Source organism: Glycine max, chromosome 15, assembly GCF_000004515.6.
Source record: "Glycine max cultivar Williams 82 chromosome 15, Glycine_max_v4.0, whole genome shotgun sequence".
Taxonomy (NCBI): domain Eukaryota; kingdom Viridiplantae; phylum Streptophyta; class Magnoliopsida; order Fabales; family Fabaceae; genus Glycine; species Glycine max.
The window spans coordinates 18,564,251-18,636,339 of NC_038251.2; the positions used below are offsets into that span (position 1 = coordinate 18,564,251).

Consider the following 72,089-nt stretch of genomic DNA (forward strand, 5'->3'; position numbering starts at 1 on the left):
GGATGTTGTTTTACTTGTACGTACAGGTTTGAGTAGAAATCTAGGAATTGGTTCTTCTAAAGTGAAGACCATGTAGTTAAAAAGATAAAATATAATGATAACCATTAGAAAATTATAATTAACTTTAGACTGTGTTATATATGTATTTGATTTATCATAATTTTCGACCATTGATTTTCTAATCACTGATTGCAAGTGTATTTTATTTTTTAAAATACATCCTATTGTGTTAAGAGAAGCCAAATTCAGAGATCTACGATGTTGTTTTACTACTGAGTGTTGACATTCATGGAGTTTGTAAAAGATTAACAGCCCAAAATAATGATCCAAGGGTCTTCTCCTTGAGTAAAATAAGTATTTTCTATTCACCCTGAAACTGAAAAGATGAGGGAATGGATAAACATACTCTTTGACATGAAGTTAGTAAGCACCAGATATACTAGAATATTAGGGAGTGATACCACACCTAAAATTATATGGTGAATACATATGATTAAGGATATATTTATCCTTTTTTTTACCAATAAAATTAATATTAAAAATGCAAAACTTGGGTTCAACTAGTTAAGTTTGCCCCCCTTTTTAAAAAAAAGAAAAAATGACTATTAAATGTTGTCTTAAACTCTTATTAATCCACTCCTTAGAATGGGTAGATTCAACAAACCAGGTCAAATTAATTCGAGCTCATTGACTTCTAATATTTACTCTCGTTTTCTTTTCCCCTTTTATGGGTTGATTTGTACGCGGTACTTAATAATATTCTGCATTTGTTATAATTTCTTAAAAGAAAAATTATCTTTTAATTGAAAAAATGTTGAGCTCTTTTAAAGGATCATGTACCAAAATGGGGGGACCATGTATCCTGAAATAGCTTATCAGGGAAAATGTTTGCATCAGCCGTTAATGTCAATTGAAGAAAGATGGTAGTTTTCTCCCTTCCATTCTTTTGACACGCAAGCTTTCGATACAAACTCCAAATCTCTTTCAAAGTGAACCTCATGATAAAATATGATGATAAAATTAATCAAACACCCTCTGCTCTGCAACTGTAACTTCCAATATGTAATCTAAATTGTATGACTCTTTCAAATATATAGACTCTACCAAATCTAACATTTTTTATAGTTACATAACACACAAACTCAGCATATTCTTTAGCGTAGCGTGATTAAGCAAATTGAATATATACAACATTTTTTACAGTTACATAACACACAAACTCAACATATTTTTTATAGTTACATAACAGACAAACTCAACATTTTTTATAGACTCTAATGGTTATCATTATATTTTATCATTTTAACTACATGTTATTTTGTTTGCAAGTTAGTAATTGTCATCATTGCTGTAGGATTTTATGTATCTAGTTGTTCACTATTATAATTTATAAACATTTAATGGTTGTTAAAATGGCTTCCATCATTTTATATAAGTGCAATGCTTACATGGTTTTGTGTTTTGCTTATTTTGAAAAATAAAAACCATAAGAAGACAACCTGGTTAGCAAGAACTTAGTAGATTAGAGATGCATGTTTGATTCTCATATCTGCATTTTCCTTCTTTGCATCCTATGGCTTATTTAGAGATGCATTTAATTTGTGTTAAATTATTGAAGGTACTGCATCTTTGAGTCTATTTTAAGCAATTTCAATTACCTTGCTCTGACCAAAAACTAAAAACCAACGTTTGGATAAGAATGTAATCTATGTTTACACATTTAATCTATGGAAAATCAAAGAACAATATGTCAATAAGATTTGTGTTGAGTAACCTGATTGCAAAAGCAGTGTGGACAACAAGGTCAATGTCTCGAGCTAACAAAGAGATGATTGAGGCACTAGCTTCTAGGAAGAAGGAAGAATATCTGAAGAAGGAAGAGTACCTGCATCAATTTAAGATGAACTGCCTTAAGTTCCATTTTCAAAGCTTTCATCCAATATATGCATGTTTTCAATAATGCAATTAGTAAACCAATCACACAAACCAATCATATAATAACCAATCACATATAATTGGTTTGTGTACACTCTATTTAGTTTCAATGTTTTATTCTAAATACAAATGTAGTATTGGTTTGTGTAAATGAATCTAGAAAAATCAAATATATAAATAGAAATTTACATTAGACAATGTTAATTAATTCTCCTTCATCATGATCATTACGATTAGCATGAACGTCGTCAGCTTCTTCTTCTCCAACAATGTTAGGAGTGATTTGTGCGGTCAAAGGACTAACATAGGTGTCCATGTATGAATCATCATCTTCTACATTAACACCAATTGTTTTGCCCTGGAGAACCACACACCACCTTTCATTACAAGGGTCTAGCACGTAAAATATTTGTCTAGCTTGTTCTGCCATGATGAAAGGGTCATTGTGGTAACCAAGTTTCTTCAAGTCTACCAACGTAAATCCTATATCATCGGTGCGCACACCAGTGTTGTTGTCAACCCATTTACATTTAAAAACACATACAGTAAATTTCACATAGTTAAGCTCCCAAATTTCATCAATGAACCCAAAGTAAGGGATGGAAGCTACACAGGGATTGGCGTCATTCACACTTGCGAAGTGTTGAGATTCAGCCCTTAGGGTGACCCCGCTGCTCTGCATTGTACTTTTGTCATCTTGTGCTTTTGTGTAAAATTAATACTTGTTTATGTCGTATCCTTGCCAAGTTATAACATTTCTTTTAGACCCATCTGCTAGCTTTCTTAATGTTTCAGAAGCATTCTCATCTACAAAGATTATATCTTTAAACCAACCACAGAAAGTCTTGTTATGCTTTTTCAACACCCAATTCTTTGACATTTTTGGATTATTATATTTAACTAAAGCTTCATGCTTAAGTATGTATGGCAAAACTTCATTACTATTGTTCAAGACATACAAGTGAGCTTGTAACAAATCTTCTACACTTGGAGTCATCACATGCAGTCCTCTTGAACCCTTACCACCTACCCTGTCATCATGCCAAGACTCAGGAAGGCCAACAGGTTTAGCCTTCTCAATGTATTCTGAACAAAATTCAATGGCTTCTTTTGCAATGTACCTCTCAACAATAGATGCTTCTAGACGATATAGATTCTTTGTATACCCTTTTAAGATCTTCATGTATCGCTCAATCGGGTACATCCACCATAGATAAACAGGACCACAACATTTGATTTCTCTGACCAGATGCACAATCAAGTGAATCATGATGTCAAAGAAAGCAAGGGGAAAATACATCTCCAACTGGCACAATATAATTGTGGCCTCATTTTCCAACTCATCAAACTTCACAGGATCAATGACTTTGCTACACATATCATGGAAGAAAAAGCACAGACGAGTTATGGCTAACCTGACTTTGTTTGGCAAGATGTCTCGTATAGCCACGGCTAACAATTGTTGCATGAGCACGTGACAATCGTGAGACTTTAACCCTACAAGCTTAAGCTCCTTCAACTGCACAAGGCTCTTAATATTTGAAGAGTATCCTTGTGGAACCTTCACCCGACGAAGACACTGACAAAAACTTATCTTCTCCTTTTTGGACAAAGTATGGCAAGCTGGGGGCAAGTAAATTTTCTTCCCATCAGACCTTGGATGCAACTGTGATCGTATCCCCATATTAGCTAGATCTTGACAGGTATTCAAGCCATCCTTCGTCTTGCCTTGAATGTTAAGGAGCATCCCAATCACATTGTCATAAACATTTTTCTCCACATGCATAACATCAATACAATGTCTAACATCTAGATCAGACCAGTACGGAAGATCAAAGAAAATGGACCTCTTCTTCCTTATGCAACTCTTTTTTTATCCGTCTTTTGGGTCTTTCCAAATACAGTATTCAGGTGTTGAACCCGCTGATATACCTGCTCACCAGTCAACGGTATCGGTGCAATATCGTGCTCTTGACTTCCATTAAAAGCTTTTTTCAGTCGTCTGTAAGGATGATTGGGTGTTAGAAAACGGCGATGCCTACTGTAGACTGTTTTTCTTCCATGTTTTAGTTGTATGTAGCTTGTGTTTTCTTCACAGATGGGGCATGCATGATGACCCTTAACACTGTAACCGCTGAGATTTCCATATGGTGGAAAGTCATTAATGGTACAAAAAAGCATTGCACGCATTTCAAACGTTTCCTTGCAAAACGCATCAAACACTACAACCCCCTGGTCCAACAACTTTCCCAGGTCTTCAACCAACGGACTTAGATAAACATCAATGTCATTTCCTGGCTGTCTTAGGCCTGATATCATCATAGACAACATCATGTATTTTCGCTTCATGCACAACCAAGGAGGCAAATTGTAAATTACTAGCAGAACTAGCCATGAACTGTGTTGAGTGCTTAAGGTGCCATATGGATTCATTCCATCACTGGCTAGTCCAAGTCTAAGATTTCGTGGCTGTTTCCCAAAATTCGGATACAAACCATCAATCTTCTTCCACTGCGAGCAATAAGCCGGATGACGGACCATTCCATCATAAATCCTTCCATTTGCATGCCATGTAAGGTCTTTTGCGTCGTCCTCGTTAGCAAAAAGACGTTGAAACCTTGGAATGATTGGAAGATACCACAAAACCTTCGCTGGAGGGCCCTTCTTTGAGTTTTCATCAGAAATGTTTTCCCCTTCATCCTTCACTTTGTACCGTGAAGTCCCAAAGATAGGGCATTTGGACATTTCTTGGAATTCATGCCAATACAGTATGCAATCATTGGGGCAAGCATGAATCTTCTGATACTCCATACCCATCGGACACACTATCTTTTTCGCATTATAGTAAGTTTTAGGCAACGTGTTGTCCTCTGGAAGCAGATTGTGCACTACCTCAAGCAGTGAGGTGAAACTTTTGTCACTCCACCCATACCTGACCTTCACATTAACCAGATTTAACACCGCAGACAACAGAGTTAAGGAATTCTTGCACCCCGTATACAAAGGCTTCTTTGAATCACTCTGCAATTCTTCATACACAGGGGCATGTGCTTGCTGGAAAGACTCTTATCCAAGGTCACGAATCATGTCCTCCAAGCAATCTCCCATTTCTACATCAAACGGTTCAGATTGGGACCCACTCTACATGTCTGTCACTTCACCATGCCATATCCACGTTGTGTAATTCTTCTTAATCCCATCACACAATAGATGGTCTCGCATGTCGTCCAGTAGTTGTTGTCTTCCATTCAAACAGTTGATGCAAGGACAATCATATTTTCCTTCTTCATTCGGTCGACCTCTTTTTGAAGCAAATTGCAAGAACTGCTCGACGCCATCCTCATATTTTGGGCTCATGCGACTTTCATTCATCCAACTTCAATCCATCTAAGTAATTTCATGCATGAAAATCTCACTTTTTTATTTATAGGTGTGGCCCTATCCCATTTAGGAAGACTATCTTTTATGTTAGCTTCAAACGTCAGGGTTAGCATTATTTTGAAAATTTTGACTAAATTTCGGCATCATTTCGCATTGGTCTCCAAGTTCACGACATGACATCGATGAAATGAATTTCCCGATAATCAAGTATGCACTCAGAGAACAACTTAAAATGCATTGAACCGAAATTTCATCAAATTAATCAAAATAATAATAACCTTAACGAATGAATCTAACATAAAAATACCAGTCTCCCCAAACTGTCTAAACGGACAATTCAAGACTAAATACAATGACTAATGCAAACTATCCGCAAGAATCATTGCATTCAATCTCAAACGGGAATCTAAGGTTCACTCAGCATGAACAACAATTGTTTATATAGCAATTTACATTGATAATGTACAAGAACATACAAATATCGACATCAACAGTTGTGAGACTAGTCATAATAATACAAGCAAAAGCAAGATGCTAACCAACATGTAAATATCATTATAAAGTTATAATAATACAAGCAAAAGCAACATGCTAACCAAGATCCAATGTTAGGATCCAACAGGGTATGAGACTAGTCCCACATTAGAAGTATGGGATTCTAGTGTGGGTAGTAAAAGAGAAATCCCTCCCACTGGTAGTGAGAAGGTGGTCTCCAAAAACTCTCTTGCCAACTAATAGGTTCATTTGTCAGATTTGCAACAACAAATTTCAAAGAGACCACAATCTCCATGGAAGCTGAAGCAAAGATCAAGCAACGAGATTATAAATGGTTTTCGTAGCTCACACATTCTTAACAAAGCTATTTTTTTAACTTTATCCGAATCTCACGAAGAATTGTCTCATAGGAAGTTGACTACTGATGGTAATTTTTCTATGATGCACGATTATTGGTGAGATTTGGGAAATGATTCTACCCAAGAACCTGAAACTGAGGTACATGCTTTATTATTATTGGAAGAATCGAACATGGCATGGTTTGCATCTTCGTTAGAAGGAAGAATGGATGTTTTGTAAGATATGGACTTTGCGGTCTAGTTTTACAACTGTTTACATATTGGAGTGGCTCGTATCTGTGAATTTCTGTGGACCATCCAGTTTAGAAGAAACCAATGGTTGTTTTCAACAAAGGAAAGTCCTCATGTGACTACTGTTAGAAAAATATCAGAATTTAGTTGTGCCTCTAATTGAAGTGGTATCAAATGATAATGTCCAAATTCATAAATGGAAGCAGCCAACTGTTTGTCTTATGAAAGCCAATTTGGATGCCTCTGTGAAGAAGAATATGGGGACTTGGGTGAAGTCCTTGTTGCAGCATCTTTGCTTATTCCTCACTGCTAGAAACCTCATGTACCAAAAAACCATTTAAGAAGGCATTGTTGTACAGTGAGCAAGTAAAAGAGTTGGATTAAGCCTAAGTAAATGGAGACTAATCTGATGTGCATAGGATGAGAATTAACTGAGAAAAAATTTCAGAAGGAGACTAATCTAATGACTGAGGAGAATTAGCTTGCACAGAAGTAGATCCAGCTTCAAAGATAGGAGCTGCAGGCTCAATAGTAGGACTAGAATCAGCATTGATAAGAGAACTAGAGTTGGAATTTGAATATGTTGTGGGATCAACAGAAGTAGGACTAGCAACAGAATTGCTAGAGAGTGTGTGTGTGTGTGTGTGTGTGTGCATGTCTCTGTGTGTGTGTGTCTATGTGTGTGTGTGTTTCTCTGTCTGTGTGTGTGTGTTGTGTGTGTGTGTATAATCGTGCATTGGATCAACCTTATATCTCCAAACACATTTTCGAGTAGTATAATCGTGCATTCCATGTTTTAAAGACTCGAGAGCTTCTTCTTATGTACTAAGGTTACTCACTGAAGGTCTTCTCAATTAATAACTGTTCAAACCGAATTGTAAATCTTGCCAGATAAATCTCTACTTCATTTCTCAAGTGTTTAGTTTTGATAAAGTTCAATAGGTTGAAGCTATATTAAAGTTTAAAAATATTGTTGATTTTTTTTGTTGTATATCCATTGACCTGAAGTCCTTAAAGCCAAGGCTTTGACTTGTATCGTGTCATTGATAAATATTGAGGAGTGCATGAAGTATTTCGAGAAGTTTGAACTATTAAATATATCCAAAGCATTTTGAGATTTCTTTTTCACGTTTTTTACTTTTCTCCTTCTCCTCAGTCCTGATCATGAAGCACAAATATGTTCAATATTTATCTATATTTTGGTGCATGAGTGTATGATAATTTACTCAGTTTCTTTGGACCTTCACAGGAACAACTAAGATTAAGAAACTGAATAAAAACACGGAGGCCTTAACAGTGAAACTGTCAGAAAAGGACCCGAGAGAAATTTCTGAGGCGGTTCCCATTACTGATGTAGCAGGTGGTAGATACTACAATGGACTGGATCACTTTTCATGGAAGTATGCTAACACACCTCCAAAAGATTCAAAAATCTCAACCTGATGCACTCAACCATCCCTTTGGTTAGAATCTACCAAGTCATAATGAATTGAGGGTAACAAGGCTGGCAAAGGCTTAATATCAGGATGCTATTTATATATCAATAATGTAGCCCTTCTTGATGTTCAACTTTCTAGATATTTGGATGGTTGAAATTTTTAGTTTAGACTGCAATACTTTTTGTTATGCAGCAGAAAATTATGAGCAGTTTGGAAGGCATGACTTGAGTTTAGGATGGGTTTAACATGATTTTTGCTTTTACCAACATGTTTGGATCTGTGTTAGAAACATGACTTTAAATTATGGACTCAAGTCACATGGTTCCAACATCAGACTAAGGTCAGTCCCAAAGGGAACCAATAGCTGGGTTCAAATTCTGTAAACATTCCAGTCATGATCGTTCAATATCCCCAAGCAAGAGCATGTGGATTATGGTTTTCATTGGAAAGTGAAGTGTAATGGCTTTTAGGTTTGTGAAATGCTTTGACAATGGCCAATGTGTTTCTCTACTAGCCACATCTCCAAGTGCAACCCTTCCAAAATGCTTTTATCCGTTTCGTTTTCTTTCTTTTCATACATGGAATTTCACCATTTTTTCCATCTATCATACATTAAAAAGAAAATTAAAGTCAAGTACACCTACTTTTCTATTTTTTCCATTAGTACCATTACCATATTGATATTGATGAGGTAATGATGGTAAGGCATAAACATTATCTATACAGTGGTGCAAAACTCTCTTTGGGGCTGAAGCTTCACTATTAACCACTTTCTTAGATAGGTAATGAGATAATGATTATTAGGTATTGTCTACACAGATTGTCACTCTATAATAACTCATATGGGATCCATGCAAAAGTTAACGACACAGCTCAAATCAAAATTATGGCAGTACCACCTATGTACCTCAGAAAGATACCTAATATCTATACTAGTAAACTACTATACGACAAGAGATGTTGCTCTTCTTTCCTAATTGTTCAAAGTTTATAAATTATAAGCGTTAATATTTCAACTTCGAATATCATAGTTCTCTTTTAAAGAGAGTCAACTAACTGAAACTGAATGACACAGACACACTCACAAACACGTTATTTTTATCATGAATGTCACCAAATTGGCATTGGATGGTGTATGTTTTATTGCTTGTTATGTAAAGAGTGGTAGCTCAAACTTCAAAGAGGCTTTAATTAAAAAAAAAAACAAACTTAAATTCAAAATTAAGATAATGACATCAAAGAAAGTGATTGTCCTAATCTATTAGGGAAAGCTAGGAAGTAATTTAGGGGTGATTGATGATATGATTTAGTATATGTCTTGTTGCGTTATGGAACTTTTTAATTAATAGCCATTAGCCAAGCCTTGCGAGAATTGGCCAAAAGAAAAGATGCAGTTAAAAGTATTTAATTACGTATTAATTTGAGTTAACTCTCGTCCATAATGTGGCCCGCTCTTTAAATAAGTGCAGATGTAGATGTTATTGGGCATCATGTGAAGCACTGAGAGAGGGTCCAAAGCTAGGCTTTGATATTCTATTTGCTCTGTGTCATCCAAATTTGGATGCCAAGTTAACTTCGTTTTATTATGCGATAAAAAAATGTTATACTTATAGTCTTATACTGTATGGTTTAGGAGCTCAGACAGGTCGACAATGTAAGGACCCACCACGTCCTTAGGGGAGATCCTGAGTGACGGTTGAATGGAGTAGTTATTGAGTTGGTAACCTTCTTCGTCTATGCAAGGAAAGATGAGGAAGGTTATCAACTTGTGTGTGAGAGTTCTATTCTAACATAACATAATAAGGACCAACCTGACTTGAGTGTTGCATTGAAGTCTCGGTATAGGTATTATAAATATTCTTAGCACATGGCAAAGTCTTAATCATGTTGGGGTGAACATATTATATCTTAGGAGACTTGTATATCATATAGATATGTTAATTCCTCCATTAATGAAATGAAAAACAAAATAGTTTCTCAAAGTGTAGTCAGTCATTCAATTAAGTTAATATGTTCATTAAGTCTTCTATGATAACTTTGAAGAGTTTAAAGTCTATATATGTATACAAAGACTATTTTGAAGAGTTTAAGGTTAAATATGAAAACTTGTAAGTCCTTTAATTACTAAACTTATTGTCATATTAACCTTTGAATTTGACATCTACTCTCATACGAAATTAAAAAAATATTCCTTGAAATTCACAACTAATATTCAGTCTAATAACGCTGCTATAATTTGGTTCATACTAGTTTACATACATTGATGAATGAATTGCAGAAATTTGTTAAAACAAGCAAACAAAGAATCCAGAGGTATTATAAAGTGCTAACCTATGTCACAAAGAGTCTCCCCATTATTAAGGCCTAACTTCCCTATTATTCATACTAATCAATATCTTTTTAATTATCAGCTTGTGTTTCAAGATAGCATGACATCACAATTGCAATTATCACCAACAAAATCATCAGCACAGCAAAGCATACAAATATATCAACGAAATGTATCTTCATCAGCTCGTACCTCGATCAAGTCGTACCTCAGTATCTACTAGATTACGTCTACCAAGTCCAGCAAAGAGACTGATGACGTAGCAAACAAACCTCCTACCTCGATCAGCTGACCACTAAAACCCAATGAAATGTATCTTCTAGCTATAGAGTTCCTGGGAAACAAAAGATGAAGCTTAATTGACTGATACTCATTGGGTTTAATAGCAGCAATAATGAATTTCTCATTGGGTTTAACAGCAGTAGTAATTTTGGGCTTAATTGAGTGACACTCATTGGGTTTAACAGCAGCAGAAAAGATGAAGCAAATGTACCTTTTGTTGTACTTTATCAGAATGAGTGCACAATGTAGCTTTCCTATAAACTTTTCTAACAGCAGCAACAATAATCAGATCATTCCAACAAACTGACTACCAACCACATTCAGGCCACAGCACCTGATAATCATTCATGAAGGAAACATGTTAACACAACAAACATATAAGTTTTGCAATGAGCAGTGTGTATCAAACCAATCATATCAGTGCATATGAGGCCTTATGCAGGCTAGGAGAGGCCTTATGCACACTAGACAGATTTTTTAAATTTTTAATTTTTACTCTCCTTTCTTTGTTTTGTTATTTACTTAAATCATCCAATATACAGGTTTCACTACTTCTTTATAGAAAAATATATGTATAGACAGCTTTCCTAATTTATAGTTATCACTAAAATCGTTACGACTTATTGAAGTTAGTGAGCTTCAAATCACTACCTCCTCATCATATTAACAAAGGTAAATACTCCTAGTCACAGGCAGATGTTGAATGACTTACTATTACAACTAGCTATTCAAGAATAAAAATCAATATTTTAAACTATTTTTCCCTCAAGGCATGACCTGTTAATATAATATTAAAGTCACTTTTATATCATATAACTTTATGAATAAGAAAAATCTTACTCAAGCAAACAGACAATGGAGCAAGATGGGCATAGAAATATTATTGATTGCCCATTTGACATTAATCATGTCTAATTGTCTAGACTCTAGAGTTGCACAAGTTACATATACTTATTGGTGAATGCAAATTAATATAAGTAGTTAAAATGTACTATGAATTCTCATCTTTCTTATGGGTGTGGGTCCAAATTTTTTACACCACTTTTTTACTTGGTAGATAACTCTTTTGAAAGAGATTTCGTTACACATAAAAATTAGTTGAATAGTTGTGACTAGATGAAATTGTTTGCAGTTTGAATTTATAATCTTTTAGATAGATATCTGCTCACAGTCCTAGCATTTCATCGCACAACTTGCCTATTAGGGATACCTTTGCATTCTACTACTTTTTTTTTCAATAAAAAAAATGCACTAATTCAATTCTTGCTCTGCTTGCTGACTCTCCATGCTAATTTACTTTCTAACAAATACATAAAAATACATAAAAATATATATATAAACTATTAACAAGTGATAACATGATTATAAGTAAATCTAAATGTAGTAAAAAAATATGTAAGTGAATGTAAAAGACTCAAACTAGGCATAAAAATATGTTCAAAATTGAAAAAACTATTATGAATAAGTTCAATTAAATAAATCCTAAAGAACCTTTTTTTTTTATTTTCTTGTATTCTTGCAGCCAGTTCAGCATGCAATGTGGATACAATCACTCCCTGTATCAGGATCTCAAGTACCTAATTAAAGTGGAAAAGGAGAGATTAATAATCCCAAACTTTTAAATATATAAAGAGACACAAAATTGCCTAAAGTATATATGTAAAATGAAAGAACTGAGCAATGGTGTAAAATGATATTGTATGGGCAATTTGTCTTCTTCTAATAATGGTATTTTTATGTAGATAATAAAATGTTAAATTTGACAACAAATTTCTTTCAAAAAGAAGGAAATGATGAAGATGAACCTAAGAAATTTCACTTGGAAGAGTCCAAGGATAATTAATATTTGGCTTAATTATGTTTTTAGTTACAAATTTTTTTTGAGTTTTCACTTTTAGTCTCTAAACAAAAAATTGACCTATAATGCTTTTGTTTGTTAATATTTTTAGTCTGTTATAAAATCCTATAGTTAATTTATGGCATGACATTAATTTCTTAATTAATTGATATTTTTGTGGCAGTTAATATTTGACGAGCAGAATCCGCCAAAAAATATTTGTGGGGAACAAATTCTTGACGCTAGAAAACAGCCAGAAATTGCTTCACTAGTGTTTCAGGCTTCACTTCTCCCTTTTCCCCTATTTTCGTTGCAAGTCAGAAGCACTTGTTGATCAACAAATTCCAAATCATGCACACATGAATCCAAATATCCAATCATCAGCCAAATGGATAAATTTCAAATAACAACAAGAAAAAATCATTCTCATAGACCAATATTAAAAGGAATAGCAAAAATGGAGGTGTCAATCATTCACCTAAACCAATTCACAAACACATGATCTTGTTCACCTACCTACATTGAAACTAACATGTAGCCCAGGAACGCCTTATCCACATCAAAATGCAAAAATCATAACGCAAAATTAAAAAAAAAATTAAGAGTAACCAAAGGAGTTCAAATTCTGAGAACTATTAATTATACCCTTGTTACAGTGATTTAACCATGTCCTAGTTAACACCTAGTGACACAGCAGAAAAAGATACAGAAGTTAATATATGGTATGATGGAATAGGAAAATAGACAAAAACAAACAAGAGATACTAACGAGTTGTTTGAAATAAAAAACTGATCAAATATCGTTCATCTTTTTTTAAAAATGTAAGTATCAAAAATAGCATATGAGGGTTAATCCTTTTTTTTTTCTTTTTAGGAAGTTACTGTGTAAGCTTTGTCAATTCCTCAAGCAATGCTTCTAAAGGTAAATAAGTCCAAAGACTCGTGCCTAGGGATCAATGATTTAACAGAAAACTTCTACAGAGAACCATGTCCTTGTAAAAAGCATAAGACAACACAATCCACTCATATATAATGATAAGCATAACCACTTTATATCCTTTTAAATATAATGATAACCAAATGGTTTGTGAATAGGTAACTGTTATTTTAACAAAACTAAATTTTCTTCTCTTCTATTTTCTCTATACTAAAGGATAAAAAATGTGCATTTAGATGGAGACACTGTTGAGATACTAGAGATAACAGTTGATAAGCAAATTAATTTTAAAATATGAGAGGGAACAATCACAGAAAGACTTATGAGTTAAATTATTCAGGTTTACTAGTTCAATTTCAGCTATTACTTTTCATTTGTCCTGCTGAAGAGTTGAAACATCCTTGGTTTCTTTTGCAGGCCTAAGTAAAGCCACAACATTCAGAGAAGAGCAACAACAAATCTCATATGAATTTGATACCAAGTTGGATGTAGTTCCTGTAGTAAACCCTACAACTCCAGCCACAACAAATTTATTTCCTACACTCAACCCAACAACAATTTCTCAAGCACCTGGCTCAACAAGACAAACCACACCCACAACCCCATACATGAACCCCATAAACCCTTACACAAACCCCACAACACCAAAAACAAGCCCTACAAACCCATAGTTGTCTTCCTTTCATTTGCCTCTTTCAAAAAGGTCATATAGGCTTTTACCTTCTAGGTCTTTTAGAAGTTAAAAATGCAACAAAAACAAAGCACACTGACCAGCAAATCAAGTGAGACAGTGACTCCTCAAAGCTCAGAACACACAACAATAAAAGGAAAAGTAGAACATTGTTACATTTGCCATGGTGCTATACGCATTACAACACACACCTACCTACCTACCTAGCCATTAAGCATTCAAAAGACACAAATCAATCTGAATTACCTCACTGAAAAGGACACCTTGCGAGCACGAGTGAGCACCCCAAACGGAATGCAAAGTCAATACCCCAAACAGCCCACGGCAATGATGACAAACCAACTCCCTCGAGCTACCACGACTTCCATAAACCAACTCCTTGCAACACACACAAACAAACATCCTTGTAGTGAGCACAAGTTCCCCAAACAAACAAACAAAGAAGAAGAAGAAGAAGAAGAAGAAGAAGAAGAAGAAAAAGACAACGGAGGCTAAGGTCGCGAAGAAGAAAAAGAAAATGTAGCTAGGTAACGTGGCTAAGCCGTACAAACAAGCTGAAGAACCTGTACTCACGGTCACAAAGAGGAAAGTGTAGGGCTCGGGTTCTAAAATTTTAAAATATATAAGTCCAACATCGGTTTTCAATAAAAAAAAAACTGATGTTAAGTCCAACATCGGTTTTCAATAAAAAAAAAACTGATGTTAATGTTAACATCGGTTTTTTGAGAAAACCCAATGTTAACATATCATACGTTAACATCGATTTTCCAAAAAACTGATGTTATCATATGACATGTTAACATCGATTTTCCAAAAACCGATGTTAACTACTCATGTTAACATCGGTTTTTAAAAAATCGATGTTAATGTCTTTTAATTAACATCGGTTTTCGGAAAAACCGATGTTAATGAATATATATTATTTACATATATGTCACCGCGTTTAGATTAAAATCGGTTTTGTCCAAAACCGATGTTAATATGTCGATGTTAAAACTGCTTTTTGTAGTAGTGTTGTATTGAACTGGTAATGTTTCATGATCAATGTGATGATGATGAGCTACATTTCCCGTGGATGTAGGTACATTACCAAACCACGTAAACTCATGGTGTAGATGCTTGCTTGTTGCTTTGCTGTGTTTTCCTGTTTTTTCTTTGATCTTGTGCAGGTTCTACAGTTAAAGAGGTAGAAGAACCAACAATTTTAATCATGGCCTCTTGGTCATCCTCCCTGCCATATATTCCCTTTCACTAGAGATGTTGAAGGAGCCCTCCAAGACAAGTTCTCCCTATCTCGGAAACTAAGAAAGCAAGTCAAGAAGTTAGTTACCCACTTGTTTGTGTTCTGCGTCCATAAGCAGAGCTTGAGTAGCACACAAAGCAGTCTTCAACCCTTCAAGCGTCTCTTGGTGAAGCTTCTTGTTGTGGATCAAGTTGACAACCTCAGGTGAAAGGAGTCTGCATTGATGAAACCATAAAGAGGAATGTTCCACCCACGAGTGTTTCGGCCATGTTTCACTATGATCAGAGAATAGAAGAGAGAAAAGAAAATATGATGGTAGTTTTGTGCCGAACTTGTTGTGACAAAAGTATGTAGAGAGGTCAGTTTTTTCCACATATTTGAACAATATTGTTGTTGGGAACAGATGGAATTGTTTATATTTTATATTCACAATTCAAACTTGAAACACCTGTTCCAAACTTCAACCTTCAATCTTCGTCTAACAAACTAACACTAACGATTTAAATATTAATTAATTGTGTAAATACGTGAAAAAACTATCCCAAGAGTAAGATCGAGTTAGCTATTTTAAAGAGAATACGGTGTGTTTAGATTAGAGGAAATAAACAATGCAATAATTATAAATTATAACAATAACTACCATAAAAAAACATATCAATAATAACTTTTTATTAATTAACAACGTAAATGATCCATTAAACTTATGTGTTTATGCTGTATACAGCTTTTATTTGGATTAAGAATGAAATTGAGAAAAAATAGAAAAAAAAGTGTAATTTGATAGATAAAATTAAGATTAATTTACAACATTGGTGTCCCTTTAATTCCTAATATACAATAAGGTTCTTCCTTTAATTCTAATCTATGATTTTTTTTTGCAATTACATATTAATGTGAAAGTATTTATTTTTATCATCCATGACTATTTTTTACTAGAGAATATAATTGATTACTTTTGACGGACTCTCCAATTTCAATCATTTTTTTTCATCTAATGTGATGTTTGTTAACTTAGTATCATTTTATAATATATTTAGATAATTTTAATTTATTATATGTCTATTAACTATAATTTTGTTAAAAAAAATTGGACAAATATTTGACTGATTAAGTTACGGAAAGAAATGGATACAAAACAAATTTATTTCACCCTAGTTAGTGAGTTAGTTCTATGACAAATTTGAAACGAAGCATGACCTTCGGACCTAGCACATGTTAATTTTTTCTAGCAAATAGATAAACAATTATATTTAGCCACCCTATGAGCATCATTAATAACTAATTAATTCGGTTCTGTAGTTTTTCTTGACAAAATTCGGTTCTGTAGTTAAAAAAATAAACTAGTTAATTTATAAAGTAAAGAAGTTGAACTATTGGGTTGGATTGACTTTTTTCCACATATCGGAACTATTCTGACGAAAAGATTTAGCGTAAATCACTCGTTTAACCTTTGAATTTTTAAGACGCTGTGAGCTTAGTCTTTGAATTAAATAAGATAAGATGAAACAAGATGTTTATGTCCCCAATTAAAACTGTATTTTACATTCATGTTAGTTCAAAATTATCGATTAAGACTCGATTTGTTAAATGTTAACAGTGATGAGGTCCCGCAATAGGTGTCACATGAGTATGAATGTGTTCCTCCACATCTATGCCCAGAAAGAACCTTAGATCACCCAAACCCTTATTATCCAATAGGTGTGTAATATTTTGAATCTCAATAAAATTTGTTTCCAGATAAGATTATATCATCCACATAAATCACTAAAGTAGTGATCAAATTGTGTTGATGTTTTAGAAATAAAGAATAGTCATAAGCATATTGTTTGTAACCATGAGATATCAGAAAAGAGGATAACCTGGCATACCATTGCCTACTGGCTCGTTTCAACCCATACAAAGACCTTCGAAGTCTGCACACTAAACCTGGCTTTTCTGGATTCATACCTTGAGGAATCACCATGTAAACTTCTTCATTTAAATCTCCATGTAAGAAAGCATTATTTACATCAAGCTACCTTAAGTGCCATTTGTTAGTAGCAGCTAGAGCAAGTAATAGTCTGATTGTAGTCAATTTAGCCACTGGAGAAAAGGTATATGGATAGTCCTGACCCTCCACTTGAGTGTATCCCTTGGCAACTAATCTTGCCTTGTATCTTTCTACTGAACCATCTTATTTATGTTTGATTTTATAGACCCACTTACAACCAATGGCAATCTTATGTGGAGGAAGATCAGTAAATGTCTATGTGTGATTAGCTTTTAATGCCTAAATCTCAGCATTCATGGCTTGAATCCAATTAGGATCTTTGGATGCCTCAGTGTATGACTTAGGTTCAACTTGTTGAGTGACAGATAAAATTGCACTACGATAAGATGGAGATAATCTGCTATAAGAAAGTACAGAGCTTAAGGGATAAAGACTACCTGTAGAGTGACTGGCAACAGTTGATGGTAAGTAGCTAACATGAAAATCTTTATATTTTCCTGGTCTTTGAATCTGTCTTTCTGATCTTCTAAGAATTTGTGGTATTTCTGTGGGTGTAGAGGCTACAGGAGAAGAATTAGGTGGGACAAATGGTAATATGGAAGAAATGGAGGTAGGAAATTCGATGTCATCATGAAAAGAAGTTGGTATAGGTAAAACACTAATGGGATCATGAGAATCCTAAACATTGAAAGGAAAACAATCTTCATAAAAGATAACATTCATGGATGCACTGATGGCCCTTGTTTTAAGATCAAAAGTGACATAACCTTTTGTATGTGACTTGAAGCCTAGAAAAATAGAAGTAGCAACCCTAGGATCAAGTTTCTTCCTATTTGTAGAAAGTGTGCTAGGGAAACAAAGACAACCAAAGACTCTTAGAATGGTAATGTCATAGGGTTGTCCATAGAGTTTCTCATAAAGAGCTTTGTTGTCAAGGAAGGGAGTAGGCATACAATTTATAGAGTAGCAAAATGAATAAGAGCATAGGACCAAAAGACAAGAGGCAAGTTAGACTGAAAGAGTAAAGATCTAGTGACATTAAGTAAATGTTGATGTTTTCATTTGACAATCTTATTCTGTTGGGGAGTTTCAACACAAGTAGTTTGATGTATGATACCAGATTCATCATAAAATTGTTTCATGATGAACTCTGAACCATTATCTAAGTGAATCATTTTTACTTTTGTATCAAATTTCCTTTCAACAAATGCAATAAAAGACTTTAAATGAGATTGAGTTTCTACTTTAGATTTCATAAGAAATATCCAAACAAACCTTGAGTGATCATCCACTATGGTAAGAAAATATTTATCACCATTTAAAGAAGTAATATGACATGGACCCTAAATATCAACATGTATAAGAGAAAATGGGGAAGAGGAATGTGAATCACTGCTAGGAAAATAATTTTTTCTTTGCTTTGCATGACGGCAAGTTGGACATACAAATTATTTGTCTACTGAAAGTAAAGGATATGATTGCTTCAACAATTGCAATCTTTCAAATGCGGGGTGTCCTAATTGAAAGTGTCAAAGATCAATAGGTACTTTATTACATGAGTAAGTATAACTATTAGAAGAAACATAAGTTGTGACAGAAACAAAATTAGATTTCTTCATGTTGAGCTTATAAAGACCATCCACCAAATCAATTGTACCAATCCTCTGTAGGGTCTGTGCATCCTGAATAACACAAGTGTCAACCACAAATCTTAGCTTACATGGCAAGGAAGACGGTAACTTTGATATAGAAATCAAATTAAACTGAAAACTTGGTATGTATAATACATCCTGAAGGTATAAGGAATGAGAAAATCTAACAATGCCTGCATATGTTGCAGTAACTGTATGACCAGTGGGAAGTTTAACAATAATGGAACTTATTTGTCTACATGAAGAATACAAGTGAAAAGAGGATGTAACATGGTCTGTGGCACATGAGTCCAATATCCATTCACTCTCACCTGCCTTACTCATACTACAACTTATTGATGACACATTACCTGTGAGTACATGACTAGAACCAGTCATGGTGCCAATCTGATTCACATGTGAACTATTGTGAGTTGAAGATCCTTGTTGTTGCAGTAATGTCATTAAGGCTTTGTATTGTTGAGCATTCAATTTGACATCTGAACCTTGCGCCTCTTGATTCTGCTCTACATCTAAATTTGCATTTTCCTCTTTTACAGCATTTACATTATTGATTGATGGACCTTGATGCTTATAATATTTATGACCAGGAGGGTATCCATGCTTTCTATAATATTCATCAATAGTGTGATTAGTAAAATCATAGTGAGTACAAATCTTATTGTCTCTTCGACCTGAATTTCCTCAACCAAAACCAGTTGAACCACTTCCTCCTCCTCTAGAAGTTGGATTATGAGGAAAGCCATTTTTTCTATAACATTTATCGGCAATATGCCAATCCTTACCACAATATGTACATGAAAAGGGTGAGTTTGATGAGTCAGTGTTTGCTGCATTAACCAAGCTAGTGCTTCCTAATGCATCATTGTTGTTAATTTTCCTTTCTTTTTGTACTGTATATGAGAAAAGCTTAGCTATGCTAGGTAGTGGATCCATCATTAAGACATTAGATCTGATAGTACTAAATTGATCATTCAATCCTCTAAGAAATTGCATCACATGATCATGTTTCTTCCTTTCTAAAACATTATTAAGTGCATCACATGAACATTTTGGATTACAAACACATATAGAATCAGGTTTATAACTCTCTAACTCGTCCCAAATTACACACAATCTTGTAAAATACTCAGCTATGGACTTGTCACCTTGTTTAATTGATGCCATGTCTTGCTGCAATTCTGAAATTCTCAAAAGGTCTCCTTGTGAATATCGTGATTTTAAGTCTTTCCAAATATCTTGTGCATCATTCATCCACAGTATGTTTTGTCTAATTGAAAGAGAGACTAAATGAACCAACCATAAAACCACCATATTATTGCACCTCTTCCAAGCTACATGAAGTTCATGATCTGATGCAGGTCTTCGAATAGAACCATCGACAAACTCATATTTGTTCTTCGTGCTTAATGCAATAAGCATAGATCAACTCCATGAATTATAATTGGATGAATCAAGAACCGGAGAAACCAAAGCTATCCCTGGATTTTCTCCCGGATGAAAGTAATAAGGACTGCGTACATTGAGTGATTGATCTTGTTGTTGTTCACTCATGATGTAAGAATGAAGGATATGATAATCGAGAGGAAGAATGTGAGTAGCATAGCAAAGCTTTGATACCATCATAGATTTGATATCAGCCATGGGAGAGAAATGCAAGCTTGGAAAACTTGCAGAGAAAGCAAGAGAGAAAAGAAGAATAAGCTTGATTTGTTATTGAAGTGTAAAAATTAGTTAGTTGCATGTTGTTATGGCAACTATATATACTTAAGTTAGTTGGAATAACTAACTTTTAACTAATTAACTAGAACTCTAATCATTAACCATGATCAAGTTAAACTAAGCATCTAACTATGCTAAGATTACCGGCCACTATTTGGGTTGGCAACAAGCCTCAGAAGGGGTATCATGCATGTCTGGTGTTTATGTGATTGTTTATTCTGCCAGATTTAGTCCAATGCAGTTGGAAATTTGAATTGGTGTTTGTATATATGTGCTCAGCTTTAGCTAAATGCAACTCTAAAGCGGTCCAAAATTAAAGTAACTACAGCTTAAATTTTTTATCTAACAATAAAAAATATTTATTAATTTTTATAAAATAAAAAAAATCACAAATATTGACGAAATCCTCAAATATAGCTCTTAATCTCTCACAATTAAATTAAAAAATTAATTTAGGACTTATTTATCACTGGGTTGGTTCTAAAGATAGTATTGAGTGTTAGAGACAATGGCTAACTTGTTCTAATGCACGTGAACACATTGCAAAGTATAATGTCTGCAACAGCTTTCCAATTCACGTGGACTATATATGTTGACAGTCTCCTTCCTTATGACAACTCCACTTAGTTTCTTCTTCGAGTTTTATCTGTGCATGTAGATGACGGTTGTTGTTGACACCCATGCATCGTTTCAAAGTAGATTGGTAAAAAATTGATATATATTTATTGGGAAGGATCTAATTAACTCTTAAAAGAGTTACACTCTTCCTCGTCGGTGAAACTGTTCAAGGTCATGCTTGTAATGTGATCAAATTGGCAAAATTAGGAAAGGAAGGTCACATGAGACACTTTAGTTGGCAATGGTACGTTATTGGAGTATTTATCCTTCATTGATAATTAATTTTTATGAAAATTTTTTACTCATTATCTTTAACGGAATATTTTCTTTCAACTACTTTTATTTCTTCTTTTTCATGTGACTCATTACCTAGAACTTATCCCGGGCCTTGTTTAGAAATTTTATTTTTTCTATAAAGGAGAAAATTTAAAAATACAAAATCAAATTTTTATTTTTTTTGATAAAATGAACTTATGTATGAGCTAAAATAAATTTTTAAAGAATCTATAATAATAGAACTTTTAAAAATTTGCTGATGTATAATTTAATTTTAATTTACGAAAGAAAGTCATTTCAATTTTTATATATTCTTTGAACAAATATTTACAAATTTTTTTTTATCTAAATAGGTCTTATGAAAACTTTTTCTTAATTAATTTTTTTTCTTTTTTAGCCAAAAGCCATATATGCCTCAGTTAAACCAAATATCAAATAAGTACTATGTCATGATAAATTAACTGTTATCGAATATAAAAGTGTGTCTCTTTTATAATATATAAAATAAATTATTTAACAATATTAATTAAATAATAATTGATATTTGTATTGAATATTTTATGATTTAAATATATTTTTAACCCTCAAAATTGATGTAAATTTATTCTCACTCAAATTAAAAAGTGTTTTTTTTCCAAAAGTTGAAAATAACTTCTTTTAATCCTTTGTCATAAACAATGTGTTCCACTTGTTGCTAACGTGGTTAAGGAAGTTTGTGTCCATTATATGTCATATTATCATTATATGTCACTTGAAAATGTTAAATATCTTTTTAATTTCACAAATTTTAGTCAAATTTCATTTTGATACCAAAATTTAATTTCTTATAGTCGAATTTAAAATTTATTTCTAGACCCCAATTTCTCAAAATTTTAGTCAAATTTCATTTTGATCCCATAGATGTGCGTAGTTTTTGTTTTTCATCTTCCCTTTTCTTAGTTCTTACACACTCTCTTTCTTCTCCATTCTCTTTCTCCCTTTTCCCTTACACCGCCAAAGATGGGGTTAATTCGAGCTTGTCCTTTATTGTGGAACTGAGGTGTATAACTTGTGACTGAATGTGCGAATATTGTGTTTATTAAATCAAATATTACAATGATTCTTTTCTTTTATTTTATTTTTAAAAAATTTCTTTATTAAAATGTGAGCTCTAAAATTGCCAAAAAAATATTTTTAAAATATTATTCATTAATCTAAAGATTGATATTTAAAACAGTTACAAATTATATTTTTAAAACCATTAGAAAGAACATTTTTAGCCACATTAGAATTTTTTTTTAATAACATCAATTTTGAAGACCAAAATGAGATATTTAATACTAAAAAATCACTTTTAAATACATGTACTAAAAAATCAATTTTAAATTTAGGAGGTTAAAAGGAAACTTAACCCAAATTTGAAGGAACAAAATTTATTTAAGTAAAAATAAATACTCTCTTCATTTTATAATAAGTGTCGTTCTAGGTTTTTTACACAAATAAAAAAAATTAATAAATAGATGAAAGATAATAATAATCCCTAGGCCAAGGACATGCTGCTTGGATCCATCGCCAAGAAGACTTTCAATACAAGGGATCCCTAGGCCAAGGATCCACCATCGTCATCTTACTCGTTTAAGTTGGTCATTAAGTCAAACCATCGGCTCTGATAGCAATTATTGAGGAATCGAAGGGGGTAAACCGAGGAGATTTACACCAATGGGCCATGAACAACCATATAAGTGAACCTAACACCACACATTAACCCAAAACCTTAAGGATCAGGTTTATGAGTCTTTTCCTTACTTATATATTGTTTAACTTTTTGATTTCTACTCGATGTGAGACTTCATCTCACACTTGTATTCCAACAATCTTCAAGTGTGAGTCTCTTCCACATGGTAGACTCTCCCTCAAGCGAAAGCCTATTTTCAATTCACAAGTATCCAGTGGTGGCCCTTAGAACTTAATTGTGGCTGCCTCGGCTAGTCTAGTGATTATTGTCAACATGCTCTAGTACCTTGCACCGTCCCAACACCTGAGAGACCCACTGCCAAGCCTCCATGCATGGGATCATCCACCATGCACGACTACCATGCTATGAGTTTATGCCATTGATATTTTAATAAGTAAAATTGCAATTTTTGTGACACATGTTGAAATGTTGTCATGCTTATGATTTATAACACCATAATGGTGAGAAATGCTATTATGATTTGTTGTGATATCTCCTACACTGAATGTACCTTATGTTGGTTGCTTATTGGACTATGGACTAAAGATGAAAAAAAAACTACTTCATATAAATAAAGGTGAGCTCCATGCTACACCTCATTCATGGTTAGGCTAGTGGCAGATCTAGAAATTTTTTTTAGTGAGGACAAAAAAATAATTTATAATATTTTTATAGATGGAATATATTATGAGCTTTTAAAAAATAATACTTATAAAAAAATAAAAAATAAAAACAGTACCAATTTATTTACCTATTTGTTTTTTTTTTATAACTTCTTAGGTTCTTTATATTTTTTTTAAAAAAAATGTCTTATGGGAATAACCCCTATATTTTATGGGGGCAAAAAAATATTTATTCAATTTCTTCAAGTGAAAAATAAAATTGTGGGATCAGTTGCTCCCATTGCTCACAACCTACATCTACCATTGGTTAGGGCAAGTTGGCGGGGAGCAAAGTAGAGTTGTTGAGCCTCCAGGAACTCCGTCTTCCCTCCGACATCCTCTCAATGTGAACATGAACAAAGGAGGGGGAGGGAGAAAGAAGAAAAAAATTGATATTGAGGATCTAGAATAAGATAATGCTCACAAATTAATTTGAAGAAGAAAGAAAGAAGGAATGTGAAAAGCGGGGAGAGAGAAGCTAGTTGCACCAAAAGATTTTAAAATATGCTAGGGGTAATAAGGTCATTTTGCATTAAGTGTTAGGTGCGCCAGTAAAATTGCTAAGTGCACCTAGCAACACCCAAAGAAAAAATTAAAATGATGTATTTTAAAAATTTAAAAATTAATATATATATATATATATATATATATATATATATATATATATAACTGTCAAACATAATAAATCAAAATTAATCGAAGTCTTAAGATAAAACAAATGTTGTTCTCAAAACCTCATGCACCTTTGGATTATGAGTGTTGCTTTGGGCACCCAACAATTTGGTTGGGGCATCCAGTAATGTTGGTGAAAGGGCTAAAATGCCCTTCACCATTTTGATATGAAAAGTTAAGGTGACTCGTCCTTACGAGTCACTATTCATTTCTATCCCGCAGCGTTTCTTCTTCTTTTGTCTTCCTCTAAGCCTGCCACATTGCTTCTTCTTCTTTCTGCACTTCTTCCTCCTTGTGGTGGTCTTCTTCATTCTCCTTCTGCATCTTCATTTTCCTTCATGCACGTCGTGGTCTTCTTCATTCTCCTGGTGGTTTGTGACTCTTTCTCGTTGTGGTTCTTCTTCTTCTTCGTGGTTGCGATTCTTCTTCTTCCTCTTCGATTCTTTTTCTTCCTTCACTTCCCGTGCGGCTGTGTCTTTCCTTCTTCTTACTCCACTTCATGCGCCGCTGTGGTTCTTCTTCTTCCTCTCCAACGAAAAAATAACATTTTTCTGGAAAAACCCCATACAGATCATCAATCTGTATGATCATACGGATTGCCAATCCGTATGACCCATACGGATTAGTGATCCGTATGTTTTTTTTCTGTTGAATAATTTTTTTTTTTCAATTTTTCTTCTTCTAAATTGTTATTTTTTTAATTTTGACTTGTCAATTGTTATTTAAATTATTTCGTAGTGTAATATTGTTTTGTAATTTTAGTGAAATTTTATAATTTTTTTTTCTGATTTATATGTTAAGTATTAATTTTATTTATAAAAAATATATTAGTTATTACTAAGATTTGATTAGATTGCTAGAATTAAGATTAGATTTGTGAAACAATTAATTTTCAATATTGTTATATTATATTTGTCTAATTTTTTTAAAAAATTGAAACAAATATTTAAAAGATATTGAATTTTTTACTAATGAAAATTATTGAAATCATAATTAAAAATGATTTAAATTTTTTAGTTACAAAAAATATTTAAATGAAAATTTTTAATAACTAAAGTTTGTTATAAAAATATTGAAACATAATTTTTAATTATACAATAAATCTATTAGTTATAAAAATTATGAAACCAAAATTTAAAATTTAAAATATGATAAAATTCTTAATTTAAGATAATGATTGAAATCAAATTTAAAAATATATTTGATTTGGTAGTTATAAAAAATATTGAAACCAAAATTTAAAATATAATAAGATTGTTAGTTTAAGATAATGACTGAAATCAAATTTAAAAATATACTAAATTTGATCATTATAAAAAATATTAAAATCTAAATTTAAAATTTAAAATATGATAAGATTGTTAGTTTAAAATAATAATTGAAATTAAATTTTAAAAAATATTTGATTTGATAATTATAAAAAATATTAAAAAGATACCATAATGTGATTAATTTAAGATTCAATTCCATTCCATTATTACCCCATGAATAAAACGGGGACCTAAACATCTTGTACTTAATATCTGCAACCCAATCATAGCATTGTTGTACACTAGGGGTCACCATTCAGCAACCCTACTAATCTCACTCGCTCCCCTCTCTTGCAACTTCAAAATCCATTCCTAAACACATTTTGATTTTGACTATACTTGTTTGTGAAGCAGAAAAACAAAGAAAGATATCCCAGCAGCATAACACTCAGCAATGAACATGACCATCACAAACTCTTGTCCTCTGATAATCTTCCTATGCTTCATGATGCCCCTTTTTGTATTTTGTGACGAGGGAACGCATTCAGGTACAGAAACATAACCTCTTGCTTTTCCCTTTTTATCTCAATGACTATTCTTCCCCTGAGCTAGCCTGAATTTTACATATAATGTTGGCAGGACCATCGACCCAGATTTTGCATTCTTCTCATGAAGACAAAAACAGGTCCATAACAGTGTCAATGAAAGTAGAACATGCACATTCTGCCTCTAGAAAATTTTGGTTGCATGGTAAATATATATACATATCTTAGTCTTCCAACTAAGATGAAATTAAAAACATCTTTTCCTTTTTTCTTTTATTATTTTTGGGCACCTTTTTTCACTTTGTTTAGTTTTGTTTTTATGGTGATCACATATATAGGTACTTGCACAAGCAAAGACATAAGCATCTCACAAAGCCAAACTTCTACACCAGGAATCCCACAGTTCATAGTGCAAATTGTTAACAATTGTGTTTCTGGATGTGCTCCTAGTGACATCCACTTCCACTGTGGCATGTTTGCTTCTGCAAGAATGGTGAACCCAAGATTGTTCAAGAGGATCTCCTGTGATGATTGCTTAGTGAATGGAGGGAACCCTTTAGCCCCTAGCCAGATCATCAGATTCACATATTCCAATACCTTCTCCTACCCTCTTGCTTTTAAGTCTGCCAAATTTTGCTGAGTATTCCAAAATATACAAATATTCAAAAGTAGAATAAAAAAGCTAGCACAGCCTTACTAGTTACTATACTATATATACCATGCCTCAGAGAATCCAATCTCTCATCAAAAGGGAATTTCTCCTTTCCATGGGAAATGTTGGAATTTTCAAGTTAATAAAATGTTTCCGTGGTTGTAGCAGCATTTTGCATGAAATACACTTCAAAATAATAGTGTTATCTATTATTATTATTATTATTATTATTATTATTATTATTGTGTCTGCCTGCTCAAGACAAACATTCTTCTTGATATATATATTTTTTTTAATTTCTTCTTGATACTTTATGGACACTTTAATTTATAAAAAATTACATAATAATTTATAAAAAATTTACACTTTAATTTTTATTTTTATAGTTTCAGGAATAAAATAATCATCATTAGATAGCTTTAAAGATTAATTAACATAATAATTTTAAAAACTAAATTCGTTGATATTATAATTTTAGATATTATACTATTCTTTTTGACACCTACATTTTACGGTTTATTATTATTATTATTTTTTAAGTTTATATTATAATAATAGAACTTTTAAAAATTTGCTGATGTATAATTTAATTTTAATTTACGAAAGAAAGTCATTTCAATTTTTATATATTCGTTGAACAAATATTTACAAATTTTTTTTATCTAAATAGGTCTTATGAAAACTTTTTCTTAATTAATTTTTTTTCTTTTTTAGCCAAAAGCCATATATGCCTCAGTTAAACCAAATATCAAATAAGTACTATGTCATGATAAATTAACTGTTATCGAATATAAAAGTGTGTCTCTTTTATAATATATAAAATAAATTATTTAACAATATTAATTAAATAATAATTGATATTTGTATTGAATATTTTATGATTTAAATATATTTTTAACCCTCAAAATTGATGTAAATTTATGTTCTCTCAAATTAAAAAGTGTTTTTTTTTCCAAAAGTTGAAAATAACTTATTTTAATCCTTTGTCATAAACAATGTGTTCCACTTGTTGCTAACGTGGTTAAGGAAGTTTGTGTCCATTATATGTCACTTGAAAATGTTAAATATCTTTTTAATTTCTCAAATTTTAGTCAAATTTCATTTTGATACCAAAATTTAATTTCTTATAGTCGAATTTAAAATTTATTTCTAGACCCCAATTTCTCAAATTTTAGTCAAATTTCATTTTGATCCCATAGAGGTGCTAGTTTTTGTTTTTCATCTTCCCTTTTCTTAGTTCTTACACTCTCTTTCTTCTCCATTCTCTTTCTCCCTTTTCCCTTACACCGTCAAAGATGGGGTTAATTTGAGCTTGTCCTTTATTGTGGAACTGAGGTGTATAACTTGTGACTGAATGTGCGAATATTGTGTTTATTAAATCAAATATTACAATGATTCTTTTCTTTTATTTTATTTTTAAAAAATTTCTTTATTAAAATGTGAGCTCTAAAATTGCCAAAAAAATATTTTTAAAATATTATTCATTAATCTAAAGATTGATATTTAAAACAGTTACAAATTATATTTTTAAAACCATTAGAAAGAACATTTTTAGCCACATTAGAATTTTTTTTTAATAACATCAATTTTGAAGACCAAAATGAGATATTTCCAAATTAGAATACTAAAAAATCACTTTTAAATACATGTACTAAAAAATCATTTTTAAATTTAGGAGGTTAAAAGGAAACTTAACCCAAATTTGAAGGAACAAAATTTATTTAAGTAAAAATAAATACTCTCTTCATTTTATAATAAGTGTCGTTCTAGGTTTTTTACACAAATAAAAAAAATTAATAAATAGATGAAAGATAATAATAATCCCTAGGCCAAGGACATGCTGCTTGGATCCATCGCCAAGAAGACTTTCAATACAAGGGATCCCTAGGCCAAGGATCCACCATCGTCATCTTACTCGTTTAAGTTGGTCATTAAGTCAAACCATCGGCTCTGATAGCAATTATTGAGGAATCGAAGGGGGTAAACCGAGGAGATTTACACCAATGGGCCATGAACAACCATATAAGTGAACCTAACACCACACCTTAACCCAAAACCTTAAGGATCAGGTTTATGAGTCTTTTCTTTACTTATATAGTGTTTAACTTTTTCATTTCTACTCGATGTGAGACTTCATCTCACACTTGTATTCCAACAATCTTCAAGTGTGAGTGATGTGCCATCATTTTCTTCTATTTTCTAAACCTTTTTTGCACCATTTTAATTACTGATTGGCCTTAATTGTCAATTAATCAGGCAGTTTTATTATTTGGGCTCATTTAGCTAATTTGATGTTTTTAATCTAATTTCAGGAATTAATGAAACATTGGGCTTAATCCGGATTTTGGTTATGGACTTGAAGAGGGCAAATAAAGCAGTGCTTACCTTAGTTAATTTCTAATTAGGAAATTTCGCAATTTTTTTTATGTTGTTCAGTGTTTATTTCGTTTTGGGCCAGAGTATTGTAATAGAGCCTAGTGACTTTGAGTGACTCTTTTTAAATAGAAGCCTTGGGATTCGTGCCAGGCATTCTGTTATGCTATTTTCATTATTCAGAGCTTTGGTTTTAGGTTTTCACGTTTTTCTGTTCCCTTGTTACGGTTTTCGTTCTTAATGCAAATTTCCGTTTTCTGCTTCTAATTACGAGTTCATTCTTGCTTCTTCTTCTACTTTCATTTACGTTTCTGCTTCATGTTTCATTTGCGTTTTCTGTTTGAATCCATGGAAGGCTAGATTTTCTGGTGTTGTTTCCTTTTGAGGACGAAGCCCAACTCTCTTTGAGGTTTCGCTTGTAATGTGGTTTTCTGGCAGTTTTCCCTTTACCAGTTATCCCAATTTCGTGAATATTAATCAGTGCACGCTTCGTGTTCGATTAATTGCCTCTGAGCCTAACTTGCGTTCATGCTTAATGGACGAAGGGCTAACTGGTGTATGTGGTGCCTAATCACGTATTGAAAACCCTAAGTTGATTTTCGCTTAGTAAATTGAAATAGGGTTGGATTAAGTGGTTGACTGTTAGGGACGAATTCTCCATAACCCAGGATAAGAGAATGACTTCTGAATCAGAGGAAACAACCCGTTTTTAATATTAGTAGTTTCGTATTCCAGTTTACTTGTTCTGCTCTTTAATTACCAAACAACCAAACCCCCCCCAATCGTTACTGTTACTGCAAGTATATTATGAACATTTGGTTTGTCACTGCTCGTTGGGAAACGACCTAGGCTCACTTCCTAGTTACTGCATTTTCATGTTTATTTGATTCGGGTACGGCCTCGATTAGTGAGTCTCTTCCACATGGTAGACTCTCCCTCGAGCGAAAGCCTATTTTCAATTCACAAGTATCCAGTGGTGGCCCTTAGAACTTAATTGTGGCTGCCTCGGCTAGTCTAGTGATTATTGTCAACATGCTCTAGTACCTTGCACCGTCCCAACACCTGAGAGACCCACTGCCAAGCCTCCATGCATGGGATCATCCACCAGGAAGACTTCTGATACAAGGAATTTCCATATCCATGGATCTGTCATCGCCATCTTACTCGTCAATTGTTGTGCAATCGAAAGGGGTAAACACCGGGGAGATTTACACCTTAACCCAAAATCTTAAGGCTCAAGTTTATGGGTCTTTCCTTCACTTATATGGTGTTCAACCTTCTCATTCCTACATGATGTGAGACTTCACCTCACATTTGTACTCCAACAGTTTTCATGTTTTTTTACAGGTTAGAAAATGGATACCTCATGGGAGAAGCTTGGAGGAAGATTGGAGTATTTTTGTAACTCCTAAAGTATGAGAACTTATTTCATCTTGTATGTATCTTGGTTCTATTTTGTAAGGCACATAATTGCCAAGAGCTTTGTTTTACACTTGTTTATGTTATACATGTTTAAGTTTTAGTTTCCGCATAGTTAACTCTAATACTCTTATGTTCTAAGTTTACAAAATTTAGTAATATAAGAAGGTAAAAGGTAACATTCTTTAAGGTGTTACAAGAACCTCGTGAAAAAGAAAGATGAAACACTCCTTTTTTTTTGCCCTTTCTTGTCCCCATGCTCCTCCACCCCTATCATCTCTCCCACCTCTCATACTGCACATATTCCACTCTCTCTAATCCCAATAAGAGTGCCTACTATGGTCGCAACCTCTTTTAGTAACAACAACCATTGTTGACAGTGGTGGTGTTCTCCAGTTACACACATTCCATGTATGGTAAACTATTTTATACTGAAAATTATGTAAATAATACTTTAAGTTTGAATTGGATTCAATTAGATATAACATAAATCCAAATAACCCTAAATGTTGAGTTAGATACATTGGTGGATGATATTGTGCACGACTACCATGCTATGAGTTTATGCCATTGATATTTTAATAAGTAAAATTGCAATTTTTGTGACACATGTTGAAATGTTGTCATGCTTATGATTTATAACACCATAATGGTGAGAAATGCTATTATGATTTGTTGTGATATCTCCTACACTGAATGTACCTTATGTTGGTTGCTTATTGGACTATGGACTAAAGATGAAAAAAAACTACTTCATATAAATAAAGGTGAGCTCCATGCTACGCCTCATTCATGGTTAGGCTAATGGCAGATCTAGAAATTTGTTTTAGTGAGGACAAAAAAATAATTTATAATATTTTTATAGATGGAATATATTATAAGCTTTTAAAAAATAATACTTATAAAAAAATAAAAAATAAAACAGTACCAATTTATTTACCTATTTTTTTTATAACTTTTTAAGTTCTTTATATATATATTTTTTAAAAATGTCTTACGGGAATAACCCCTATATTTTATGGGGGCAAAAAAATATTTATTCAATATCTTCAAGTGAAAAATAAAATCGTGGGATCAGTTGCTCCCATTGCTCACAACCTACATCTGCCATTGGTTAGGGCAAGTTGGCGGGGAGCAAAGTAGAGTTGTTGAGCCTCCAGGAACTCCGTCTTCCCTCCGACATCCTCTCAATTTGAACATGAACAAAGGAGGGGGAGGGAGAAAGAAGAAAAAAATTGATATTGAGGATCTAGAGTAAGATAATGCTCACAAATTAATTTGAAGGTTATGAATCATTGTGCATGGTGGACATCCTACAAAAGTGGTCCTCCATAGACTTTGTCTAAACAAGAAGACATTTTCAGGATTATTGGATAAGATATTAAAGACGGTTAGAGAGAGACTAACATATATATATATATATTGCTTGTAATATTATCCAATTATAGTTGTGAGATAAATTTTGTCAAAAACAAAAGAGAGAGAGAGAGAGAGAGAAAAAGCCATGAGATAGGTTAATAGATTATCGATCTAACAACTAATGAAGGTTGGGTCAATAGGAAGGAATTAGTCTCCCATAACATGGTGAATCAATGTTAAAATTTCGCTAAAAAAGTGTCCACATTTAATATATGTCCTTGTTTCAAACATGATTACCTCTCGAGAAAAAGATTTATAGAAAATAAAAAATTATCAATATAACGAATAATGATAAAAGAAAAAAAATTATCTACCGAATACGATTGTAGTTAAGTAAGGGGAATCATTTAAACATGTTGCTTCCTACTGAATGCCGCCCATCAACATTTATCTTCCTTCTACGCTTTTCTTTTATCTTATAAGGTAGAAAAACTCCATCTAACACCAACTCAAACCATAAAACAAACACACCATTAAAAAAACACCCTAAACAATAATTGCCAATTCAAGAAAAAAATAAAAAGGTAATAAGTTGATCTTTAAAGAAAAATTTAAATTTAATAATAAAATATATAAAAAATACGACAAATTGATCGTATCATTAAATTTATGAAATTCTTTTATTATTATATTATATTTTTTAACTAACAACTTAACATTAAATTACAAAATTTAACAATCAAATTATTATTAAATTATTCCTAAAATCTGTTGTATTTTTCTATATTCATAAATTAATTTAAAATTTTTATCTTAAAGAATCAATTTATCAATATATTACCCCTTTCAAGCACCAACCTAACCTAAAATAAAACAAAGGAAAACGAAGAAATCATCACGGTTGAGTTGAAAGGTCAAAGTAAAAATTTCCGATGGGCCATGTGACTGCAACTTATGAGAGACGTAAACCCAGAAGAGACACAAATAAAGAAACCACGTATAAAAAAATAAAAAAATCAAAGCACAAAAAACACATGTTTTACTAAAAAAGTCGGCAGCGATTGATGGTTGGTCACACCACCGAAGAAGGCTTCAGGAATCTACATAGCTTTTTCCTCAGAGCGTTGAAAATTCCCACACTCGCTCGCTTCCCCAAAATTTCACCCCTTTCATTCAATTCTTCCCTCTTCTCTGCTACTGATCCATCCCTCGTTTTCTCCGAACAATGGCTGCTGGTGTCACTGTCAAGTCCGAGGTTCTAGAATCTTCTCCTCCTGAAGGAGTTTGTTCCAACACGGTGGAAAACCACCTGGTCCAGACCAATTTGTCTGATGGGTCACCCAACAAGTATGTTTCTAACAACTCTCGTTTCTTGCTTTCCATGAATTCATGCACTGTGTTCTCACAAAACCAGTTTTTTTTTTTTTCTTTTCAATTTATTATTTTAGCAATTACCCTTTTGATTTTGGACAATTTTTGTGGATGAGAAACCGTGGATGAAGAATAAGACAGTGGTTGTGTTGATTAAATGGTTTCCGTTTGTGTAAGGTGAGATAGAGGACCCATATGCTTTTCGGTTTAGTGTGAACATTTGATAAATTAAAATTGAAAGTATGTTGTGTGGGTGAATTGGGGTTTTGTTTAATTGGAGATAGGTATATTAGAGAAGGTTGTTTAATTGAAATAAAGTAAAGGTGGTGGATGTCAATTGTGCTTGTAAGTTGTAACCCTACCCTTAGTTTTCTGATGAATTGAGAAAACTTTTCAATTAGACCCATTTTCTGGATTAAGCCATTATGTAACCTGAGAAAGATTTGGGATAGAGGCTGTTTGATTTGGGTAATGATTTTTCCCTCTGCAAGAGTGAAATTCTGGGAAATGGAGGTGGAAAATATTTTCTAGGGCACAACAACCTAGCCTTATTCGGTTATCCCATGAGGTGGAAACTGCTACGAAGATCAATTGATACCATATGACTCTATCAAAAACTAAATTTTCTAAAGATAATTTCGCGTTTGGTCATATTTTAATGGTTTCTCTTGAAGTTTTTCTTTGATCCACTTTACTCGTTGGAACCTCTGTTCATCCTCTCACATAACCCAACCACCCATCTGAAGCAAGTTTCTGTCTTCTTCTCCTTAGTAGGTGCTATTCCATTTTTCTATTAGATGTATTCATTTCTAGAATCCTAGTCATATCCTTTCTTGTTTATCCACTCATTTACCTCAATACTGTTATTTTCACTTGTTATTATCATTTTGTTGCACTCTAGGTGGAATATTTCTGCTTAACACTCACACTGTAGACTGTAGAGTATTGATGCTTTCTTTAGCTGTCTTGTAGAATTTTCTGAGTTTGATCAACACTTTATTATCATAAATTGTACCTGAAACATTTCTTCATTTAATCCACATGGCTTGAATCATAATGGTGTTATCTCAACCAATCAACCAAATGTCTCCATATTTGAAAGGAGATGAGTTTGTGGCTATTCTATTGTGCACCAGGGACTCATTTTGAAGTCAATGCCTTCGGTTCTCTTTCATAAAAAAGCTTTGGTGCATTTATTTTCTCACTTGGATAATGGATGGATCCATTTGGAAAGAGAGTTCTACTTCAGATGAAATTAAAAGCTGAATTTTTCTTAAATCTACGTCTTTGGCTTAATTCCTTTTCAGTTATAGTGTGTATTAACTACTATGCCCTGGAAATGGAACCCAAATTCAAGTGCTTCCTAGCTGCTTGGCTTCAAGGGCATTGGCTGATGGATCATAATTAAGTTACATCTGATTGTTATTGATTTATGTTTAGAAGTTTGGTTTATGAAAATAATCAATCTTAATAGGCATTTTTTGTGTAACATTATTAAGACACTGACATGGTGTAGCATGGTTGACAGATAACCTTTCTTCTTAAGCATGTGTGGTTAGGGGTTCAACTCCCAGGTTTGTATGTATGGAAAAACATTTGTTGGGAGAGGTCAATCCCTTAAATGGACTTCAGTCAATATCTCGAGGGATTAGTCTTTGGCTCTCGACCAAAGGATACCTTGGGTCATCCAAAAAAAACAAGGGTCTTCACTTTCCATATTGGCCTAGGATTTTGCTGGAATGAGGGAATTAAAAATTGATGAAGTGAATCATACTGATTTTATATCAGTATTTTGGTGTGTTTTAAAGGGTCAATAATCACCAAAAGAACTTGAAACTTTTGCATTCATGTTAATTTGTTAATATTGATACATATTTTGGTCCCTAGTGGGATAAGGCTACTATTATTGTTGTTGTAAGAAACCTACTTAAGTTCATATTTGGATTAGCTTATTTTGTGAGGAAAAAAAATCGGTAGCTTCTTGAAGGATCTTTAAAAATTATCATTTCCTTAAGAAAAGCTAAAGCAAGTATGCACTTATACTAAGCTGTTTAGAGTTCAATTAAAAATTTGACACTTCTCTTAATACTATAAAAAGCTTCTCACTTAAAAATTTAGAACATATAAGAGGAAATTTATTATAAACTAAAGCATCAAAGATTTTTGAAAGTCCAATTTACAATATCCATCAAGTTCATGCTTACTGATGTTTTCTCATGTGTGTTTCTGTTTGGTTGTGTATTTATTTATATATTTATTATTTTCTCTTTTAGGTCTGTGCCAGCATCTGGACTTGATGCAGTGATTCCTAGTGCAAATCAGCTTACCATCTTCTATAATGGGAGTGTTTGTGTCTATGATGGAATCCCTGCAGAGAAGGTATACCCATGCTGCACTTTAATCATGAATCAATCTTGCAGCTGCTGTGCCTTCAATCCAGGCTCTAACTTTACATGTTATGAACTTATGATGCAATCCTAATCATACATCGTTTTATTTACTAACAGGTGCATGAAATAATGCTTATTGCTGCTGCTGCTGCCAAGTCCACTGAAATGAAGAAGATTGGGACCCAAACTACCCTCATTTCACCTGTTCCGTCAAGGCCTTCTTCTCCACATGGAATCACTAACAATATTGGTTCCTCACAGAAGAGTTCCATCTGCAGGCTGCAAGCTGGTAATTTTCCCTTTATGATGCTAGATTTAGAGATGATAGTCTCAAACAATTTTGCTTCTTTATCATTTACCATTTAGTAACTGCACTGTCTGGTATTTTAATGAAACAAACTTTTAAATCTCTCATGGCTTTTGCATTATATCTCTCTTCAGAATTCCCAATAGCACGTAGGCATTCACTTCAAAGGTTTCTTGAGAAGCGTCGTGATAGGTACTGTCTGCTTGCCATGTTTAATGGGGCATCTAATATATAATCAGTTTAGAGTTTCCAATTTTGTGCATGATTTTCTTATTTGTATTCATTTATTTTTGTTAAAGGCTTGGGAGCAAGACACCTTATCCTTCCTCATCAACTACAAAAGTGGCTGACAACATAGAGAACAACTTCTGTGCTGACAATGCACCAGAACTGATTTCCTTGAATCGATCCGAGGAGGAATTTCAGCCAACTGTCTCTGCCTCTTGAGCGTAACCAGTGTTTGCTCTATTCTATGTTGTGTGATAGAGTGGAAGACCATGAGTGTGCTTGTAGAATCACAGACACTGATATAATTGTATTAGGTTATGAATTCTGTAACTGTGTTTTATATGTAACATAGCTACTGAACCTGAAATTGTCTGTAACAGTGTAACATGAAAATTGTGTGTATCTGTCCACATCTAGGATTGTTTGCTTTGTGTTCTTATCAGTGATCACCCATATTAAACTGTTATGCTTGTATGAGACTATGTGAACAACTGATTATCTATTGTGTTGATGTTCCAACTTATATTTTTATGACACCTTTGAGCTCTTAATTTTTCCTATTTGTTACCTTGCAGAAAAGAATGATAATTAGTTCAAGAGGTTGGTGGGCTAATTGAATCTCAAGAATGTAAGATTTGAGAGTATTTAAAATGCAAGACAAAAAATGTTTAATACTTTCAATTTTTATATTTTGACAAGGCAGTATATGAAAGGGTCGTAAATTTATACATCACTGTTTCTTTTTGTAAAATGTGGATCAAATAAATATATTAGAAATTCCTTAGATTATTTTCTTTTGTAATTACAATTTTATAATATTGAGTTTGATATATTCTGTTTAGAGGAGGGATTAACTTATTCCAATAATAACTCTTTTAGATTACTTATCATTATCATTTACTTTCATGAAATTTAATATCATAATCATTAGATTTTAAGTAAATCAATAGTTAAAATGAAGAATAATTTTCATAATGTTACTCAAAGAATAACTTCCCCTCCTCTTCTATTAAATATATAAATAAAATTGAGCAATAAATCCTTGTTTCTTATACAAAGGTCTTTTATCCTAATCCTCACAATACTTGGGTTTTTTTTTTTGTTATAACTTGAACATGTTCATGAATTACAAAGTTTGGTGGCTAAAAGAATTGTCTACTAACTTGCTAATATTTAGGAGAGGAAACAAGTCTACGGTATTTGGCAAAATAAAAAAAGAATAAAAAAAAAGCGAAAAGAACAAGCTATTGGATTATACATTTAATCAATGAGACGTGCAATTTTTCGGTAGTACCAAAAAAGTTAGTACATAATTTTTGCCAACTCTCTATACGAGTAACATTACTAAAAAAAATAACATTTGGTAATTAAACCCTTAACAAACTGATTTTATATATATATATATATATATATATATATATATATATATATATATATATATAATGTGTAAAAAAATTAAGTTTTATAGGGAAAAATCAGTCAATTTGACTGAAATTTAAGTGGTTCAATGTGTAAATTCACATCAATTATATGTTTCTGTACCTATATACACAAGAGGAGTAATTTATAAAGTCCAAATAACTAATTTATTTTGACAAGGTGATCCAACCACGGTTAGCGCCTTAGGTAGAACTGCGTTGGCTAGGGGAAATTTATTTTGGTAGAAAATTCTTGTTTAATGATGCCGAATTTAACTATATAGATGCTATAAATCTAATAATAGTAAGTATATACACAAGTATTCAATATGTTCATTTGGCTAAGTATCTATTGTTCAAAATAAATCCTAATGAAACAGTCATGAATGCAGTTTTGCCAGCTCAAACGAGAGCAGATATGCAAGGAACAGCCAAGATTGTTCAGCTTGTGAACTAGTAATCAAATTGTTTACCCCAGTGGTTTCTGGCAGCACACAGTTATGCGTTAACAACAAAATACGATATGGTAATAACGTGACCTAAAGTGCCAATCCAAGGAGCATGATCTTGTCAAGGAAAGTACAACAGATGGAGCTGAATATGGCTCAGACAATTCCATCAAAGTGTTCAGCTGCACCCATTTTGATGATTATGCCCCTGGCAGAGACAATGTTTTATGTGATGCTAGATGTCTCAACTCTCAAGGCATTTTTGGCTTAAATGGACCAAGTGGGTACTGGAAATTCATATACCACTGGCTAAACTGAGTGATACCCACTACCCAAAAATTCAAATTACATGTATTCTATAACACTAACAGTATAGCAGTAGCTTGAAATGAATCAGTCTCTTTTCTGCTTCCTATCATCTTCTAAAGGTCACGTGTTCATCTAACACTTAATTGATTGTAAGAGTCGAACACAATGTAATCACAGCTTACATTTTTAGGATGAGTGGAGGAAAACAGTCTTCTGCTAAAAACAAATTGATAGATGAATAGGAGCCATTGGATCATAACAGTCACTGGAAATAAGGAAATGCCATTATAAAAAATTGTTGAAGCCTCACATTACAAATTTAAACATGGAATAAAAAGGAAAGAGACTACTTAGTTTAGAAATCTAGGCCATGTTCACGGGCTGCTTCAGCAAGTGCTTGAACACGGCCATGGTATGGGTATCCACCTCGATCAAAGGCAACCTTTGTGATCCCCTTCTCCAAACAGGATTTTGCAATGATCTCACCCATCCTCTTTGCTACTTCCTGAAGCCAAAAAAATTCAAAGGATCATGACCATCATCCAGTATATGGAGAAAAATAAAAAGATATGGCAAGAAAATGTTTTACACAAAGAAGACAGTGGCATTACAACCAATGAAAACAATATCTTTATATGATGCTGAATTAGACATTTCTAAGACCAAAATGAACAGAATCTGAATGCTAAAACTGTTTTGGTGCAGATATCAATTACGTTTTGAAGATAATTAGCATAATTGAATTTTTACATAGATTGAGGAGTATTATTTTTTAATAAAACATTGTAAAGTCCACTGTTGGGTAGCCACTTCAGTTTGACTCGTTTTGCATCCTGCTTTTTGTATACATTAACACATTTGAGAAAAATAAGAAAATCTATGAACCCTGATGGTCAGTTAAAAATATAATTTACTTGTAACATATTAGTTATTACCACTGTAAGTGGAGATGAACTTCAAGATGTAAGTGTTTCTTGCTTCTGTAAGTATATATAGTGTTGTGAATCAAATAAAAACAAAACAATTAAATTGGAATGGTGAAAGCACATCATCATGAAATCATAAGAGGTAACTATTTCATGTTAAGCAAGAATCCATTGCCAAGAAACTCACTACCCCACTAATGGTGAGGTTGCCAATAGAGCCTTCAACTGCAGCAACTGATGTAGCTGACTTAACAATGATTACTACAAAAGCACACACATATTTATACCTAAGCAACCCAAAGATTCCTTCTTCATGATTTTTTTGGTTTCCCTCAGTATCTAAACTCAATAGGAAAGAGACGAATCTCCTAGAATACAGTCATGCGCTGAAGTTGGGATCCCCCCGTCAATATTTTTCAATGGTACAGTTGCTAAAACATGAAATTTAAAATCTATATCCAAGAAAAAATATTGTAGCTATAAGTAAAAGGTATTATTCTATTGAGTTTACTAAAAAACAGAGAGAGAAAGAAAAAGACAACAGTAGTGTCTAATTACAACATGCAGTTGTAATACATCCTCCTTTGAGATGCACACCATCCCCACCTGAAGCTGAGGGCAGCAAACAATGCCTTTCTACATGCACACTGTTTCCTCTTTGAACGGAGTTTCTAAGTACTAATTTCTTTTCCACAAATTGGTATTTTATTTTAGGGTTGATGGTGTTTTTCCTCCCTATGAAATTGCCAATTAGTCCTAGCATTTTCTAAATACTCAAATTTTTGCCTCTCAGTACACAATTACTTTGTGATCTTTCTAACAGGCATACTAGTCATGGAACGCAGATTTTGCCCCACTTGCTACACAGATAACCATGAAACTGCCCAATAACTAGTAACTTAACAGAGTTAGACTCAGGGATGAAAGTTTGGGTATTTAGAAAATGCAGGATGAAAAGTTGAGATTTTAAATGTAAGGGGCAAAAACCAAAAAAAATTGGCAATTTTACATAGACAAAAAATGCTATTAACCCTTAATTTTATGAGAAAAAAGGATCATACACTGATAGCGTAAAACTGTTTTACACTTTTCAGTGCATAGGCATTAAACTCTAATTTTATTAAGAAAGCATAGCCTTTTCAATCAGGAAATGGGAAATCAATCCCCTTATCGTTGCTGAACACAGACAATATATTTTCAGCATAATTATTGACAACACAGTCCAATCAGGCAGCAATAAAATTATAACACCATCTAATACACAAAAACACTGAAAACAATACAGCACATTAACAGCATTTATCTAAAGAACTCACAACTGTAGGGCCAGCGGAGTAGTTGAACTCATCAGCAACCGTCTTCTGCATTGTCGACACCGAAGCAAGCGTGCGCATTGCGGTGTCATCAATCACCTGCACAGAGAGATGCTTGTTCGACCGGAACACGGACAGCCTCGGCCTCTCGGGCGTCCCTTCGACCTGACAGTATAAAATTGATACGAGTTATAAGGTTGACTTAGAAGCTGGAAAGGAGGGTTGAAGGGTCGAAGGGTCGAAGGGGGAAGAGTTCGTGGGTTCCAAACCCCTCAATAATTAGTATACATGCATATTGCCATAGGGAAGAAATTGCACAAAGAGCAAAGGGGAAAGCGAGTGAATGACCTTCTTTCTGATGCGAGTGTGGCGAGCGGTCCTGTCTTCCCTGCGGGTCCTGTCTTTGGCTTCGACCACGAAAGGTAGGAAGTGAGAGGGTTTGGGGTTTGGAGGTGAAATTGACAATAAGGAAGAGGAAGAGGGGGATGTGCAAGAATGGAGGAAGGAGAGCGAAGAAGCTAGCATTGTTTCCAACTTCACAATGACACTCACACACTACACCACCGTTTCCACGGTTTATAGTCACCTTATCCTTCTACCACTACCCCTCACTTTTGCTTTCCAGGCATACTTCAAATACTTTTCTTTTTCTTTGGCTTAAATATATGTCATTCCTCTTTTGAAATATAGTCATATTTTATTTTACTTTTCGGAAGAAAAAAATATTTTTTTTTGGTGAATAAAAAAAATATTTACTTTTGATTCTGATAAAATTATACTTTTTTAATTTGGTCTGTATCAAATATTTTTAAAGTGACTAATTCAAATTGAATAAAATATCAAAGAAATTAAAATGCAAAAATAGATATAATAGAATAATTTGTTATATGTAAGAATTGAATATAAACAAAAAAGAATTTATGACAATATAACAAGGATAAAAAAAAAGATTTACCGATACTAAAAGTGAAGCAAAAAATATTTAAGCATCAAAAGTAAAATATATAACTTTATTTCAAGAAAAAAAAACATATTTGAGTATTTTTTATTCTTAAATACCTTTTTAGTCTTCTTATATAGCAATGTTATGTTTTTCATCTTTTTTTTTCATTGATAATTTTGTTTCAAGACATTTTTCTAGGATCTATCGAATCTTATGAAGCTTAAATGAAGTTCAAGTTCTGAAAGTTACCTAAATACATCAAAAGACGTGCTTTGGTGTGACAAACCTGTTATGACACTAAGAAAGTGGTTTCTTGTTGAAGTATTCTACATGAAAGCAACAAAAGTGATTTTTTAACATGAAGAAGTACATGCATTTAATTCAAGCATTAGATGCTCCAATGGACACTCGTTGAAGAATACCTATAAATATTAGAAGCTTTAAAAACATAAGTTACAAACCTACGGGGTAACATTCAAATTGTTTTTGTAAAAAGCTCTCTTTATATTCTTTAAAAGATTGTAAAGCTCTCAAAACACCTAGAACACCTTGAGAGAAAAAAAGATTAAGTGGATTATATATCTATTTGTAAGACAATTAAGAGTTAGTTAGTGAGCAATCAAACCACAAATCTTTTGATTTGTATAGAACCAGTGGCTTGGTAGGAAAAAGAATATTGGTTTATTTTAAGCTTGGTGTAGAGCTTGAAATGTAAAGCCAGAAGTGACAGCGACATAATACTTATAACTTTGAAAAGTTAATGGAACTTGATGGTTTAACAAGAACTGGATGTAGTCTTGGTGGTTGAGACGAACTAATATAAACTCTTTGTGTTTGTTTATTCTCTTACTCTTTTTACGTCTAAACTAACCTTGGGTTTGAATTTGATTGTTTGAAAACTCTTTTGTTTTGTAAAATTTGTGTTCATTGTCTGAATGTGTTTTTGTGAAAAATTTCTTATCTATTTTAAAAAGTTATTTTTCAAACGGTAACTTTATTTTTCATCAAAAAGGTTCTAAAGTTTTTTAAATCACAATTTAATCCCCTTTCTTGTGATATTTGTCTTTACAAACACACTCTATGAATTAAAAAAAAATATTTATGCATGGCTACAATTAATGATTAATGCTAAATCATAAGTATCAATACGAATTGTGTTTCATTGCATTACTATTTATAAGGAGGCAATATAAAAAATAAATCACACTCTATGTGCTTACCAAAATCTGGAACCGTGACACGTCAGGATGGATGTGGTTGAGTGGGGTCTCGAACTTCACACGTCGGCTTGGAGAGGTGCCTTTGATAGGAAGGGGGACCTGGAAAACAAATGACTATGATGCTTAAGTAAGAATATGTGTAAGGAGAGTATAGCAAATATATGCTATAATGGAGCTCGTATGAGTGAAAGAGAGAGAGAGAGAGGCACAAGCTTGTTGCTGTGTGCTGAGTGTGTGAGCAGGTCGTGTAGAGTGGTTCGATGGAACCTGTGTTTATAGTAGTTTGAGCGTGGTTGCTGGTCCTTGTTTGTAGGGGTTGTTGTAGCCTTGTAGATAATTCCCGGCTTATAGATAATAGTTGGGAGCTTAGAGATAATGTTAGAGACAAACATTTGAATTATAAATAAAGGTAGAAGATAATCATACCTTGTAGATAATGTGGCATTATAGATAATTTAATACCTGCCAATAGATAAGATATTCAAATACATTTGAATATTAGTTAGGTTAGAGATAACCTGTTTGTTGGGAAGCCCGACTACTAAGGGTCAAACGTCTATGCTCTTGTAGTAGGGCTGACATGGAGGGTGGACACATGTCTCCGGGTGCCATGTTGGATGCCCACATAGATTTTGTGGGCCATGGATGGTACATTAGCCCCCAAGCTCTAAACTGACTTGCGGGCGAAAGAGGTTGTCTAGTATCAAAGTAGATTGTCCCCTGTCAAGGGAGTTTGTCTAACGTTTGGGGTAGTAATCTTGACAAGGAGAGGGTGACAAGTTTGTCAAGCCCTCGAGTATGGATGAGTGTTGTCCTGTATCAGGCATGGTAACCTTGACGAATGTGAGAGTTGCAAGTCGATGTGGCTTGTCAAGCCCCTGAACCTAGACATGTGTTGTCCGGGCAAATTCTGTTAAGTTGTCTGTGATGAACGTGTGTTTGGCGTGTCAAGTAAGGTAAGTCATCAGATCTGACAACTCTGCCCTTTTTCTGACCGTTGGAGACTGGATTGAAGATAGCCTTTACAGGCTATCTCTTGTAACAGGCGCGTGCGGCACACGTGCAATACTCTTGCATACGTGTCACAGGCAGAGTAGGCATGTACTGGAGTAACAATCGTGCGTGAGTGGGGGAATCTTATGGTGCAAAATTTTAGGGCACCTCTATAGCTCCTGCTAGTAACTAAAAGTTCGTCTCTCCTATAAATGGAGTGGATGTTTGATTTTGGGTCACTATTCATTATCCTCTTGCTTCCTTGCCTGCTTTTGTTCATTCTCGATTCCTTGTGCTCTCTTGGCTTTCAGTTTCCCTTCCTTCCCCTTTCGACTTCTAAAGGTACTTTCGTCCACCTCAATGTCTTTTTTTCTTCCTGATTCCGCCATTGGACTGGGCGACAGTGATTATGCGGGCTCAATTGAGCAACCCATCATGGATCGAGAGGTCATCTTAATAGGCAATTCCTTCTCTGAGGATACTCGTTGAGGTGCCTCTGATAACGAGTCCTCTTCCTCAGAAAGGGTGAGGACCTCGCACTAGTGGGGGCACTTTTCGCCCTCATGGAAGAACATGACCTTCTGCTGCTGTCGGGGAGCTAGTCTCGGTTATTGTGATCCTCCCCCCTTCTACTTCTAGGGGTGCGAGGAGAGCTAGCGACGACGGAGATGTGAGGTTGTCTCCCTGCGTATGACCTAGCGTGAGTGCTAGGCCCCTGTCATCCATCCTGGTCATTGCTAGTCATGAGTATGTGAGGGACGACGTGTTGAAGTATAAGTCTTGTCTGACTTCGACGGCGAGTGTCGCTGCGCTTAAGTGCCAGATAAAGCTAGCAAACCCTGAGGACTCCTGTAAGTTGGCCATTCAGGCTTGTGGGAGTGATAATTGTTATTCTTGAAGGCAACGCCTGATCGTCTGCCCTTCTTTTTCATGTATAGATGTTTGTTTGATGTCCTGGGTGTCATTCTACCCTTGATCGCTTTTCAGTGTGCTCTGTTGGAGCACTTGAATGTGTCCCCTTCCCAGCTTCACCCTAACAGTTAGGCGATGGTGCGAGATTTTGAAATTTTGTGTCCTTTCTTCAATGTCCAGCCTAGTGTGTCGGTCTTCTTGTTTTTCTTCCAAATAAAATTGTTTGGCAAGATTGGATGGGTCTCCTTGAACAGTGTGTCCAAGAAGCCGCTCGAGTTTGAGTCAAACATATTTCACCGTTTCAAGGACTGTTTCTTTAAGGTCCGGGCTACTGATGTCATGGCTGATGGAATGACATTAATGTTAAACAGGGACAAGGAGCCCCGCTTCCCATTCTACTAGTAGTCTAATCCCATTAGGTTCTAGTCATATGACGAGGAGCTATTGACCCTTATGGAGAGGGATGACAAAGTAATTTTGGAGCAGTTGTTGGCATCACTAGACGCGCTGGCCATCTTTTTTCTTCCTTCGGCAAATGATCCTCTCACTGCCTTGGATGGTAAGCGCCTAACCTCGTCCTCGTTTGTTGTCTGAGGTTGGTGTCAGCCAATGTCTAACACGTGTTTATGTTATTGTCTTGGTTGTTTTGCAGTTATTATGGGTGACTTCCCTTGGAGGCCACTCGTGAAGTAGGTTGAACCTATAGGTGGGACCATGCCACTATCTGTTGCTACTTTAACCGTTGGAGAAGGGGGTCAACTTGCTGGTGAAGTTGGTCCTCTTGCTGTTGCTATTGAGGTTGCCCCTAGTGCTCCTTCCTTTGTTTTGGTAAAGAGGAAGAGGGATGATGCTACTAAGCAGTCGGGCCGCAAGAAGTCGAAGGCCCCGATGAGCCTCTGCACCCTGAGGCAGGTTGCAGGGTTGGGGCCCACTGTGGGTTGCCTCACAACTGTGCAAGATGTGCCTCCGGCTCTACCGGTTGTCGAGGCTCTTGCTGCTGTAACTCCTACTGCTGTAACTCCTACTGCTTCACCTCCTCTCGCGGCTATTGTTCAGGAGGATTATCCTGCTACTGTTGAAGTTGCTGTGTTAGCCACTCAAGCTGAGTCTGTTGTGGTGCTGTCATCAACCATTGTGGCCCCTTTACTAAGTATCGGTGTGGCAACCACTGGTGCTCCCATGGTGCTGCCCCCTTCTTCGTTGGCTCTAGTGGTCCTCCCTGCTGTTGTTTTGGCGACTATGGCGTCACCTTCTTTGTCCTTGCGCCTTCGCTTCTCCCTCAATTATTTATACACCTCCAGTGATGCTGACTCACTGTGGGGTGTGACTTACAAGCTGGAGCAGAAGACCCTGACTGACTTTGTGTTAGCCTTCGACAAAAATCTCATCAGGTCGACTGGGGTGCAGAATGCTACTGACTCTACCAAGGTGTTTCTCCAAAGAAGTTTGGCAATTCTGGAGGAGAACAGACTGTGGCACCAAGAGGCGGTACAAAAGATTGCGTCCTTGGAGGCGTAGGTCACCAAGTGGAGGGCTACTGCTTAGACTCTGTTGATTTGTTTAGAAGCTACAAGGACTTATAGGCCTAGAAGATGGACCTCAGTTGCAAAGTGGAGAGCATGATGGGTGAAAAGGAAGGGCTTGCTAAGAGGATTGCTAAGTTAGAGGCTCAGCTTAGGGAATCAAAATCCAGATTGAAGGAGTCCGAGCTGCAGGCTGCCAAGGAGAAAAAGGCCAACAAGGAGCTTGAAGAGAAGTTGCTCTTGTATAAGAAGGAGGCTGTAGAGCAACATGAAAAAGGCTTTCATAAGGCCGTCAGGCAGGTCGGTTTCTTTGTGAAGGACCTTGACTTAGGTCTCTTCAATCCCTTCAAGGATGTGAATGAGGGTGTGTTGCTTGATGAGGAGGAGATTGATGCGAAGAAGGAGGCTGGTGATCAAAGGCAGGTTGCTGCGGAGCTAGGCGATGATGCCCGTGTCTGGGCTGCCTTTGTCTTTGTCTTTTTTCTTCTTTGTTGGACTTTGGCTGTATTGGCCTTGTAATTATGACAATTATTTTTTTTCTTAAATGCACAAGCTTTCCTTCAATGACGGATTTTGAATTGTGTATGTCTTGTGTGTATGTATGTTGCCTTTGTCTTTGCAACGCTCCGTACTTGTGACCGTATGAATTGGCCATTGTAATGTAGACAACGCAGGAAGTAAGAACTTGTTGATGTAAAAGTAAGACCTTGTTGATGTAGAAGTAAGACCGTGGAGGTCTCATAAAAGTAGAATGACACAGAGTCATCTCAGGTTTGATTTCAACATGATTAAAGGTCTTATCACCCATCTGGTGGGGGTTCCTTTTGTTTTGTGGAGCTTCTCCCCTGATGGTCATGAGGAGTTGAGTTTGAATTATCCCTAGTTGAAGGTCTTGCCTAACTAATGTGGGGATAGGTCACTTGACCTGCTGAGTTCTTCCTCTAATATTTATGAGGAGTGAGTGTGAGTTGCACCTGATTGAAGATCTTGTCTTGCAATCGGGTGGTGGGTCGTCTTAACCTCCAGAAGTACTCCTCTAATGGTTGTGAGGAGTAAACATGGGCTTCAACCTGATTAAAGGTCTTGCCGAATAGTGGGGTGACAGTTCGCTTGGTGGAACTTGGACCCTTGACGATGGTCGTTGAAGTTGCTGCATGTGAGCGGACCAAGGGGGTACCTTGGGTTTTTGTAGAAGTATTTACCAAGGGCCAACCTTGGGTTTTCGTACCAAGGGCGGACCTTGGGTTTTGGATAAGCCTGCATTCCTGAATAGATAAAAGTTAAGAATAGGGAAGATTGTTAATGGTAGACCTTGTGTACCTTTAGTTCCCTTAAGGATGAGACTTAGTAATGGAAAGGGCTTCACTAAGGGTGAACCTTGGGTTTGTCGAGCCTTGGACCAGGAACGTGTTTGCCTAGGTTTTGTCAAGCCTGTGTCGAGGCTTACCAAGGATGGACCTTGGATTTTGTGGACCTATAAGGATCGACAAGCGTGGAGCTTGGGTTTGATGAGTCTTGTGTGCAGCGTAGGTGTTGTGCTCTTGCATACATGGCACTCTCCGTGGGTGACATGTATCGATGATGAACTAGCTTGCTCTTGCATACATGCCTCTTATAGAATGGTAGGTATCGGAGATGTAATGGTGTGAATCAGTGGGACTCACCAAGGTTGGACCTTGGATTTTGCGAGTCCTTTGGAGGATTAACCAGGGAATTGTACGACTTGGGTTTTGAGCATCGTGCTCTTGCATGCATGCTAGTCGCCGTGGGTGGCATGCACTGGAGATGTGGTGATATACTCTTTGCATATATGTCACTCACTGTGGGTGGCACATACTAGAGTCATGATATTGATATGCTCTTGCATGTATGCCACTTGTCGTGGGTGGTATACACTAGAGGCTTAGTAGGATGCTCGTGCGCACATGTCGTGGGTGGCATGTACTGGAGGCTTAGAAGGATGCTCTTGCATGTATGGCATTCGCTGTGGGTGTCATACACTGGAGACTTGGTGATATGCTCTTGCATATATGTCACTTGCCGTGGGTGGCACATACTGAAGTCATAATGGTAATACGCTTTTGCATGTATGTCACTTGCCGTGAGACTTAGCAGAGTGCTCGTGCGCACATTCCATGGATAACACATACTGGAGGTTTGATAGTATGCTCTTGCTTATATGTCATTCATTGTGGTGACGTATAGTATAGACATAATAGATTGCTCGTACGCACATATCACGGGTGGCATGTATTGGAGGCTTAGTAGTATGCTTTTGCATATAAGTCACTCACCGTGGGTGACCTATACTGGAGGCATAATGTTTTGCTCTTGCATATGTATCACTCGCCGTGGGTGACATACACTGGAGGCTTGTAAAGATGCTCGTGCGTGCATGCCACTTGCCGTGGGTGGCATGTACTGGAGTCACCAAGATTATATGCTCTTGCGTGTGTGGCAGTCACCATGTGTAGCACACATTAGAGTCGTAATGCTTGAAGAAAGGCCCACCAAGGGTGGACCTTAGGTTTTAAAAGCCTCAGAGGTACGACTATGGATGCTCTTGTCTTGTTAAGAGAAATGTGAAAAGAAAGGGATGTAGAATTTTATTCAATGTATGTAATTGAGTACAAATTCCCTTCATTACCCCAGATGTGCCTCATTAAAAACCCTTCAAGCCAAAACCCTAGATTTTTTATTTTTGGGATAAAAGACTTGAGTAGAGAAAATAGTACAACATTGGGTTTAGACTGTAGGTCAGCTGAAGTAGAACTTTAGGTGGGTGGCATTCCATATTCTCGGGATTGTTTTGCCATTTAGCTCTTTTAGTCGGTACGCTCTGTTGTCTAGGTTGGCTGTGACCTTGAAGGGTCCTTCCCAGTTGGGGCCAAGCTTCCCTACTTGAGGATCTTTTCTGGCTTCACCTTAAACTCCCCATACGAGGTCACCAGGTTGAAAGACTTGTGGTTGAACCTTTTTGTTGTATCTTCTAGCTGCTCAAAGTTTGACAGCTTCTTCTCTAATCTTTGCTATTTCTCGAACTTCTTCGGTGGTTTCAAGTTCGACCCTCATATTTTATTCATTTTGTTGTTGCTAGAACATTAACCTCTTTGTCGATGGCTCCCCAAATTCTATAGGGATCATGGCATCTGTGCCATATGTGAGTCAGTAAGGAGTTTCGTTGGTGGTTGTCTGGGGTGTATAGTGGTACGCCTAGAGTATGCTGTAGAGTTCTTCTTTCCATAGGCCCTTAGACTTTTCGAGTCTAGTACGTAGGGCTCTGAGGATGAATCTGTTAGCTGCCTTTGCCTATCCATTAGTCTGAGGATGTTCGACAGAGCTGACTTGGTGCTTGATGCCTAGCCTTGTCTGGAAGTCTTCGTAAGTCTGAGCTTTGAATTGGGTGCCATTGTCAGTGACAATGGCGTATGGGAGGCTGTACCTGCAGATGAAGTGCTTCCAGGTAAATATTTCCACCTCGCTAGACATAATTTCCTAAAGTGGTCTTGCTTCTATCCACTTGGTGAAGTAGTTGATGGCAACTAATAAGTATTTGACAGCTCTTGAGGCCTTTGGCAGTGATCCCAGTATGTTCATTCCCCATATGGCGAAGGGCCAAGGGTAGTTCAGACTGTGAAGGTTATCAGAAGAAGTGTGTGACATGTCTGCAAACTCTTGGCATCATTTGCATCTCCTAGTAAAGTCGAGGGCGTCTGCCCTGAGTGTTGGCCAGTAGTATCTAGCTCGCACTGCTTTGGTGGCTAGGGAGCATCTTCCAGTATGAAGACCGTATATCCCTTCATGAAGTTCTCTTATGACGTAGTCTTCCTGTTGACTGTTTAAGCATTTGAGTAGGGGTATTGTCAACCTTTTGAATAGCTCGCCATCAAGAATGGCGTAGTAGCTGACTTTCCATTTGAGACGTCAGACTTCATCCTCATTTGATGGCAGGACCCCTCGAATTAGGAAGTTCCTGTAGAGGGTCATCCAGTTTGGTTCCTTCTTTTCTCCGACCATAATTTCCTCAGCATCTATGGTGGGAGTTTGGAATGTCTCCTGAATGATGGTCTTGAGGTGCCCGACCTTCTTGGTGCTGGCCAGCTTGGAGAGTAGATCTGCTCGAGTATTGCTTTCCCTGGGGATGAAGTACATTTCAAAACATTCAAAATTGTCGATAAGAGACTTCACTATGTGATAGTACTTGAGCAGCACTGTTTCCTTGGTCTGGTATGTGTTGGCAAGCTGTCCTTGGACAAGTTGTGAGTCTGTGTAGCATCGTAGCCGCTTGGTTCTAACTGCTTTAGCTAGCTTCAGCCTTGCAATGAGCGCCTCATACTTTGCCTAGTTGTTTGAGGCTCTGAAGTTGAGCTTGAGGGCTTGCTCTAGAGTGATATTGTCAGGGCCTTCGACGATGATCCTTGCCCCACTTCCTTTTATGTTGGACTCATTGTCAACATAAAGGGTCCACTAGTATGGGGTGGTCGTGTCGTTTCCAATGAATTTTGCTAGAAAGTCAGCTATGAATTGTGTCTTCATGGGGCTGCGTGGTTCATACTGAATGTCAAAATTTGACAGTTCGATAGACTAGGCTACCATTCTTCCTGCGAGTTCAGGCTTTCTCAAAACCTGCTTGATGGGGTATTTTGTCTTGACTACCATGTGATGACTCTGGAAGTAGGGCCTAAGTCGTCGTGCCGAGGTGATGAGTGCTAGCGCCACTTTTTCAATCATTTGGTAACGCTTCTCGGCATCATCGAGCATGCGACTGATAAAGTAGATAGGGAGCTGGTGCTTCCCTTCCTCTTGTACGAGGGCTGAGCTGACGGCTTCGTCAGCTACTGAGAGGTACAGGAGCAAGGGTGCTCATGGCCTAGGTCGACTCAAAACTGGCGATGTGGAAATGGTCTTCTTGAAAGCTAGGAAGGCATGTTCACAAGTCTCATCCCATGAAAAAGGCTCAGTCTTCTTGAGCAGTTTGTAAAATGGCTTGGCCTTTTTGGTGAGCTTTGGGAGGAACCTAAACAGGGATGCTAGCCTACCGTTGAGCTTCTAAACTTCTTGTATGTTGGTTGGGTTGCGCATCTCTAGTATAATAGTACATTTGTTGGGGTTGGCTTCAATCCCCCGGTGTGTGATCATAAAGCCAAGGAACTTGCCACTGCCTACCCCGAAAGTACATTTTTTAGGGTTGAGGCGCATGTTGTATTTGCGTAGTTCCTCGAATACTTCTTCTAGGTCCGCCATATTTTGGGGTATGCTTTGAGACTTGACAACCATGTCGTCCACATATACCTCGATGTTTTGTCCGATCTGTTGTTTGAAGACTCGGTCCATTAGTCGTTGGTATGTCGCACCTGTGTTTTTGAGCCCGAATGGCATGACCTTGTAGCAAAAGTTGGCATCTTCGGTGATGAATGTCGTTTTCTCCTTTTCTGGAGAATGCATTCTAATATGGTTGTATGCGAAGTAGGCATCTAGGAAGCTTAGTACCTGGAATTCGGATGCTCCATCGATCAACCTATCGATGCTGGGCATAGGGTATGCATCTTTGGGGCATGCCATGTTCAGATCAGTCTAGTCGTTACATATTCGCCATTTTTCCATTAGCCTTTTTGACCATTGACGACATTGGCAAGCCAAGTCAAGAATCTAACCTCTTTGATGAAGTTTGCACAAAAGAGCTTGTCAACTTCTTCTTTGATGGCTTTATGCCACTCTTCTCCCATCTTTCTTTTCTTCTGTGATATAGGTTTGGTCGGCGGGTAGATGGCCAATTTATGGTAGATTATGCTGGGCTAGATTCCCGACATGTCAGATGGTTGCCAGACAAATAAATTCGTGTTTTTGCGTAGCACGTCAGCGATGCCTGATGCTCATGACTGAAGAGGTCCCTACTGAGCCTCATGCACTGCCCTAGTTTAGGTCCAAGTTGTAGTTGGATAAGCTCTTTGATGGGTTTTGCGCCTCTATCGGAGGTGTCATCTCACTCAAACTCTCTATCCAAGCTCACTTGGCTGACGGTAAGAACTCAGATTTGAGACCCTTCGTCCACTGTCATGACTTGAGTGCCTTTAGCTGCTGTGGGTGAGGTAGTCGACTCTCAGATGGAAGGATATGGTGCTACCTTCAGGCTCTCTACATAGCACTGTCGTGCTTGCTTTTGGTTAGCCTTGACGGTTACAATCTCCCCAGTTTATGTAGGGAATTTCATTGTCAGATGGGGAATGGAGACTATGGCTCCAAGCTCATTGAGTGTCTTTCTACCGATTAAGGCGAAGTATGATGTGTTTGCGTCAACCAATAGATATCTGATGGTAAAGCTCTTGAAAAGCTTGCCCTGACCAAAGGTGGCCATCGGGTTCATGTAGCCTCTGGTCTTAACTCTCTCGCCTAAAAAGCTGAGGAGTGGACCAGCGTGTGGGTGGACAGTGTCGGGTGAGACCTCGAGTCTCTGGAAGGTTTGCCAGTACAGGATGTCAACGGAACTGTCCTGGTCGACAAGGACCCTAGACACCATGAGGTTCGTGATGACAATGGAGACAACCACAAGGTCTTGGGTGACGGGGTTGATGCCCTTGAAGTCTCTATATGTAAAGGTGATAGGAGGGAGACTTCACTGTAAGGGTGAGTCGACAAAGTTAATGTCGATGTCCCGAATGGCATCCAGGTGCCATTTTCGGGACTAGCTGGACTGTCCTCCGTAGAAAAAGCCGCCATCAATGGTATTGATTACACCTCTAATGTGTTGGGTGGGTTATCGTTCCGGAGGTCTTTATTCGCCATCATGCCACTTTTGCTGGTGTCTTTATTCGTCCTAGTTCATGTGCTGCTCCTCTTGGTGTCCTTCGGGTCTTGCTCCTGCTTGGTGGTTGTTTGGTCTCTTAACAAATTGGGCTAAGTACCCAGCCTATATAAGTTCCTCTATCTTGTCCTTCAGGGCCCAACAGTCTTCGTCATTGTGACCAGTACAGTGGTGGTATCTGTAGTATTTAGTTGCGTCTAACCCTAGCCTGAGAGGTTTCATCCGGGGTAGCCGGATGGGTACCTCCAGGTTGAATGCTTCCTTGAGAATCGTGGTGCGATTGGTCATTAGGGGTGTGTAATGCTCGTACCTGGGCCCTCTAGAGAGAAACTGGTGCTTGTTTGACTTGTGCCTCCTGTCAGACTTGTGAGCGTGAGGCTTGGTGTGTGCTTCGCGCTTGTCATGCTTTTTTTTGGCTTGGTGAACTTTATTTTAGAATATGGATATTTCTTCCATCTGGATGTAGCCCTTGGTTTGTTCGTGCAGTTTGTCTGTGCTATTGGATGATTTTTTGCATAGATTGTCTACGAACTTGTCGAGGTGTAAGGTGAGGAGCATGGAATGCAACGCTACCTCAGGATTGAGATTCTGGATCTAGACAGCTGTGCGCCCAAATCTATCCATGAACCTTTTGAAGGACTCATCATCTGCTTGTCGCAGATTGGCCAAGGCGACCGAGGTCATGCAGTGAGACTTGCTAGTGGCGTACTACGCATTGAATCGTTCGACGAGGGTATCGAAGCTGTCTATGGACCTGGGTGGGAGTCCACCATACTCGATCAATGTTGCTCCCTTGAGAGATGTAAGGAAGACACAACATAGAATCACGTCGTTGTTGGTGTAGAGGTTCGCATGTGTCAGGAAGGCATCCAGATGCTTGTCTGTACCTGTTGTCCCATCATACTGCTTGAGGTTGAGTGGCTTCCACCCTAAAGGTATGTCTGCCTCCATAATGTGGTTGACAAAAGAATGCAGATTGACAGTCCGTGCTGCTGCATGATGCATGTGGGGGAGACTTAGATCTTCTGCAGTGTTGCCTATGCGTTGGGGGTGTGATTCCCCTTGGGTGCACTCAGGCAAGGTGCGGGCGGATTGCTCGTCGCCTTGGGGATGTCTGACACGAGCCTCAAGCTGGTCATGGTCAGCCTGTAGCCTTGTCAACTTTTCCTCATGGCATTGCTCCATCTCCGCAATGCGGTTTTGGAGTTAATGTAGAGTGTTTGTCTTTGTCATAGCTGTCAAATGAGGATAAGAGTCTATGAAGGGGGTCGTGGGGTATGTTTTACTGTGGCCCCACGGTGGGCGCCAAATGTTTTTACCAAAATCTGTAACCGTGACACGTCAGGGTGGACGTGGTTGAGTGAGGTCCTGAACTTCACACGTCGGCTTGGAGAGGTGCCTTTGACATAAAGGGGGACCTGAAAAACAAAGGACTTCAATGCTCGAATAAGAATTTGTGTAAAGAGAGTAAAGCAAGTATATGTTATAATGGAGCTCGTATGAGCGAAAAAGAGAGAGGCATAGGCTTGTTGCCGTGTGCTGAGTGTGTAAGCAGGTCGTGTAGAGTGGTTCGATGGAACCTGTATTTATAGTAGTTCGAGCGTGGTTTTGGTTCTTGTTTGTAGGGGTTGTTGTAGCCTTGTAGATAATTCCTAACTTATAGATAATAGCTGGGAGCTTAGAGATAATGTTAGAGATAAGCATTTGAATTATAGATAAAGGTAGAAGATAATCATACCTTGTAGATAATGTGGCATTATAGATAATTTAATACCTGCCAATAGATAAGATATTCAAATACATTAGAATATTAGTTAGGTTAGAGATAACCTATTTGTTGGGGATCCCAACTGCTAAGGGTCAGGCGTATGCGCTCTTGTAGCAGGGCTGACGTGGAGGGAGGACATGTGTCTCCGGGTGCCACGTGGGATGCCACATATATTTTATAGGCCTTGGACAGTGCACTCTAGAAGGCCAGCTAGTCAGAACCCACACATGTTAGGATCATCATATGTATGTATGTTTCAATAGTTCCAATGCTATTCATTGTAGTGAATATGTTGTTCATGAGACACACTTGACAATATGAAAAAAGCAACAACAAATAAACCTAATCAACAACATGGCACATGTTTCTATGCATCACAATTCACAAGGAGACATTGTAACAAATAAAACATGCTCCACAAGGCTAATTGGTCATAACTCATAACCCACACATGTTAGCTTCATCAAATGTGCGAAAGCTTCAATAATTTCGATGCTATTAATTGTAGTGGATATAATGTTCATAAGACATGTTCGACAGTATGAAAAATGCATCAAAATAGTGCCCTAAAATTAGAAAAAATTACTTTTGGTACAAAACTTCATTTTGTGAGGATAGCTTCTGGTGTCTTTATGGTTATGTATATTGGGATTTTTGGTTCAAATTATGCTTCATTCCCATGGTTTTCATGTTGATGAAGACAATAGTATAACTTTCAAGACTTCAATTGATTTAAAACTACAACAAAACAGAGCCTGAAAGCTGAAAAAAAAATCACTTTTGGTACAAACTTCATTCCATGAAGGCAAATTTTTGTGTCTTTGTGGTTATATAATTATCAAGTTTTTTGGCTCAAAAAGTCCTTTACTCCTACAATTTTCATGTTGATGAAGCCAATTGTACAACTTTAATTTTAAGACCTTAACTAGTCTTGAAATACAACAAAATAGTGCCTGGAAACTTGAAAAAATTACCCTTAATATTATAAAATTCACCCTAAATGTTATATTCTTCACAATTACCATTTTACCCTTATTTCTATACGACTATAAAAAAATTAAGTTTTGCCAAAAATAAGTACACATTATGCAAATTGAAGACTCTTTTACAGTTGGGCAAAATCAACAATCAAGATTGGACCAATTCCAACATAATTATTGTTCACTTATTTTGGAATCTTGCATAGCTTCGTCTTTAGTGCAAAAAAAAAAAATCATATGATATTGCACCAAAAATATTGATAACTCAAAACACATTAATTCAAAGAAAGAATGAGATTTAACAGAACAAAAGAATGACCAACATCGTACCTATTAAAGTATTTGCATTGTTCATGCCACAATAATCCTGTAGAGCTTTGCCTTCTATGCTAGTAAAATGAGCAAACAACAATGGACTAGACAAATTGAATTTAATTAAAAGAAATAAGAAACACATTGTAGTTTGCCTTCTATTTTGATGCATTAATCTAGCTCTGAATTTTTAGGTCTAAATCACCTAAGGAATTAGAGATTTGGCTTAAACTCAAGGATTAATCACTAAGGAATTAGGACTAGTCATTGTAGTTTGGATTTGGTTGCATTGAACTAGGAGATTGATTAAGAATGAGTTTCATTGAAGAATTCTATGAATTTCATCTCAGCAACGTTTTTCTCTGTTTCATTTTATTTTCTCTCAAAAATTGTATTTAAAACCAAAAATAGTTTAGTTTCGCCATTGCAAAACATTTATTTTCTAAAAAATGTAACTTAATACATTCGCCACAATGAATTGACAACTTGTTGCAGCGAGTATGTGTAAAAATTTGTTGATTTCTCTTATGTTGCACTCTTATACTTATTGTTTCTTTCTACAAATTATACTAGGTTCACTTGCTTATTATGTCTAAAGCACAACAATGGTGCTAGTGATAACGAGTCTTAGTAGTGTATTGGTTTTTAGGTTATAATTTCCTCTATCTTTGATTTTTATTTATCATATGTATTGTCATTTAAGTTTAATCACAATGTATTTTTGTTTCAATTATATTAATAAGTTTGACACATTTTTGAACAATTTTTTAGTTTCCCAACACATTTTTGAACAATGGTCTGACCTATTATGCTTCTCAAAGTTAAAAAGGCAAGCATATTGATCGATGGTTTGACAAGTTGCACTTCTCTATGTAAAAAAGATAGGCATGCTTATCCTTAACTGTCAAAGCAAATTGGATTGACCATACATGCAACCGATGCAATCTGGACCATGAGAACTATTGGTGAAATCTCAACTATTGAAACTATTAGTTCAATCTCCACCGTTCATTTCATTCACAATCTCAACCATTGAAACTATTAGTGCAATCTCCACACAATTCTAAGTCAATGATACACAAATTACCCTCATCACCTATATCTTCTCCAAAACTTCTAACCCATGAATGTTGTGTCAATGAAACAACAACTCTAAATATTACAAATTCCTCACTTTCATTTGTTTACCACAATGGAGAAATACTCACAAATGAATTAGGTGTGTACTTTAGGTGCTTCCAACCTCAGCCTTGCAGAGTTCCTTACATTTGCACCTTTCAATGTATTGTTTTTTTCAATAATATCAGTAATTCCGATTTACATTAATGTTTATTATTTAAAAGGATATATTAACTAATAATTACCTAATTATATTCAAATGTACAAATTTGTATTTTAAATATAGTAAAATAAATAGAATTAAATTTAGCAAACATTATAATACAATCAATTGAAAACAAATTAATTAAATTATTTTATAAAAAATAATTATATAATTTGGGTATATTTTACAAATTTATGAATTAATTATATTAAATATATTTATTTAATATATTATTAAGAATTATTATTAATTCTAATAATGATAAAAAAAGCCAAGTTAGAATTCAAGTTTGGACAACTCAAATTCTTACCCAATTTAAAAACAATAAATAAAGGTAGGTGTGAATTTGGGCTTGGGTGAACCCGAATTCACACTTAGCATAGTGTTGAGGGCCAATTGTGGAAATAAAGTTGGGGGAAGGGGTACTAGTGGCACTACCCACGTGGGTAGATATTAATGCTTTTCCAAAATTATCCTTCTCATGGAAACATGATTCCATTGAACAAGTTTACAACGAAATTGTGTTTACATTGCACACATGGGAGTAAAAAAAAAATACGATTTTGTTGTACAATGTACAACAAAGTTGTGTTTTTATTGTTTACTTGGGGGTGAAAAAGTAGAGCAACAAAAATACGATTTTGTTATACACTGAAGATATAATTATGTTGTATACTTTAATGGAGTCATATTTTGGTTGCTCAATTTTTTCCCAAAGTATCTACCACCATTTACAGAGCTCTTAGACAACAAATCATCCACACAGTTGACAAAAAAATTAAGCCAAACCAAAGCTTCATCAAATCTTTTTCTAACACTGATAAAAAAAACACCAACGGTTCAGCCACACACTCACATTGGAGTTTGATGCCACCGTCGAGCTCAAGCCCAACGACATCGTTTTGGCCAAGGTTGAGACCATCGTAAAAAATGAATTGGCGCATGAGTGCAACATTTTAGATCTTCAAACTCGCATCACTCCCTATAGTGGGGTTGTGTTTGACACAATGCTATTGGATCTTGAAGGGGTGGTTTGTGTGAATCTCGATTAGGGAAGGATGGCACGACGTGATTTGGTCGAATCTTGACTGGGAAGTGGTGGTGCAAGACGATTTAGTCGAATGTCCAATCTATGGTCAAGGTAGGGTGGCATGACGTGACAATGCTTGGAGAAGAGTGACGCTGCTTGGTTGATGGGGTTAGGGTACTGGGAAGTCATAGGGGAAGGGGAAGGGTTAGGGGGTGTAGGGATTTGGTGAGTGAGCAAAAGAGACCTTTTATCCCATTTGGTAGTGCCAATAGCACTATTGCTAGTGTTAATTGTAACACCTTAATTTGTAGTCCAAAGATATTGCTTGAAAAAATGTTTATTTAATTTATTTTTGAAATACGTGTTACAAATTTTAATTTCTACTTTTAGTTGGTAAAACATATTTCTTTTCTTTTCTTTTTTATAAACACGCATTCGGAAAGCTATAAATATTTAAATCAATTTAAATAAGTACGGATATAAAATAACATAGTCTCCAAACATAAATAATGTAGCATAAGCAGTGTCATAGGAGAATAAATATGGATACAACCCATAAGTGTCTAAAAGTAAGTGAAATAAGTTATATATAACTACTACAACAAAATATTTCCACTTGGAGAAACCATCCCTCAAAATACATCAAAATAAGCAAAGGATACTTCTCCTTGGACAAAGACTCTAACTGACACAATAGTTTTTGGTACTCCTCAATCTCCTTGGACATCATATCAGAATGGTCTCCTTTATCCTCGATAACTTCCGCTATGCTTACTGGCTCCATGCGGTAGCTAAGAGAGTTTCCATTTGTCGTATCTCATCGAAGTCAACTTGAACTGTAAGTTGTGATAAGGCTTCTCAAGTCCAAAGTACAGGTGAGTGTCTTCATGGTAACAAAGCTCTGAAGAAGACGTGAATCCCCATGAAATGTAGCAGGTTATAGTATAGTCTATGGTAGCAAGCGTCACATTTTAATATTCTACTGATGCAACATGTATCTGGGTACGACATGTATAACATGTGTGGAAGCAATGTTTTCCAAGATTATTTTGATGATGCCAAAGACTCAATTCTAGAATCAAGAGTCAAGCAAGTTCCAAGAATCAAAGAGTCGCTCAATCAAAGCAAGTTTCAAGAATCAAAGAGTCATTCAATTAAGACTCAAGATTCAAGTAAAGAATTAAGAGAAGACTCAATTAAGATAAGTATTAAAAGAGTTTTTCAAAATATTGAATAGCACAATTTTGATCAAGAGAATTTTTCAAAAAGAAAAATCTTTTACCAAAGAGTTTTACTCTCTGGTAATCGATTACCAGAAAGCAGTAATCGATAAAAAGTAGCCAACATTCTTTTCAAACTGATGCATTGTTGCTGATAGTCCCTATCGCCACAATGTATTACCGAAGAGGATGATATCTCTAGAAGCCAGTAAAGTTACTTGAAACCACCCTTGGGAGTTATCACTAGAAGTGGACCTTTGGATCATTTCCATTACGTTCCTCAATTAGGGGGCACATAGCAAACTTACTTTGGCATATTCCTTGATTGCATCTCTTCATGGCATCGCAATGGACATATCATTCCCGCATTTTTTGTTTATCATATTTGTGCATTGCATTTGCATAAATCATTGCATTACCACACATCTACATTTAGCATGCTCTTTTGTTCTAAAAAATGCATACATTCTATTTTCATCATTTGCATGTCATGTTCAATCATGCATGACCCTTGCATTTTCCTCTGCAAAAAGGGGGGGGGGGGGAGGGGGAAACAAAACAAAAAACAAAAGTTTAGAAAAAACATGTTTTCCCTGTGGAAGCAATGTTTTTCAAGTTTGTTTTGATGATGCCAAAGACTCAAGTCAAGAATCAAGAGTCAAGCAAGTTTCAAGAATCAAAGAGTCGTTCAATCAAAGCAAGTTTCAAGAATCAAAGAGTCGTTCAGTCAAAAAAGTTTCAAGAATCAAGATTAAAGTGAAGATTCAAGACAAGACTCAATTAAGATAAATATTAAAAGAGTTTTTCAAAATATTGAATAGCACAATTTTGTTCAAGAGAATTTTTTAAAGAAAAATCTTTTACCAAGAGTTTTACTCTCTGGTAATTGATTACCAGAAGGCAATAATCGATTACCAGTAGCCAACATTCTTTTCAAACTGATTTACAAAGCAGTAATCGATTACCATGAGCATGTAATCGATTACCAATGTTTTAAAAAGTTAGATTTCAAATTTCAAGAGTCACAACTTGTGATAAAACTTTTTCAAATCATTTCAAACTTGTGCAATCGATTACACAATAGTTGTAATCGATTACCAATGTTTCTAAACGTTTTGATTTTCAAATTTAAACATGAAGAGTTACATCTGTTGATGTGTAATCGATTGCACTATGATGGTAATCGATTACCAGTGACTTATTTTGAAAAATAAATTACCAAAAGTCACAATTCTTAAAGTGACTTGGTTTTGAAGATTTTTTCAAAAGTCACAACCTTTAAGTGACTAGTTTTCAAAAGAGTCACAACTTTTAAAGTGACTAGTTTTCAAAAGAGTCACAACTTTTAAAAGTGACTAGTTTTGAAGAAATTGCCAAGAGTCACAACTTTTAACTTGTTTTTTTTCAAGAGTCACCAAATGACTATAAATATGTGACCATGGTATGAATTTTATAGTGACAACTTTCAAATTTCTTTCATTCATTCAAAGCATTCTTCTAAGAGTTTTTGTTCAAAACTTTCTTTATTCAAGAAAAGTTCATTGGCCAATAACTGGTGCTATTCTTCTTCATTCCTTCTCTCTCTTGCCAGAAGAATTCAAAGGACTAACCGCCTGAGAATTCTTTTGATTCTTCCTTCTCCCTCTTGCCAAAAGATTCATAGGACTAACCGCCTGAGAATTCTTTTGATTCTTCCTTCTCCCTCTTGCCAAAAGATTCAGAGGACTAACCGTCTGACAATTCTTTTGATTCTTCCTCTTCCTTTTAAACACAAGATTTTAAAGGACTAATCGCCTGAAATATCTTTTGTTTCCCCTTACAAAGATTCAAAGGACTAACCGCCTAAGAATTCTTTGTCTTAACACATTGGAGGGTACATCCTTTGTTGTACAAGTAGAGGGTACATCTACTTGGGTTGTAATACTAAGAACAAGAGAGGGTACATCTCTTGTGGATCAATTCAAGTGGAGGGTACATTCACTTGGTTGTTCAAAGAGAACAAGGGAGGGTACATCCCTTGTGGATCTTTGCTTGTAAAGGATTTTACAAGGTTATTGGAAATCTCAAGAACTAGTGGTTGCTTGGGGATTGGACGTAGGCACGGGTTGTTGTCGAACCAGTATAAATCTTGTGTTTGTCTTCTTCTTCCCTACACTCTTTATCTTTCCGCTGTGTACTTTTTATTTCCGCTTTACTTTTGTCTAAGTTATTGTTTTGATTCCTTACTTTCTCATAACATAGTAGTAAAGCCAAATTGAATCTAACAATATTAAGAAGGATAAATTTTTAATTAGTCAAGACACATTAATAATTGGTTCAACCCCCCTTTCTTAATTATTCTGAGGCCACTCGATCCAACATTCCCACCATGTGGCTTGCCTCCCAACTATACACCACCCAATGTGGTGCACACTCCTGATGAGAATGTCAATAACTCCACTCCCATACTCACTAAGAGCCAACAACCTCAATCTGATCATGCACATGTCTCTCAACCCATGAGGGAGACACATGAAATACCCCACCACAATCTAGTCGACTTCGAGCCTTGCCTCGGATACGCTATTGAGGGGCAAGCAGTTGGTGGTGTACCCCTACCAAACACTTTGGGGGTGCGGGGGAGGGGGGGCTCAATTTCGCCCACAACCACAACCCTTGTATTTTGTGGTGGGGATAATCCCTCTTGCTATGGCGAAAAAAGGTAAATTGGATCATATAAAGGAAAGGATCAAGGCCATTGAAGGAGATGGAGATTATGCTTTCACTGACATGGCAGAATTGTGCCTAGTGTCTGGCATCGTCATCCCTCTGAAGTTCAAGGTGCCCAACTTCGATAAGTACAAGGGGACTACCTGCCCCAAGAATCACCTAAAGGAGTACTGCAGGAAAATGGGAGCATATGCGAAAGATGAAAAATTATTGATGCATTTCTTCCAAGAAAGTCTTACTGGGGCAGCCGTCACCTGGTACACTAATCTAGAACCTTCTTGAGTCCATTCTTGGAAGGACCTAATGGTTGCCTTCATTAGGCAGTATCAGTACAATTCTGATATGGCTTCGGATAGAATGCAACTACAGAACATGTGCAAAAAGAGCATGAATCCTTCAAAGGATACGCCCAAAGGTGGAGGGATATGGCAACTCAAGTAGCACCCCCAATGATGGAGAAAGAGATGATAACAATGATAGTAGACACGTTATCGACGTTCTACTATGAAAAGATGGTTGGCTACAAGCCTTCAAGCTTTGCCAATTTAGTTTTCTCCAGCAAAAGGATCGAAGTTGTTCTAAGAAGAGGAAATTTTGATCATCCTACTTCGATAAATAAAAAGCCTGGGGAAAATGGAGAAAGTAAGAATGAGGGAGGAACCCATGTTGTGGCTGCCATTCCTACATGGCCAAATTTTCCACCAGCTCCACAATATCAATACTCTGCCAATATCAACCCTTCTCGTTACCCACCACCCTATAAATCAAGAACCCTAAATCAGCCATAAAGGCCACCCCAAAATCATCCAATGCCAAACACCACCCTTAACACAAACCAAAACACCAACCGAGGAAGGAATTCTATGGAATTCACCCCAATTCCGGTGTCATATGCTAACTTGCTCCCATATCTACTCGATAATGCAATGATGGCCATAACCCCAGCCAAGGTTCCTCAACCTCCATTTTTTCGAGGATACGAGTCGAACGCAACATGTGCTTATCATGGAGGAGTTCTGGGGCATTCCATTGAGCATTGTATGACCCTGAAGCGTAGGGTGCAAGGTCTAATTGATACAGGCTGGCTGAAATTTGAGGGGAATCGCTTGTGAATTCTAACGTTGGCAAGCGACGCCACACATAGGGCAATTTTGAAGGTTGTTGTTAGATGACTTATTAGGATTTTCAAGTTTATGCCATTGTTGTAAACCAAAGTCACAATGCTAATAAAATGGTTAAATTTGATGTCCTTATCTCATTCTCTCACAATTACATCTTTGCTTATTTAACTTCCACTGGAATGTGAACGTAAGCCGTTGGTTTGTTTGCCCAAGCGACCTGTGCTCTTGAGTTGATCCGCAAGTCTGTTCAATTAGAAATTGCTCGGTCTACACATTTGGTAAGGATGCCATAAATGACAAGTAAAGTAAAAATTAAAAAAAAAAACACATTTGATTGACTGTGTTTCAAATAAAAAGTACAGACATTCATGTGACCTCATTTTATCATTCTTAAAAGTTGTCTTTTTGAGAGAAAAGTGAGTTATCAAGAACAAGAGTCGTTTGACTTAATCTGTGAATTGAAAATCCTTTAAGTGTTTCTAGTCCTTGAAAATTCTTTTCGAGAATCTGCACAGTTTCTTTCATCTTGCCTTGCTACAAGGTCGCGACAAAAGAAAACAATGGATGCCTCAGAGCCTTACACTGGGACAATGAGAGGCACCATGCATAAGCCTCGAGCAAACCTAGGGGCAGATCGGAAATTCTCACCCGGTAGGTGCCTTGCTACAAGGCCATAGCAAAAGGCATGAATAGATACCTCAGAGCCTTACACTGGGGCAATGAGGGGGCACTGTGTATGGGCCTCAAGCGAACCTAGGGGCGAATCAAAATTTCTCACCCGATAGGTTGAAAACCCAAAAGGGTGGCCTAAGCAAAAATTAGGGTTGATGATAAAATAAAGAAAAAAACAATCAGGGGCGTGTTATTAAGGTTTTGTCCCAAAATCCAAACTACTAAAGGATCCAAGTCAAGATTTGAGATGAAACATGGCCATGTTTCAACATCCCAAACACTAGTTTATCCCTTGCGACCCTCTGAGCCAAAGCATATTGTTTTCTAAAAATAACAACAAAGAAAAAAACAACAAAAGCAAAATGGAAACCCTGAGTGGGAACCACCGCTAAACCGGCAGCGAGAGCGATGCAAATAATACATACTTGAAGTTGGGCCAAAAATAAAAAGGAAAAAAAAGAAAATCCGCCGAAGGCGAGAGAAAAAAGGGAGAGACAAAAGATCTCCAAATTCTACAAGAAAAGGCACAAAAGTGCAATGAAAGATTAATGTATAAGACAAAAGGAGTATAGCCCAACTCAAAAGTTGAAATGAACAAAGTACGAGCAACGCTCTCAAAGTTCCTTCTCAATATATCCCTCAAACACTCTTTGAGCCTGTCGAATCCTTTCTTTCATAGCCCTCTTACCCCTGACCACGTTAGAAGCCCAATAAAGCCCATGTAGATCAAAGAATGACTAATTTGCTTTTTAGTTAGGATTCTAGAATGAAACCCGCAAACACTTGTGATTGTTGGAAATAAAATATATAAACAAAAAAAAAGAAACCCCTAAGGTTCGCACTTGCACATTTGATAAGAAAACTCATTTGACCAGGAGCTCACAAAAATGCCCAAAGACAATTGTGATAATAGAGTATATCTTATGTTAGTCACTCATGTCAACTCCTTAGGATTCCTTTCGAATCCAAGGGCAGCCTTCACTGTATAAATTCTTTCAAGATCAACCCATGTCATCAAGTTTCAGTGGGATCAACAAACCCTTGGCATTACTCTTTGGCCTTATATCAAGAAAGTTTCACTTGGTCATACACCAAAGTGTAACAATCCATTGCCATCCTTCAATGGTGTAAGCAATTAGTCCCAAAGCCTTATATTTCTCTTGTAGTGCAGAGTAATCGATGTTTTAAACAAAAAAAAGGGAAAACCCTAGGATCAATATTTCAATTGATTGATTAAATGTCAAACGACTCCATTGCCATCATTCCAAAATTTTCCAGTGACTGAATCAAACAGAACATACACTCTAAGGGAATCCCCGAAGCGATTTGCAAAAAAGATAGGATGAGATTGCATAAGTTATCACATCTTTCAAAAAAGGAGACAGTCAATTTGCATTTTCCACGAAAAAAATAGTCAATTTGTGTTTTCCAAAAAAAAATAATCAATCAAATCAAAATCAAAATCGCAAGAACAGGAAAGGATGTCATGAGCATTACACAATTTTCATGATTCAAAACCTTTTTCATTATTGCATTTCAAGATAGAGGTTGCATGCATCTGCATCCCAAAAAACAAAATCATCATGTTCATATTAGGTAATAAGTGCATAGATGAGAGGCTATCTCAAAGAGTCAACCTCTTGCTTTCTCATAAGGTTAAAGTCCTTTGGTACTTGTACCTATTGTCATTTTTTCATAGGACTCAAAGTCCTCACTTTTATCTTTCATAGGACTCAAAGTCCTTTATCTTTAGGCTTTCATAGGACTCAAAGTCCTCTGTCATTTGCTTTTCAGGACTATTGTCCATTGTCTTTTACATTTCAAAGACTTCAATGTCTTCAGTCATTTACGCTTTCAAAGACTACAATGTCTTCATTTACATTTCAAAGACTTCAATGTCTTCAGTCATTTACACTTTCAAAAGACTATAGTATCTTCATTTACATTTCAAAAACTTCAATGGCACACATAGACAAATTATGGTCATCCGCACCCTTTTTGCTATCTAGAGACAATCATGTCTGATGGCACGAGGAGACAAAACATGGTCATCCGCACCCTTTTTGCTATCCAGAGACAATCAAGTCCGATATCACGTGAAGACAAATTATAATCATCCCCACCCTTTTTGCTATCTAGAGACAATCAAGTCTGATGGCACGCAGAGATAAATTATGGTCATCTGCACCCTTTTTTCTATTTGGAGACAATCAAGTCTGATAGCACACGGAGACAAAACATGGTCATTCGCACCCTTTTTGCTATCTAGAGACAATCAAGTCCGATGGCATACGAAGACAAATGATGGTCATCCGCACCCTTTTTGCTATCCAGAGATAATCAAGTCCGATGGCATGCAGAGACAAATGATGGTCATCCACACCCTTTTTGCTATCCAGAGACAATCAAGTCCGATGGCACGCAGAGACAAATTATGGTCATCCACACCCTTTTTGCTATCTAAAGACAATCAAGTCCGATGGCACGTGAAGACAAATTATGGTCATCTGCTTCCCATGCCTTCTAGAGAAAATCAAGTCCATCGGTAAGCAGAGACAAATTATGGTCATCCGCTTCCCTTGCCATCCAGAGACAATCAAGTCCGTTGGCACGCAGAGACAAATTATGGTCATTTGCCCCCTTTTCGAAGACATCAATGTCTTTCAACCGAGACTATTACAGTCTCTCTTTGCCTTCCAAAGACAAGTGAGTCCGTTGACATGCAGAGACAAATTATGGTAATTTGCTTTCATTATTTTTCAGACTATTGCAGTCTCCTTTGCCTTCCAGAGACAAGTGAGTCTATTGGCATGCAGAGACAAATTATGGTCATATGCTTTCATTTTTTTAAGACTATTGCAGTCTCCTTTGCCTTCCAGAGACAAGTGAGTCCGTTGTCATGTGGAGACAAATATGGTAATCTGCCTTCTTTTTCATTTCAAAGACGACAATGTCTTCCAAAGGCGACAATGCCTTCTTTTTCATTTCAAAGACGAGAATGTCTTCACAAGGCAACAATGCCTTCTTTTATATTTCGGAGACGACAATGTCTTCACAAGGCGACAATGCCTTCTTTTTCTTTTTGAAGACGACAATATCTTCACAAGGCGACAATGCCTTCTTTACTTTTTGAAGACGACAATGTCTTCAAAAGTCGGCAATGCCTTCATTAACATTTTGAAGATGACAATGTCTTCAAAAGGTGACAATGCCTTCTTTTACTTTTCGAAGACGACAATGTCTCCAAAAGGCGACAATGCCTTCTTTTACTTTTCGAAGACGTCAATGTCTTCTAAAGGTGACAATGCCTTCATTTACATTTCAAAGATGGCAATGTCTTCACAAGGCGACAATGTCTTCTTTTACATTTTAAAGACGACAATGTTTTCACAAGGCGACAATGCCTTCTTTTACATTTCGAAGACGACAATGTCTTCACAAGGAGACAATGCCTCCTTCTACATTTCGAAGATGGCAATGTTTTCACAAGGCGACAATGCCTTCATCTACATTTCGAAGATGGCAATGTCTTCACAAGGTGACAATGCCTTCTTTTACATTTCAAAGACGACAATGTCTTCACAAGGCGACAATGCCTTCTTTTACATTTCGAAGACGACAATGTCTTCACAAGGCGACAATGCATCCTTCTACATTTCAAAGATGACAATGTCTTCAAAAGGAGACAATGCCTTCATCTACATTTCAAAGACGATAATGTCTTCCAGTCATTTCATGCTTTCAAAAGGCGACAATGCCTTCATTTATGCTTTTGAAGATGACAATGTCTTCATCTCAAAGACTTCAATGTCTTTTGTCCTTGTGCTTCGTGGGACTCAACGTCCTCTGTGTCTATGATTTTAAAAATAAAAAAAAAAAAAAAATAGATATATAAAAAATGAAAAAAAAGAAGAAAACAAAAATTGAAGAACTTCAATGTCCTTATGCTTCCTTAGTTTCACTACTCGGGCCTCTGCTAGTGGTTGGTCGGATGGTGAGATCGCTCGAACGAAATTAGTGACTTTTTCTTTACTTCTCTTTTATTTCCAATAAAAGATAAGTAAAGAGGGGCAACTGTCATACCCTAATTTCGTCCAGGGACCTTCATTTGCTAACATTTTGATTCTTGCCAGCCGAATTGAGCTGCTTAACACCAATTGCCACGCAATCCATAGGGTTTTGTGATGTTTCGGAAGGAAATATGCAAAATATTCAAAAGAGGGGAAAAATGGTCACTTATAGGGCATTTTTCAGCCCCTGAGCCACCTAGATAACTTCATAATGAAGTAACCAGCTCGCCTGGGCGAGCTACCTTCAGCCCAAATGCTTTGTTTTGCTATAAATAGGTGTGGGGATTCTGAAGCAAAGGGACCCTGCGTTCCCTGAGGTCCAGAGGTCCAGAAAGAAGAAGAAATAAGAGAAAGGAAGAAGAAAGAAGAGAAAACAAGGCCGAAATGCTTCCAAATCGCATCCGTGATCGATTCCTACACCGTTCGTCGTTCGTTCTTCGGTCGTTCCTCGTTCGTTCTTCATCCGTTCTTCGTTCTTCATCTGGTTAGTGCTTGATTTATGGACCCTTAGGGGTCCTCTTTATTGTTTTTGCATCTTCATCTCCTTCTTCAATCATCAATGATCTTTTTCTTTGTTCAAAGTAAGTTTCGACCGATCGTTCATACCATAATCTCGTTTAATCACCGTTAGAATAAAATTCAACGATCGTTTGTGTTGTAATCTCACTTAATCACTGTTTAAATGAATTTCAACCGATTGTTTGTGTAGTAATCTCACTTAATCACTATTTAAATAAATTTCGACTCACCGTTTGTGTCGTAAACTCTTTTCTTCAATGTAAAATAAGTGTTAACCGATCATTAACGCCGCAAGTTATCTTAAAAAAGGGATTGAATATTAGTGAGCCAAAACCAAATAAAACAAACTCATAAACTTCTTCATTTCATAAAAAAAAAATTAGGAGATCGTTTGAAGCTCCAACGTCTTAACGATTCTCCGCCTTTCAAACTTGAGAAGATCGTTCCAAGGTCCAATGCCTTAATGACTCTTTCTCCTCTTTTCAAAATCAAAAGATCGTTTCAAAGGTCCAATGCCTTAAACAAATTTTGTTCGCAATTAAAATCAATCTTTCAAAAAAGATAAAATCAATGTAACAAACAAACCTTTAGTTCTCAAATAACTACGTAGGTCTGATTTCCTCATCGCACCCGAGGATATGTAGGAGCGAGGGAAACACCCTTGTCGACCCCAAAAAAGTAAAAAACATAAAAAGGAAAAAAAGGTAAAAAAAAAACATGTAAAAAAGGAAAATAAAGATAAAAGGGAAAATAAATAATATTGAAGTCATGATTTACACATTCGATTAAAGGCTATCGTCCCTTGTGACGGGCACATGGGGTGCTACTACCTTTCCCGTGCGTAAATAACTCCCGAACCCTCATTTTCAAAATACACAGACCCTCGTCCTTTTCCATTTTTTTTATTTTTCTGACGTTTTCCTCGAATAAACATTGGTGGTGACTCCACGTATTTTCCTTCAATGGAAGACGCACCATCAAGTCTCGTGTTGCGCCCCCGTCGGAGGGCAGGTTGCAACATTGTACATCCAAACAAACAAGAGAGAGAGAGAGAGAGATAAGTCTCATGCTATCTTATATTTTTACACCTAAACAAACTCATTTTTGAAGTCAAATCTTTAAGAAAAACAATCCATACAACCATAACATCCAATTTATTTCCATGACAAATTTAATCCCAAAAACTTTCCTTAAACTTATTTTGTTCATAAATTTTACTTGAAAACTCTTATTTATGTGAAATTTAAGGTTAACCCTAAGTTTTGACAGCGAAGGAACTCATTTTTAACCTTAAAATAAGAGAAACAACACATCATTCAGTTCTAGCCAAGGCAGTAGCTACATAATTTTTAACATGAAAACAACATTCAATGAGACTTAGCTTCCAAAACACACACACACACACACAAAATTCATATATGCACAAATGACACAATACATAATTTTTCTGTCAGTCTGAGTTGTAATTTTTTGTAGGGTGTTACATTAATAGTATCCCCCAAAAGTGGGGAGGGATTAGTTGTTGAAATAAAAAATGTATACTCTTGAAAAAAAAATCCACTAAACAAACCTCTTTACTTTCTATACTATACATACCTCCTTATTACTGTAAACACACCCTATTCCATTATTTATTTGGTGGTATTTAAATTGGTTAAGAAAGAGGAAAACAAATATTTAAGTATAGTTATTAATAAAAGGGAAAAACATTTGACAAATATGGGTAAGTTAAACAATTGCCTCAAAAAATTGATGAAAAAAAGAAAAAAAAACAAAACTAATGCATGGGGTCGTGAGAGTTGTCCTGGAACATAGTTTAATGACAAACAACCCAATAGTATTTACAAGAGTAGTTTTGTAAACACTGTGAACAGGAACATAAATAAAAATTATGCTCATTAAGGTTTTATACACCCATATGGTTGACACAATAGTGTAAAATCTCGTCATATTCACATGTGAGGAAACAATCTATTTAACAGAAGAATCTATGTTGGATTTTCACATATCACAAGTGAGATTAATATCTCAACCAATGAATTGAAGAACATTCATAATCTCTAATTTTCTGAGCTACCAAATACCAATTGACATTTTGGGAGACTTTAAGAAACTTGCAATTGAATTAATCAAAAAAGAAACTAGCAAGAAAGCAGCAAAGTGATATTTTTTATTGTATTCAAATTTACCATACAAATTTTCTTATTTTGTTGTGTTTTTGGTTTAGAGAAAAAATAATGGGTGGATATAATTTTTTTAAGAAAATTGAATTTCTGCTTTGTTACCAGAACATGATTGATTAAATATTTTACCCGTGTCCATGCTCCTACTTGGCTAGTGCCAAATTAAAAAAAAAAAAAAAAAAAGTGGGAGCTTGCCCAAGAAGTAGTTAGATGTAACCATGCTGGCAGTACTATGATAGCCTTAGAGATTGAAGGTCAAATTATGTTTTTTCCCTCATTCCCGTGTTTGACAGATGTCTATTATAAATGTAATTAATCATTACACAATGACAAATGCTTATGTTCTATGAATGTTAATTTGTAACGAGATTTTTCATGCTACCATATTAATAATAAACAAAACTTCTAATTATAGCAATAATTATTTGGGACTGCTGATCATGATCCAGAGTTTGGGACATCCTGTTACACCAGCAAAAAGGCAATCATCTTAGTTAGCATCAGATGACAATGTAACTTGGGATTAGGCTTCACCACATCTTTCTTCAAAAAAAAATATCCAAGCACATCAAAACTGAATGAAAGCTTACATTCAACACTTTAAGTTAATAAATTTAACTTACTCTGTATTGTGGGTCAAGTTAAAACAACTTAGAAGTTGAATTTTCATGAATACTGGATGATGATAACCAAACTTTATGGTCATACTCTTTTGGTGTTTTGTGAATCATAGACACCTAACTAATATAAATATGTAATGAATATTTTGTGTGGTTACTGTCCAACTTGATATTAATATCCGCATATTAGTTCAGATTTTATTTCCTCTACCAAATGATATTCAACCTCGTCTAAGTTAAATGGTTGACAGAGTTAAACATACATCAATATCAATTTTGGCCTCAATAAAGGTCTCTATTAAGATGGACAATTATTGAACAATATTTAATACCACACTAAATTGTATTATACCTACTACTTATTTCAAGTATTAGGTGCATTGCAACATTCAAA

At 35.9% G+C, this 72,089-nt stretch overlaps 3 protein-coding genes across 3 annotated transcripts; 2 read left to right on the forward strand and 1 right to left on the reverse strand.

Moving 5' to 3' along the window:
* The first annotated feature begins 26,169 nt into the window (after nucleotides 1-26,169).
* LOC100778036 (TPD1 protein homolog 1) lies at nucleotides 26,170-27,008 on the forward strand. The gene is made up of 3 exons (XM_003546485.5): nucleotides 26,170-26,263; nucleotides 26,355-26,465; nucleotides 26,599-27,008. The coding sequence occupies exons 1-3, from the start codon at nucleotides 26,170-26,172 to the stop codon at nucleotides 26,898-26,900; spliced, it is 507 nt and encodes a 168-aa protein (XP_003546533.1). The 3' UTR covers nucleotides 26,901-27,008.
* A 6,129-nt stretch (nucleotides 27,009-33,137) lies between these two features.
* On the forward strand, nucleotides 33,138-36,596 carry LOC100306524 (uncharacterized). The gene is given in 5 exon segments (NM_001249340.2): nucleotides 33,138-33,410; nucleotides 35,708-35,813; nucleotides 35,942-36,113; nucleotides 36,266-36,323; nucleotides 36,431-36,596. Coding segments are annotated over 5 exon segments (606 nt in total). The 5' UTR covers nucleotides 33,138-33,288; the 3' UTR covers nucleotides 36,579-36,596.
* A 2,201-nt stretch (nucleotides 36,597-38,797) lies between these two features.
* Nucleotides 38,798-41,433, reverse strand: LOC100778569 (50S ribosomal protein L18, chloroplastic). Its single transcript, XM_003546486.5, has 3 exons — nucleotides 41,123-41,433; nucleotides 40,778-40,939; nucleotides 38,798-39,040 (listed from the first exon to the last, which is right to left on the reverse strand). Exons 1-3 carry the CDS (start codon nucleotides 41,297-41,299, stop codon nucleotides 38,891-38,893), a joined length of 489 nt encoding a protein of 162 aa, XP_003546534.1. The 5' UTR covers nucleotides 41,300-41,433; the 3' UTR covers nucleotides 38,798-38,890.
* Nucleotides 41,434-72,089: the final 30,656 nt, after the last annotated feature.

Coding starts and splice junctions, on each gene's coding strand:
- LOC100778036 (XM_003546485.5), top strand. CDS start 26,170: ATGAACATGACCATCACAAACTCTTGTCCTCTGATAATCTTCCTATGC. Junction 26,264..26,354: donor TGACGAGGGAACGCATTCAG/GTACAGAAACAT, acceptor TAATGTTGGCAG/GACCATCGACCCAGATTTTG. Junction 26,466..26,598: donor TAGAAAATTTTGGTTGCATG/GTAAATATATAT, acceptor TCACATATATAG/GTACTTGCACAAGCAAAGAC.
- LOC100778569 (XM_003546486.5), bottom strand. CDS start 41,299: ATGCTAGCTTCTTCGCTCTCCTTCCTCCATTCTTGCACATCCCCCTCT. Junction 40,940..41,122: donor ACACTCGCATCAGAAAGAAG/GTCATTCACTCG, acceptor TTATACTGTCAG/GTCGAAGGGACGCCCGAGAG. Junction 39,041..40,777: donor ACTCCGCTGGCCCTACAGTT/GTGAGTTCTTTA, acceptor TTTTGGCTTCAG/GAAGTAGCAAAGAGGATGGG.